Source organism: Corylus avellana, chromosome 3, assembly GCF_965113065.1.
Source record: "Corylus avellana chromosome 3, dhCorAvel1.hap1.2, whole genome shotgun sequence".
Classification (NCBI taxonomy): Eukaryota; Viridiplantae; Streptophyta; class Magnoliopsida; order Fagales; family Betulaceae; genus Corylus; species Corylus avellana.
The window spans coordinates 5,815,672-5,879,639 of NC_142492.1; the positions used below are offsets into that span (position 1 = coordinate 5,815,672).

The 63,968-nt window shown below is 35.9% G+C and overlaps 6 protein-coding genes across 11 annotated transcripts; 2 read left to right on the forward strand and 4 right to left on the reverse strand.

The window, feature by feature from the left end:
• Positions 1-4,912: 4,912 nt before the first annotated feature.
• Positions 4,913-9,537, reverse strand: LOC148586722 (uncharacterized). The gene is made up of 7 exons (XM_088514156.1): positions 8,539-9,537; positions 8,158-8,463; positions 7,766-7,816; positions 7,146-7,658; positions 6,142-6,976; positions 5,880-6,055; positions 4,913-5,473 (listed from the first exon to the last, which is right to left on the reverse strand). The coding sequence occupies exons 1-7, from the start codon at positions 9,535-9,537 to the stop codon at positions 4,913-4,915; spliced, it is 3,441 nt and encodes a 1,146-aa protein (XP_088370282.1).
• A 5,679-nt stretch (positions 9,538-15,216) lies between these two features.
• On the forward strand, positions 15,217-19,172 carry GTE3 (global transcription factor group E3). Its single transcript, XM_059587271.2, has 5 exons — positions 15,217-17,156; positions 17,247-17,292; positions 17,410-17,523; positions 17,653-17,729; positions 18,806-19,172. Exons 1-4 carry the CDS (start codon positions 15,624-15,626, stop codon positions 17,706-17,708), a joined length of 1,749 nt encoding a protein of 582 aa, XP_059443254.1. The 5' UTR covers positions 15,217-15,623; the 3' UTR covers positions 17,709-17,729; positions 18,806-19,172.
• A 1,758-nt stretch (positions 19,173-20,930) lies between these two features.
• Positions 20,931-24,915, reverse strand: MMDH1 (Lactate/malate dehydrogenase family protein). Its single transcript, XM_059587002.2, has 7 exons — positions 24,553-24,915; positions 23,631-23,804; positions 23,152-23,320; positions 22,724-22,785; positions 22,440-22,561; positions 21,748-21,865; positions 20,931-21,382 (listed from the first exon to the last, which is right to left on the reverse strand). Exons 1-7 carry the CDS (start codon positions 24,805-24,807, stop codon positions 21,242-21,244), a joined length of 1,041 nt encoding a protein of 346 aa, XP_059442985.2. The 5' UTR covers positions 24,808-24,915; the 3' UTR covers positions 20,931-21,241.
• A 1,209-nt stretch (positions 24,916-26,124) lies between these two features.
• On the reverse strand, positions 26,125-40,233 carry IPT9 (isopentenyltransferase 9). 2 transcript variants are annotated; one of them, XM_059588566.2, is made up of 12 exons: positions 39,884-40,233; positions 38,681-38,734; positions 37,517-37,559; positions 37,195-37,303; positions 34,709-34,907; positions 34,137-34,359; positions 31,911-32,005; positions 31,210-31,304; positions 30,575-30,650; positions 26,654-26,793; positions 26,434-26,577; positions 26,125-26,323 (listed from the first exon to the last, which is right to left on the reverse strand). In XM_059588566.2, exons 1-11 carry the CDS (start codon positions 40,136-40,138, stop codon positions 26,514-26,516), a joined length of 1,353 nt encoding a protein of 450 aa, XP_059444549.1. In that variant the 5' UTR covers positions 40,139-40,233; the 3' UTR covers positions 26,125-26,323; positions 26,434-26,513. The 2 variants fall into 2 exon arrangements, with proteins under 2 accessions (XP_059444549.1, XP_059444548.1); XM_059588565.2 differs by having other exon boundaries at positions 31,911-32,008.
• Positions 40,234-46,626: 6,393 nt separating this feature from the next.
• TBL31 (trichome birefringence-like protein (DUF828)) lies at positions 46,627-51,618 on the forward strand. The gene is made up of 5 exons (XM_059588564.2): positions 46,627-47,000; positions 48,634-48,805; positions 49,281-49,480; positions 50,673-50,819; positions 51,264-51,618. Exons 1-5 carry the CDS (start codon positions 46,627-46,629, stop codon positions 51,616-51,618), a joined length of 1,248 nt encoding a protein of 415 aa, XP_059444547.2.
• Positions 51,619-51,635: 17 nt separating this feature from the next.
• On the reverse strand, positions 51,636-59,936 carry LOC132176372 (uncharacterized). 5 transcript variants are annotated; one of them, XM_088514692.1, is made up of 7 exons: positions 59,821-59,936; positions 58,917-58,974; positions 55,899-56,098; positions 54,614-55,553; positions 54,449-54,535; positions 52,650-52,819; positions 51,636-52,121 (listed from the first exon to the last, which is right to left on the reverse strand). In XM_088514692.1, exons 3-7 carry the CDS (start codon positions 55,998-56,000, stop codon positions 51,921-51,923), a joined length of 1,500 nt encoding a protein of 499 aa, XP_088370818.1. In that variant the 5' UTR covers positions 56,001-56,098; positions 58,917-58,974; positions 59,821-59,936; the 3' UTR covers positions 51,636-51,920. The 5 variants fall into 5 exon arrangements, with proteins under 5 accessions (XP_088370818.1, XP_059444541.2, XP_088370816.1 ...); XM_059588558.2 differs by having other exon boundaries at positions 52,650-52,795; positions 55,899-56,105; XM_088514690.1 differs by having other exon boundaries at positions 55,899-56,105.
• Between the last annotated feature and the right edge of the window lie 4,032 nt (positions 59,937-63,968).

The window sequence follows — 63,968 nt, forward strand, 5'->3', positions numbered from 1 at the left end:
AGGATAACTGCCATGGGCTTACTATGCATGTTAACTTTTGGTCAAATATGTGTGTGATATATAGGCCTTGGATCTAATGGTTGTTCGTGACCAGCGCAGCCTTAATGGGTGGTCACTACAAGACGTACATCATTAGTAGTATGAGCCACCCGAGGTCCGACTCAGTCGGGCTACTAGTGTTATGGACGGTAGCATACAATATTCGAGGCATCGGTATTGTATTACAGGTCCCTCTGGACAACGCCAACCCAGCTGAGAATGGTTAATATCTCGGGTAAACAATACTGTTGAACTATTACTGTTACTCATGATTATAAGCATGTATTATATCTATATCACAACATTGGATAACTGTCATGACTAAACTGTTGAATTCTTTACCAAATGGAATTCATCACTAAAATGGCATGGGTATTATGTGCATTAACTTTCACGAAGTCCTTGGACTTATCCCCTTTATTTTTATGCCTTCTTCCTCCATTATATACAAATTGTGTGGTCTAGCTAGTATAGAGGAGGATGCCTACAGACCGGACCTGGGTGGTGGCACAGGATTTGATTAGGATTGTGTTTGAAGACCTGGACTCGGTATGGCTAAAATCGATATGGGATGGTGGAGGTATCACACTCGCAGACATGATGGAGATTGTCATCTCTCTGGGAATACTCAAACTTAGGATTTGATCTTTTGTCATATTGCAATACAATTATATTATGGATCTATGTGTTTATCCTGATGATGGTCTATTGACCGATACATTTGGTGACTTATTTATATTATGAGGTGTTATGATTATTTTGGTGTATAAACTTGTGGTTGTTTAATTAATTATTTCTTTCTTCCTAAGAGTAACAAGTCTTCTGTTGAATTCTCTCATCTAAAAGAGGTTAAGATCCCTGAGTCTTGTCCTATGAGGGATAGGGCTGGGAGACGAACCATGGAGTCAATTACCAGTTAATTGATTTTCCATTGGGGTCGTTACACATTTTCCCCCTCTCAACCCGAAAAAATTTATTTATCCTTGGCAAAAATTTCTCTTATATCTTGGTTGCCCACCCTCAACTACTCATCAAAGGGCATTTACATTACATCGGCAAGGTTTTCCAAGACTAAGAAGATCAAGATTCAGTATTTCATGTTAACACAAAAGTTTCACTGTCTCAAAATTTTCAAGTAATGGAGGCCACACACAAAGTTGGCAACAACACTGTATGGAAAGTTGAAACAAAACAAAACTTCTGTGGTTAATTTTCAAAATTCATGAGAAATAAATGTGATAAACAAAACCTTATCTAATGATCAAAATTTTCAAATTCTTTAATTCTTTCTCAAGGGGGTCCTTTGAATCCAACAACCATTCAACAAATCAAATCAAGTATGAGCTTTTTTTATTTATTTATTTATTTTTTTTATTTTTTTGAGATGTGCAATGAAATGAAAGTGCTTAAAACAAAGCAAAAAGTTGGCATTTTTTTTTTTTTTTTTGACAATTTTCCTTTCTAAAAAATTTTTAAGTATGTAACCAAATTTTTTATATTTTTAAATAATAAAATGTCTATGTAAGCTTTTATATTTAGATTGATTTTTGAGTTAATTGTTTATGAATATATGTTATTTCTGTTATATGGAATATATAATTGTAAGTACCTGATATTATAAAAGACAATGATTCCATTGTCAAATTCTAAACGAGTTCCAACTAAATTTTGTTGAATTGTTTATTTATTTAATTAATTATATTAATTTTAAATCAAATAATTTTAGTTTTAAATTTTGACCCCCTGAACCAATTAATATCTTGGCTCCGCCATTATATATATATATATAAAAGCATATGAGATTTTTTAGATTTATTTGTGAGTACGTTTTTTTTTTTTATTGCTCAGTGTATTATCGTCGGTTATTTTTATGGTATTATATTTCAGAAAGTACGTAATGCTCAAAAAGCAAAAAGAATAAAAATATTTTTAACTATTAGCTTGGCTCCATCCCCCAACAGTTAATCCATGGCTCCACCACTAATTATATGATCATATCGATCCAATAGATTAATCTAATTCCAGTTCATAGAGTGGAAGAGATTGACTTTCTATATGTATATAATTTGTATCTAGAAGAATTTCTTTTTTTTCTTTTTTTGTAAGTTAAAAGAAGGGATACTTTTATAAAGATTAAAAAAATCATGAAATATATATATATATATATTTCGTGATGAATACGATGAGTCCAACTTGCCATATATAATTATAACATGTGGAAAATGACAGCTTGGATGAAAGCAACTACTCAAAGACAAAATGAATGACAAATGATGAGAAGGAAAGAGATGATCAAGAGAAAGATTCCGATTTTAATCCATGAAGGAGAAAAAAGATTTAAAATTTAGAAAAAGAGTTAATTTCCACAATTGATACAGTAAAAGAAAATGAATATTAATTGATATATTGCACTTGAAAGTTAAAGTAGTCAATATTCATGATCATGCATGCATATGCTGTCATACCTATCCTTTACCACGTAGATTAGCTCTCTCCTATTTGAAAATTTCAAGTTATTCTCCATTTGTGTCTTGCACTTAATTTGTCTCACATTGAAAAGTTAAAAGAATTTTTGTGTTTTAATTATAAGAGATTGTCTGTCTTTTACCAAGACTAAAAATGGCTCTTGAGTAGACACGTACTAGTAAAGTTATGCACTTGGCGGCGTTATTATATATGCTTTCTTTAATTCTGAAATTCCCAGATCTTTATTTTCTAACATTGACCATCCTATGATGTTCTTTTTTTGTGATCCTCTTTGTACCAAATTCTATTAAATCTCAACCCCAAATGATGTTCTTTTGACATATATATATATATATACCTACCATCATACCTATCCTTTCCATGTAGATAAGATATATCATATCATGCGTGTGAAGAGAATCCTAATTAATTTGACAAATCCTGTCTACTTATAGAAAGTTCTGACTCTCTCAACCTAGTCCAGATTCTAAAAATCTCAACACCAAATGATGTTTTTCTTTGACCTCTTTAATCCCATGTCGGCAAGGCCGGCTAGTAAGTGGCATCCAATTCTTTGTGGGAAAAGCATTAAGCATACAACAACAAATTAATGATAAGGATATATATACAATTCCACTTGTGGATCAATTTATTTAGTTAAAGTTCATATGGAAAGAGGACAATGAAGGATGACTAGATACATTGTGAACTGAAAACATCGGCTTGGCTTCCAGTGATAAAAAGATTGATCCAATTTGGCTGTCCCAATAAGCATCATCATCAATGACTTCAGAAAGCAGAAAAGTCCACGTTTGAAATAAGACAAGCTAATAAGCACACTTCTTATTTGAAATTATCTGCTTAATCAGCTTGCATTATCAGCCCGGCCGCCTATGATTTCATTAAAATTAAACAGCAGTCCGTACATCCCATTGGCCTGATATATATATAACAAGACTTGAATCATGTTTAAGGATACTCTTGCCCTACTACATACACACTGACTAATTAAGCTGGTTTTTTTCACAAATATTGTAAGCTTAATTACTTCCTATAGCTATGGCTACTACTTTATTAAAGGCAATTAGGGTGGTGATCATCATTGTATTATTGATTGTAGGGGCTTCGGAGGCTCGTCTTATTTCTCCTGGCTTCTCAAGAATGCCAAGAAACATCGACAGAAGCATTATGTTGCGTGAGCTGCAGGTAAAAATATTCCAGTACTACTACCAAAGAAGGATGATGCTTGGTGCAGCAACCCAGAGAGTCTCACCTGGAGGACCAGATTCTCAGCATCATTAACCAAAAATAAAAGAGAAAACATCTTTCTCTCATCTTTTTTTGGATGAATAAACATCTTTCTCTCATCGTACTTGTTAGAAATGAGTCTTAGGCCTAACTCAACCCAAAAGCTAGCTCATGAGTTGAGGTTTTTCTCCTCACATTATAAATGGCCCATCTCCTTAATACTCAGGCAATGTAGGACTTCCAACAATACTCTTAAAAGGCATATTTTAATGAGCAGTGTCTACGGCAGTAAAGCTTTGCTTGTCATTACCTTGTCTTCTTATCTCATTTTCTGGGATTTTTATTGGTTTCCATGCATTTTGCATTATATATATATATATATATATATATATATATATATATATACTACTGTCGGCAATGGATTACATGTCTTTATATTATTATACTCTCAAGTTGGCACTCGACGCCGATGACGCGTAAAAGAGAAATTATCTTTTTGCGTCTCCTATACATTTCTAGTAAATTTCTTCTATGTGGGTCGTATAGATTCAATAGTTAATTATAACGGCCATCTTTTTTTTTTTTTTTTTATGAATAAGCATTCATTAAAACCAAAGCTCAAATCAAAGCAACACCAAAACACAAGTACAACCCCCTTACAAAGCAAAACATGGGAAAACAAAACCCTCAAACCAACACCAAATACAGCACCTTACACCCCTTACAGATTAAAAACAAGGAAAAGCAAAACTACAAGCTAACATTATAGAGGATGGCAGAAGGTAAGTTCCACAAAGAACACAACAAAAGGTTTTCCCTAGTTCTAAGAAAACCTCTTTTTACAGCAATTCTAGTCCTGATTTCCCAGAAAATCTGCTTCAGCAGTTGCTCTTCAATTTTTGGAACACCATCATGTCTAAGCTCATTTCTAGTACACCAAAAGTTATAAACTACAAAACCAAGAACTAACTGACATATCAAGCATTTAAGAGAGTTCTTTCCCCACCTATTACAGCCTAGCTACACAAAGTTCATCCCAAATCACAGGAGGCATATCAATTCTGCAACGAATCATGCAATATTTCCAAATTCTCGAACTATAGCTGCATTCAAAGAAAATATGATCATGAGTTTCCAGTTGGGAATGGCAGAAACAACACTAAACCTCACCCTTATAACCCCATTTGAATAACCTTTCATCTGTAAGTAGCTTATCCTTCATAGCAAGCCACAAGATAAAAGCTTGCTTAGGAATTGCAAGAGGAAACCAAACTATTTTCCACCAAATAACCTCTGCATTCTTCTTTCTAAGGGCTTCCCAAGTCTCAGCACTAACATAGACACCCTTCTTAGAAATAGTCCAAACTGGCTTATCACATTTGCCTAAACAAACTTCAGAAAGCCTAGCTTGAATATCAACTAGAGCTTCTAATCTTGCTGGTCTCCAAAACCAATCACCACTGCAAATAATAGAAGACAGTTTAGTTTCAATATTACTTTGAGTATCATAAACAACCCTAAAGCCATATTGCTCAATCAAAACTCCTGCAGGATGCCACAAATCTAGCCACATATGAATGGTATCCCCATTCCCAACCTCAAACTTCAAGAACCTTTTGGCAATATCTCTTAGCTTCAAAATTTTCCTCCAACTCCAAGAACAATTCTGAGGAATACCTACACTCCAAAAACTCCTTCTTTTCAAAAGATTTTCTCTAACCTAGGCAACCCAAATAGAACTAGACCTAGCAAAAATACTCTAGATATGCCTAAGCATAGAAGTTTGATTCCGAATTTCAAGCCTCTTTAATCCCAAACCTCACTCCTTCTTAGGAAAACAAAGATCAGGCTAGGAAACCTTTGATTTAGCTACACCTTCTTCTTTCCCATTCCATAGAAACCTATTGAATTTTTGTTCAATAGCTCTAATGATCTTTTTAGGAAGAATGAAAATGCTCATCCAATATACTTGTAAACTATAAAGAAGAGAAGATAACAACTGGAGCCTGCCTGCATAGGAAAGATTCTTGGAAAGCGAAGAATCTATACGGCTAGAAATTCTGCTAAGTAAAGCTCCACAGTCAGCTGCAGAAAGTCTGAAAGAAATAAGAGGAACCCCAAGGTACCTCCACAGGGAGATGACCTTCCTTTATCATCAAATCATCCACCAAAATATGCTTCATTCTATCTGAAATTCTAGAACAATAGAGAGAACTCTTTGAAGAATTAGCTTTCAACCCAGACAGATTCTCAAACTCAATAAAAGCAGCCTTGATAACTTTTATAGAACTCAAACTAGCTTCTGAAAAATGAAAAGATCATCTGCAAAACACAAATGAGTAAGCTTCATTCTCTCACATTTAGGATGGAACTTAAAACCAGCATTACCACCAGTATGTGCAGCCATAATCCGAGAGAAAACCTCCATAGCAAGAACAAACAAGTAAGGAGAAATAGGGTCACCTTGCCTCAACCCCTTTTTACCTTCAAAATAGCCAACTAAAGTACCATTGATACAAACAGAAAGTTTAAGAGATGTAATGCACACCCTGATCCAGCTCAAAAATCTAGTAGGGAAACCAAAACAGTGAAGACAATGAAGCATAAATTCCCAATTCACAGAATCATATGCTTTCATAACGTATATTTTCAAAGTACACCTAGGTTTCCCTTTTTCTTTATGATAACCCCTCACAAGTTCCTGAGCCAATAGAACATTTTCAGATATATTCCTAGAAGGAATGAAAGCAGATTGGTTCATTCTCACCAAATCACCCAAAAAAGGCAACATCCTGTTAGACAGAATTTTTGCAATGCATTTATATATAACATTACAACAAGCAATAGGTCTAAAATCTCCCATGGCAGAAGGATTAACCTTTTTAGGAACCAAAGAAAGAATAGTAGCATTCACTTTCTTAAGCAATAAACCAGATGTAAAGAAACCTTTAATAGCAGCCACTACCTCCTTACCCACAATAGACCAAGTAGACTTAAAAAAATCTACTGAAAACCCATCAGGACCAGGGGCCTTATTTGCTTTCATATGAAACAAAGTGTCTCTGATTTCATCTTCAGAAACCTCCTTCTCCAAAGTAGCAGCATGTTCAGAAGAAATAGCAACAGGAATAAGTTGCCTAACTCGAGCTGCTTTTGCATCAGTGAATTGTAGGTGATTTGTACCTAACAGATTCTTATAAAAGTCCTCAGCCACCCTCTTAATCTGATCAACATCATCCACTTTAGTGCCATGCTCATCTCACAGATAATTAATAGTTTTCTTGGCATTTTGAAGCTCTATAGAAAAAACTATTATTCTAATCTCCCAAATTCAACCATTGATTCCTTGCCTTCTACTTCAAGAAAGATTTCTCAGCTCTAGAAATAGAAACATAAGCATGAAGACATTCCCTTTCCTTAAGAAGACTATCAGCACTGCCAAAAGAAGCAAGAACATCATTTTGAGCTAAATTCAGATTCTCTCGAGCCTGAATAACTTTTTGCTTCAAATTCCCAAAACAAACCGGATTTTTCTCTTTTAACATAGCTTTCACAAACCTAAGCTTAACATACAACTGAAACATTGGGAATCCCTCAACATGAATGCTCCAACCCTCCTTAACCCAATCCAAGAACCCTTTATGCTCTAACCAATAATTATAGAACTTAAGAGGTTTAGGGCCAAAACTTTGTAAAGTACCTATTGAAATAATAGCAGGAGAATGATCAGAAATGCCCTCTAAAAGGAATTCCACAACAATATTTCCAAAAATACTTATCCAGTTTACATTAGCCAAAACTCTATCTAGTTTTCTTGCTACAAACCGAGGCTCCTCACTTTTATTAGTCCAAGTGTAAAAACACCCACTAAAATTAAGATCCAAAACTTCAAGATCATTTAAACACTGACCAAATTCAATTTCATAAGAAGATAGTTTATCAGATCCCCATTTTTCAGCCAAGGAAAGAACCACATTAAAATCCCCACAAATCATCCAGGATTAGTACCTACTTTTGCCTTCATAGAACACAAATTAGTCCAAAGATGCTTTCTATCCACCCCCTGGTTAGCCCCATAGACAAAAGAATGAAACCAACAGAAATTACTAGTAAGGGACTTAATAGAACAATTAATACTTTGCTCACTTTTATCCAAAACAGAAACTTCATAATCAGAATTTTTCCAACAAATTCAGATTCTTCCCAAAAAGTGTTTATCGTAGTTAAAAACATAGTCTCAATCTAGAACAATACAAGCCCTAACTTTTTCAGCCTTATTTTCCTTCACTTTAGTCTCAATCAAACAAATAAGGCTAATCTTATGTCTTCAAATCATACTCACAACCTTCTTCTGCTTAAAGGGGTGATGCAAACCCCTTACATTCCAAATCAGAAAATTCATACAGTAGGAGAAAAACCTCTCATCAAGACCTCCTCCTCTTCACCCATTTTACCTTTCCCTTTAACTTTTGCACTCTCCTCCACCAAAGCAGATTCAATAACTTTTTGAAGAGAAGAAAAAGTATTTACACCCTTCACCTCTCCTGATTTAAAATTACCATCAGCTCTAGCCAAAAGATGAAAAGAATTAGTCCAATGACTATTGCTATCCTTTATAGTGGCCTTTGAAACAGAAGTTCTTTTAGCTCTAACCACATTCCATTTAGGCTCAACCACTGCTTTAGGAACAACATTCTTCACCTCAGCAACCTTCTCCAACACAGAACCAACATGCAAATTATAAACAGGCTCAGATTTTTTTGGAAGCCACACCTATTTCTCAACCTTAGAACAAGTATGGGAGAGATAACCAAATGACTTACACTTCTCGCATTTGATAGGAAGCCAAGGATATTCAATGCCAACTACAACCCTTCCCCCATCAACACCAACAATTTCAATCCCCTTTGGAAAACCAGAATCTATATCCACTTCAACCAAAACCCTAGCAAAACCAAGCCTCAACTGCTCCTCAGTGACAAAATCGACACAAATAGGTTTACCAACACCACTAGCCACATAACTCAAACATGTAGCATTCCAAAACTCAATAGGCAGATTATGTAATTTAATCCAAACAGAAACAGAAGATAAAGAAATCTTGAGAAGTTGCATGCTAGGAGTCCATTTACGCAAGATCAAAGGTTTATTAGCCATATGCCAAAATTTTGCCTCCATCACCTCATCTCGTGTCTTCTCATCAGCAAATTTAAACAAATATAAGCCATTCTCCAACAAGTAAACTTCAACCTTCCCATATTGAGCCCAAATACTTTCTACAGTACGTTTAACAATATAATAGGGGAGGGGCTTGTCAAGAAACTGGCCAACTAGAGAAGAAGACCATTTTGAAATACCTTCCTCAATAGCTTCCTTAGGTGGCTTCACTACAACTCCACCATCTTCAAGAGAAGGAGCAAAATACTGCAATGTTCCTATAGATTTCTCCTTACGAAACAATTGCCTCCAATCCTGAACTGCACTCTTCTGAGCAACCGTAACAGAAGGCTCAACAACAACAGGATCACTCACTAATTCAACCTCAGGAAAACCAGAAGGAATCGCCATAGCCTTCTCTCGCAAAACAGAGTTGTTTTCAACAAGCAAATTGTAAGTATCAGGTTTCGAAGCATCCACATCCTCACAAAACACTGTCAAATTATCACAATTCTCTTCCTCTTCACTCAGATCTACCTCACAATCCAGAGATCGCGAAGCAACCTCCAAATTAGCTGAAGCATCCTTCAACAACAATTTTGATACCTTCTTCCCACCACGACCCATATTTGCTCGTTTGGCCATAACTCACCAATCGATCATTCCTCCAAGAGAATTTCAATGAGCAAAGAACGCCGGAGCACCGGCACTAGAATCGAAGTTGTCAGAAAAGAGACGTGCCTACACGCACTAGAACAAGAAGGCGCTTAAGAACCAGTCACAGAGAAACTAACTACCTCTAAAAATCGCTAGGAAGCTATGCCACATCAGCAGAGCCCATTCCCATCCTATGTCATTTCACTTTGGCATCTTATAACAGCCATCTTACGCGTATAATCATATTGCACTGCCACTTGTGGCATTATGCAATATCTCTACAACTACTTGTGCAGAATTAATGTTACTCCAGTTATTTGGTCCAAACCAGAAATTATGGTTCTGCATGCATGATAATATTACTTCAAATGCCCTTCATCTTGCTGGTTAAAGGCTAGTATGAAGCCTATAAGAACTCTCATCGGCTTCCACACCCCAAATTTGGTTACCCTCCTCTTCCAATTCTTTCAAAATGAATTTTGAAATGACCAATGAGGAATTCTCAATTCTGACAGGGCCAACTCTGTCGCCTAAGGCCCACCATCGAATAAGTCCCCCAAAATCCAAACATATAGTAGTAGTAATGATTGGAAATTACATTCTTAATGCTATTCCATTAAAGAAAAAAAGGAGAGGAGTAAAGAAATCTATACATATGCGAGCCAAGAGTCTACTCATCTTTAATTTACTTTGCTGCATCATATACAAAGAGATTAGAGAGGGACCTATAGTTATAATATGAGGGTAAAATGATTCAAACAAAAATTGAAATTACTATTTTACCCTCTTGTTATAACTAATCAATTCCTCTCCACTTTTTTTTAACTAGAGAGGATCCTGGTCCAATTTGATGTTATTTTACAATTAAATAATTTCAAAGAGGTGAGCTAAAAGTTCACACATCTTTAATTGGTAATACAACATTAGAAGAGTTTCAATGCTATTCTCCCTCTCTCCGTGTCATTTCATAAAAAAATAAAAGTAAAATAAAACGAAATTCAAAGAGGGTGAGCTAAATCCATTCATCTTTCTTTAATAGGCAACACCAAATACAGAGAAATTTGAATTAAATCCACTACAATTATTTTCTCTCCCTCTTGTGACTTTCTATCTTTTTGTCTCTAAAGTCTCAATCCTTCATTGAAATCTTTTTGAATTTGATAATTTCTTTTGCTTTGAATCTTATATAGTTCGTGGTACAAGTCCTTCACTTTCTGAATCAGTCATTCCTTATATGATAAAAAGATTAATCAATGCTCTCAAATTGCCAATAATGCACTCATAGTCAGCCACTTACATTAGGTTTTTGGTTTGATTATCATGAATTATCATGGATTCTTTATTTATTTGTTGTTGCTAATTGATCATATGTTAGGGAAATTTGTCTTTCCTTGTGCAGGTTGAGTTTGTTAAGTAATCCTATCATAAAGTGAAGCTAAAATTGTGCATTTGACCATTTAGGTTGGTGGTTTAATGACCTAAGGAAATCTCCAAGTGGTTAAGCATGCACTAGGACATGGGTTCAAATCCCGTTATGGGAATCTCCATGCTTAATTAGTATAAATCACATTAGTTCTCATTACTGTCCTGATGAGTTTGAGTCAAGTTATGGCTTAGATGGACTTAAGGGAGCACCTGCGATTCCCACCATCTAGGCCCCTCCATAGTAAGTGCTACTATGGTCACACCCAAGTAGAATAGTCATAGCTAGTCTCTCCTGAAATTAAAATAAATATAATTTAATTCATATTTAAATATAAGAAATTGTCTCACTTAAATTAGTTGCCTTAAGCCTCAAAATCTATCGAGCTAATTCTGTGATAAGCGTTAAATGTTGCACATTCAAGCCCCTTAACTCATATATATTAATCTCTTAGCTTCATTGTAATATAATATTTTGTGTTGTTTTGGTGTTTTCTGTGTTTTCAGGTTTCTAAGGAGAAATGCACTTAATTCCATTAAATTCGGGCTTGAGAAAATACCAAGTAAAAGGGGCTTCAAACGCACCTCAGTAGGCTCTAGCGCAACACACAGCTCAAGCACCGCTTTAAGGCTCGTGCGCATGCAGCACCTATAGCCCATGACGATCGAGCGCAGAAACCAGGCTCGAGCACATAAAAAAGGCTCAAGCACACGCGTCAGAATGTGAATCTTTCCCTGTGAAACCTGTTCAAAATGTTTCCAACGCCTACCATAATTCAAGTAGGCCTTCTAGAACACGCCTAGGACTATTCTAATCTGATTTTTGGGAGGCTTAACCCACATGGAAGAGAAGGAAACACAATGATGGGTTTTTAATCAAGAGATAACCTATAAATGTGTGATTAAGCTGAAATTGAGAGGGGGCTGCAATTCCTTGAAAAGAAGACTTAAAAGCAACAACTCATAGCTTAAAAAGGGAGCTAATTTCATGCATTGAGAGGGACCAGAGCTCAAAAGAAAGAACACACTACACTTGCTAGCAAATTCGTTCTAAGGCTTGGGAGGTGCTAGGAGAGGAAAATGGACAAGGTTTAGGCTTATTCCAGCACCTCCGTGAGTGGCTAAAGTCCACCATAGGGCATTGATGAAGCCTTTTCCAAATAGCATGGCTTAATTGTATTATTCTTTCAGAATTTATGCATATGTATGATGATTGTATAGCCTAGAGTATCACATTTGTGTAATATTTGTGGATGGGGAGAACCATAAGTCTAAAACACTTGTGATTGGGATTAAAGTTCATATTCAATCTTGATGAAATCTTAATCTTGTCTTAAAAAGCTTTTTATCTTGATTGATTTCAACCATTTTCATTTTCTGTGATTATGTGAATGATAGTTATGCAATGGTATTCTTTGACACAAACTCAAGAGGGTTTGATAGGTCATGCCTAGAAAAGATGACTCATATTACACTTTAGTTTAGTATAATGTAGATAGATGGTTCATGATAACCGAAGATGAGTTATGCTTCTACATTGAGTGTATGTAAAACCTTCTTGAGAGTTTTGATCATTTATGCCTAGGAAAGATAGGTCGTGCTGCATTTTAGTGATTAGGCGAATGATTCGTGCCAACCAAAAATAGACTATGCTTAGCTTTTGATTGTGGTAATTTCTTGCAAACTTGGTTGGGTGTTTGACACAAACACACGGGGCATATAATGCATAGAATGAGATTTTCATATTCAATATGATTAGCCATTGTTATGAGGTTAATGGTGAAGTTAATCATTTATCCCTCATCCATAATATTTACTCTTTCTATTTCTGCATTTACTTTTCCTAAGTGAAAACCATGCAAACAAATCATCTTTTTGAATTAAGTTAGAAAAGATCTTATGAGCTAAACAACAAGACCACTTTTACGCAATCATTGATATTCGACACCTTCTATATAATCCTATCCTACAAAGATTCATACTATTGCGAGTAATTATTTTATTATTGATATATGCTTAAAAAATTAAAAAAAAAAAAAAAAAAAGGGAATCACATCATTCTGCTCGATTGGAATCCCCCTTTACACTAGACAAAGCAATGTCCTCCTTGTGAACCAAAATTTCAAAAGGCTCAAGCAGCCTATATGGAAGCTCAAGAAGCCATCAAGCTTGGCCTAGCCTGCACATGAAGTCAACTTTCTTGTTATCATCCTTGTACTTCAAAATATAGCTCTCAGTACCAATTGAAAGACATTTCCTATTATTCCATATTTTCTTCTTCCATTGTTTTTTTTTTGATATGTCCACACAAGGGAAGGGGGAGAGGAGATTTGAACTAGTAACTTCCGCTTCATGGGGCGTGATCCACAGCCGATTAAGCTACCCCTTGGAACTTCTTCTTCCATTGTTGCTGCCACATGATGGTCAGCAGAAAAGGTTCATAAAAAATCCTCCATTTGTGCATGATAATGTCACTCTAATTAATGCCCTTCATCTTGCCAGTCAAATTAGAAAGCTTTGCATGGAGCATCTTTATTCTTGGAAAAACTCTCTAGCGCTTCCAAACCCCAAATATGGTTACCCTCACCTCCCAATTCTATCAAAACAAATTTTGACATGAGAAATTAGAGAGGATTCTTAATGCTAGTCCCCATATGCAAGAACTCAAATAGTACCCCCCATGTTTAACTGGGCAAGAAAATGTTAGAATTCATAGCACAGACAAGAAAATTATCTACAAAGAAGGAGGAAGAAATCAAGACACAAAAATTTAACATGGTTCAACAAGATTAGCTACATTCACAGGAAACTATGATAATTCTTCTACGAAAAACTACAATGAACATCTCTTTCTCTTTTCTTATGAAACCTCAAATTACCTCTATAATACCCCAAACAAAAACAGATTGTAATTTTTAAAAAAATAATAAAAAATCTAAAATCTAAAAACATACACATCATTAATAATCAAAGGAAATACAATAATTTATGAGAATAAAATTTGTATGGGAATAATATCTTTAATTAAAGGAAACTAGTGTTATAAAATGGGAAACAAATAATAAAAACCCTAAAGTAGGAAAAAAACCTAGAAAAATAATAAAACATATTAATAAGTAACAAAAAAAACCAAAATTTGAGCAGACCGATCAATTAGCCTGGCCACATCAGCACCTTATCCACAGTCATCAATAGATATCGGTACAAAATAGTGATTGATCGGTATAAGACCTGCATGCGAAAATAATATGTTCAAAACTTGTTAAACATGGGACTTTCACTATAAAAATAAAAATCCCATAAACCCTAGAAGACGGATTTCTTTGTCCAACTAGCAGTCAAGAAGGAGAGAAAGAGGAGGGAAGAGAGAAACCATTTTTATGGTGCTTTGAGGATATGGAAGGAGATTCCACACCACCAACGGGTAAAATAAGAAACTCTAGTCTCCATTTCATATTGTTTAAGTTTACTTTGTTTAATATGTTGTTTAGCATGCTGAAAGTGTAGATCAACTTCGGCAAGATGACAACTTTTTGTATTACGAAATTGTATGACTAAATAACTCTTGTGATTTGGTCTAACACACAACTCATTTTGTGAGGGAGTCGATGTTGTTTCAAGATGTAAATGGGTTGGAATACAATAAATTTAAAGACTTTTTGTTAAAGGGGAAGGACCCGTTGTCAAGCCCCTCACTTGTGGGGACGCCAGACTAGCGTCTCGCAAGTGGCTCTATAGTATAACATTAGGGCTCACGTCACCCTACTTGCAAGTCAAATTTTTTTTCAAGCCATCTTGACCCCTTCCCAACCTCCGTTTGTCACGGAATTCTATGAGCATGTAGATCTCTTTGAGATGAATGTTTTGATGCATGGCATGAAATCTTTTGAGTCCATTTGACTTGGGTTTTAAGACTTGAAATTTTTTGTTACAATTTTCATTGTTATTTTAATTGGACCATGAAACCAACTCCAATTAACTCCAAATTTTTACTACTTGTTCTCAACACGTGAAAAGTCATATATTAATGAGTCAGTCAAATTAAATTTCAATTTCTAAACCTTGCTCATTATATTTAATGAATGAGTAAATGTAATAATCCTAACCCATGAATCTACAGTAAACCGACCGGAATCACCGGATCGGAGATGTCCATCCTCTTAAACATCTAGCGACATGTCCGCATTAAGCCCACGTGCGGGTGCTACTGACGTGGCGCTGACTTGGCTGCTTCCCTCCCAACACTCGCCCTCTAGCGCGTCTCCTCCCAACCTCACTCTCCAAGAGCAACTCTCACAGAGAGCGAGCAGAGCTAGGATCACCGATTTCGCTCCAGTCCAGCCGTCTAGGGTTCCTCTACCCCAACAAATTCAAAACCTGATTCGATTACTTCCTTTCTCTGCGGCCCAAAACCCTAAATTTCCTCCGCCTTCCCCTCCAAAAACCCTAATGCCCTACATTCCAAATTCCCCCTAACCCCTAAATCCTGGGGTTTTAAAATCCTCCATCAAGATAGGGTTTTTGTTTCTGGACTTCTCCTTAGTCAAAAAAAAAACTAAAGATATTACCTTTAAATCGTTTCGGTTTCCAGGGTTTTCGTTCAAATTAGGGTTTTTGGGAGCTCGTTTACATGTATGGCTTCAGGGCTACTAGGCGGTGACGAAGCGAGAGAGAAGAAGCGCAGGTGGGAGGAGAGCAACCACGTCTATTCCCGGAAGCACCACAAGAAATCCAAGAATTCCAACAATGTGTCCTCCCAAACCCTAGCCACCACCACCACCGAAGACAACAACTCTCAGCCGCCGCGGAGTTTCGATGAGGTGGCTTCCGACGATTCGTCTAGCCTCAATCGCCCGCAGCCGGTCGCACAGGGCGGCCGTGAGCTCGCCAATGGGAATGACTTGCCGGGTTATTCGAGGTTCCAGGACCGGGTTAGGATTAGCGTGAGTTCGAGGCCGAAGAGTGAGGTTAGAGAGCTTAGGAGGAAGCTAGTGAGTGAGCTTGACCAAGTGAGGGGCCTAATGAAGAAGCTTGAAGATGCGGTTGATAGGGTTGGGAGTGCAATGAGGGTAAATTCGGAGGTGGGTTCGAATTCGAAGCCGTTTCGGGCTGTGGCGGAGACTAAGGATCAATGGGTTGGTGAATTAGTGGAGAAAGAGAAGAGGGCGCCCAAGGAAAAGCAGTATTATAAGAATTCGGATTTGGTTTCAGGGAAGGAGAGTAAAAAGAAGTTGAAATCCAATGGAGGGAAGAGGGATGATGGGCTTGAAAAGGGATTCAGAGTTGATAAGGATTGGCATTCGAGTCCGGTGTTCAAGAGTTGTGGTGATTTGCTGGTCAAGTTGATGAAGCATAAGTTTGGTTGGGTGTTTAATAAGCCAGTGGATGTGAAGGGTCTCGGACTTCACGATTACTATACCATTATAAAGCACCCTATGGATTTGGGAACGGTGAAGACTAGGCTGAACAAGAATTGGTATAAGTCGCCGAGGGAGTTTGCAGAGGATGTAAGACGTGCATTTAGTAATGCCATGTTGTATAATCCGAAAGGGCAGGATGTTCACTTCATGGCTGAGCAGCTGTCCAAGATATTTGAGGACCAGTGGAAGCCCATAGAGGCCGAGTTTAAGCGTACTAGGAGAGTTGAAATGGCTCGTGATGCAGCTTTGTCAACACCCACATCAAGAAAGGCTCCAATGCTAGCTCGAGCTCCGGCTCCAGCTCCAGCTCCTGCTCCTGCTCCTCCACCACCAGTGGAAATGAGGACTTTGGATAGAGCAGAATCTATGACAATGCCTGTGGAACCCAAAATGAAAGCTGCTAGCTCTAGTCAGCTGGGTAGGACCCCCCTTCCGAAGAAACCAAAAGCTAGGGATCCTGATAAAAGGGACATGACTTACGAGGAGAAGCAGAGGCTCAGCTTAAACCTTCAGAGTTTGCCTTCGGAGAAACTAGATAATATTGTCCAGATAATTAGGAGGAGGAATCCTGGGATTTTTCAACAAGATGATGAGATTGAAGTGGACATGGGAAGTGTTGATCCAGAAACACTTTGGGAACTAGATAGATTTGTGACCAATTACAAGAAGAGTTTGAGCAAGAATAAGAGAAAAGCTGAACTTGCTCCTCATTCAGAGGCAGAAACCGACCATGCTACCCAGGAGACAGTAAGACCATGAATTACTTATTATTTCAGTCTCTCACGTTCTTTTCTACATGAAAATGTTGTTGGCTAAATTCATGTAATCATCTTGCAGAATGTGGCTCCAGCCATTGCCGAGGCACCAAAAGAAAATGAACCAGGTAAAATTCTTGAATTCAAAAGGATTGGTGGTTCTTTGGTTTGAGCTCATCCTTGGGTTCTGAGGAAAATCTAATTATGTGGTGATATTATTTGGAAACCTGTTGGATTTTGGCTAGCTGAAAACAATGCTACCAAATTCACCCCAGTTCAAGGAAAAAAGCAAGGTGATAACGTGAGTGGATCGAGTAGTTCCAGTGGTTCTAGCAGCGGCTCTGGATCCTCTTCAAGTGGTAAATACTAAATAGTTCCAATTAATGGCTGCTAAATAGTATGCTTGCATGTGTTTGATTGTAGCACCATCTAAGTCCGTATGTAGGTTAATTAATCTACTCTATTATTCTCTATTATTTTGCTTTCAGATTCTGACAGTGATAGTCGCTCTGTTTCTGGATCAGATGCGGAGCATTTACCATAAACTTAAGAGGATCCATTTGAGGTTGGAAGCATTATCTTTTTCTTTTGTATACATATAGCATTATCTTAGTTATTGAAATTCATTGGTATCCTTTTATATATGTGACTTGTAATAACATTGCCATTCAAGCTTTGTATTATACATTTGGGAAATTATGTAACCCAAAAAGTGCGAAAGCACGATAGGTTGGTGACATAATTTCCCTATGTCTTTCACCCCTAAGACTCAACGGTTGAGTCCATCTCACCCGCTTCATTATTGAATATCTTTTAAAGTGTGCCCCAAACATTGTAAGGTGGTAGTAACATGCTGTGTCGTTATGTAAAGCCCATGTTCTATGCCGATTGTTCAGTTGCAGCTGGATTATAAAAGCTCCTTTGAGTCTGAAACCTGTTCATAAACTGAGCGTACTTGAAATGAGAATATTAATATGGATGAGTGGGAATATTAGGAAAGATAAGATAAGGAATGAAGTCATCCATTCAAAGTTACGGGTTGCCACTGTTGAGAAAAAGATGAAGGAGAGTTGTTTAAGATGGTTAGTCGTGAAACGGAAACAATCAATGAACTGGTAAGAGAAAGTGATTTAATTGAAGTTGATGGAGTGAAAAGTGGGAGGCTTAGAATAACATGTGGTAGAAATAAAGAAAAATGATATGGTAATTAGGGAGGCAAGAGCTAGTATGACTTTAAATAGATGGAATGGGGAAAAAAATAGTTGAATTGATTTGAGAACTGAAGTGGTTTTTTTTAAAAAAAAAAAATTAATTTGTCATTATTTGTGATTTATATGAATTTATCAATATAAGTTAACTAATCGGTAATAGTTTCAAAAGAGATGCAGATATTTTGGAGAATTCCCTTTCCAGATTCTATTTCCAACTTATGCCATGTAGGCTTTCATGGTAACACAGTTTTCAGATTGATTCTTGTTATAGAAGGATGACTGATAGTGTTTGTGTGTGTCTGTGTGTGGGTCTCTGTGTGCTTTTGTGTGTATACTTTGCCCATGAACACACACTCGCATGTGGGAGTGTGTATGGTCCAGTTACGAGATAATGAAGCCAAAGTTGATAGGCTCACTTATTTTGCTGCAGTTGTTAAAGGTGGGAGATGTAGGTTGATCTGCAACTGTGACAACTGAAGATTTGAGATGCTGATTTTGAGTGGGATATGGTTTGGTGTAAAACCATTCAAGGTGCTTTGCTTTTCGGTTGCTCTGTAAAATGTTTTCTGTTCGGAATATTTATAGTGCTTACAACTGTTTTTGCAGCATTTTGTATGATAAAGTAAATACCCTAATGACAGGAACCTTTTTTTGTTTTTTTTGTAACAAATGTTCATTGCCACCAACCGCTAGTCACCCTGATTTGAGAATGCTGATGCTAGGGTTTCCTGTTTGTCCTGTAAGCATTTGCGTCAACATTGTTGGTCATTTAAATTTTTTATTTTTTCTTTTAACCATGGCTGATCTAAAAGGCAGATTGATAGTATCATGTCAGCATAATATGATAGTGGTGTGGTATATAGCATTACTCTATATTTGTATATTAAGTATTATATTAACTAATTAGCTAATATTTTAGTTTATTAGTATATATATATATATATATATATATATATATCCAACAAGCTAACAAATCGAGCAAAGTTTATACGATCGTTAACTAAATTGAGCCGAGTTTATACAGATATGTATTGGTCAATAATTGAGCATACATTTATGCCCACAAATGCTCATATATTAAAGGTAATAACTTCTATTAGGATATAGCACAAATTAAGTTTTTTGTGCGCTCTAATAAGATAATGACAAAACTGAAAAAGACGAAAACAGGGAAGATGTTTTTCTCCTCCCCCATTCCCCCAATTCGGCCTTCACTCTACCAATTCAAGAGAAGAAATATATGAGTGAGCTCTTTTAACGTATTCCTTGAGCTTTTCACTAGTTTGAATTAGAAAGGCCGGCACCATAAGAAATTTGGAAGTCTTGTATTAGTCTTTGGTGAACTTTGAATATTAACTCATAATACAAGTCATGGAAATCATCTTCTCTCCCGTATAAATAATTCTCTTTCAAAATTTATTTTCATTCATATGATTGTACGAATCCAAACAATTCTCACAATGCCTTCTATTCTTTTCGCCTAGTCTTCTTTCTCCTCTTGTTGCCCGTTTTTGTTGTTGCTTAAAATCGTAATACTTACTGAAGATGCTGAGATTGCTCCATGGCTTTTCGATTCCGGTGATTTTGCTTTCAGAAATGGGTGAATGGGAGACTGTCGAAGAGAACAGCATAATTGGGGGAATTGGGGGAGAAAGAGTAAATATTCTTGTGTTTTTGTCTTCTTAATAATCTTAGGTGGATATTATTTTTTAAAAACTAAGTGAGAAAAATAAGTGCTACTTTCTTTTTTATTTTTTTTATAAAATAATATCCACCCAAGACTAAGAAGACATCAAAAAAGCATCTAACATTTTTCATATATATATATGCTAAGAACCAATAAGTTCTCCATATTTGACTCATATTCTCCTATAAATTTAATAAATCAACCATTAAATTTGTAAAGTCTACTATTGACTTATGTGAAGTTCACATAAGTTCACAAATCTAATAGTTGATTTATAAAATGAGATGAATCAAATATAAAAAAATAAAAAATAAAAAAAAAAAATATTGACTCCTTGCATATATATATATATATAGAGCCACATTAACTCAGTAAAATAAAAGCGACAAGAGATTAAGACTTACAACAATTAACTGCCTAAATTGTGAAATTCCAAATAAATCTCACCCACCTGCCCAGCCACTTACCTGTTCAGTATGAGACCTCCCACAATAGTTACCCAAAACAGACAACTAATTATTGTAGATCCAATCCGAAGTAGTATGCAAGTATTCTGGCAGGCAGTTTTTAAGAAGTAATTTCTAAAAGTCCCTCCAAGAACTATTAAAATCAATATTTGATCAAATTTCAATAATAATCAATCACAAGCCTATTGGTAATTTTAAGTCACATCATTTTTTAAAAGACTCAAGAGAGACTTGTCGCATTATTCATCTTGAAGCCGCTATACGTATATAATAATTTCAAGATATTGCCCTAAAAATAGCAACTTTAAATCGCTTTGTTAGACCCGTTGCATTTTCTTTTTTCTTTTTTTTCTAGTTACAATCTGATTTTAAAAATAAATCTTAGCCACTGAAAAGCAAAATAGGTAACAATCTACAGATCATCGCATTAATCCACCCAATAGGTGATCAAGTAATAATGAGTCAGATGAATAAATTATGACCAACTACTTGGACAAAGTTCAGAATCACAGCTATCCCTCCCTAGGAATGCCACAGGGAATTATTGATGGAATCTTTTGCTTTATGAAAAGCCTGATAAAATAGCAAAAAGCCGGTGCCACTTGCATCAACAAGCACAGTACTGATAAAGAAACCAAGAAGCAAAATTTGGTGCAGCTTTCTCAAGGAGCTAGCATCATCCACGCCAGCCACCCATATGTAATATAGTCATCTAACTCTGGTTGGCAAACTTGATTCCCTTCTCTATAGATGACAAGAGTTCAGGTTTCAGGGTTTCCAAACTTTCCTTTTCAAAGTCAGAGAGAGGACCTAGCCCCAAAATCTCCTCTACACCATTCTTTCCAAGCCTCACCTGAAAAATAGGAAAAAGGTTAGTACAAATAACCAGTAAAACCAAAACATATCCGCACTGTTTCTACTATCAATTGGCCAAGATATGCATCAAAACTACGCTGACAATAAAATATTAAAATGTACATGTGAATGCATTTTTATCAAAGGAATTCTCGCATTCACGCAAAAGTAACGCCATTTGAAAAATGGTAGCCTTCATAAATTCTGAGTAAAATGAAGCTGTCTCCAGTCTAAAGTTTGACCAGATCATTACAAAAGCATACCCCCACCCAAAAAAAAAAAAAAAGATTCAACAAAGCATTAGTAATCAGCACGAACAGTACTATTGCTCTAACAAATAGTATATAAGTTCAGGTCAATCACCTTAGAAGCAAAGAAAGGAAGGTCAGTGACACTTGATTGAACATATGAACATTCCACTACATCTGGAACACCATTAAGTCCCTTCAGGCAAGCGTCGGCAAATATGGCTCCAGCATAGCTATAATAAACAAGGTAATTAGTCCAGATAAAAATATAGCAGTTTCATTTTTTTCCACAGCTGCTGTGAAACTAACAGGCATAGGAGATTGGAGTTACAAAATGAGGAAATAATGGAAGGATTGAGAAAGACAAGTGGGACAGAATACATCTAATCTGGCCAAATGAACTCTTTTAAGCAAAGTTCTCAAAAGTTCCAGACAGTTTCTAAAAGCAAAATCCAAATGCTTGCATTCATTCATCCATTAAAAAGATGTAATTGAACACATTTCAAATTAACCATCAATGAATATGGTACCCAAACTGATATAAAAGTTAAGACTAGAAAATTTTTTGCCCATTATTTTCCCATTTATCATGCATGTATTCCTTACTGTCAAGTCAATCCATAGATGGGAATTCTGTCCATTGCTACAAACAAAATACACCGTATATGTATCAACACATTCCTTTCATATTACTATCAAAACTGGCCAAAATTTTGCTCCACGAAGGAACCTGATGGTGTCAAACAAACAACAGTATCAAAATATCTACAGAAAATACAAATTGGATTGGTATAAACCAAGACTTACGCCATTGACAATGTTGCAGATCCCTTCCCAGCCTTTGCTTCCACAACTTCTGTCCCTCCCTCTTGAGTTCTCTTTGTAAGAGCCTTGATATCTTCATCTGAAAAATTGGCTTTCGGTGTGGCCTATCAAACAAAGAAATCAGAATTAGCAAAGCCTCCATCAACAAGATGGAAGCAAACCAGATTTTACATGAAAAAAAACAAAAAAAACATTAAAAAAAAAAACAATGGTAATACAATTCAATATGATGGACCATGAGGGAGGTTGAGGAGCAAAGAAAGTACTTGAGAAAACAGTGGGAGAATGGTTATGCCAGCGTGGCCACCAACAACTGGTACGTTAACCTCTGCAAACAAATGCACAAGACTCGTGTCAACATGGAAACTGCCTATAACATATATTTTTTCTTATACATTGTGGCACATTTGTTGGTAGGGAAAAATTTAAGGGCAACAAGTTAAAAACAAAAATTCAGCTGTTAAACTACAAATATCATTTTTAAAACCCAGTAGAAAATCAAATCCTCAACTCAACTGAGCATGAAGTAAGCATCTTGCCCAGTTCGAAATGAGTTATAATTCTTTAGAAAACAAAACAGAAATATGATCAACCCCTTTTTCATCCTCTCGTTAAATTTAATCTTTTAGCAACCAAACAGAGAGTTACAACGAACTACAAGAACTAGTTTCCAGTAATAAGACACCAGCCATACCTGCAACATTCAGGCTCGCCTTTCCAGCATAGAATGTCTTAGCCCTAACCACATCAAGGGTAGTCACACCAAACAACCTCTTCTCATCATATATTCCTGCTTTCTTGAAAACCTCAGCAGCAATGGGGACTGTTGAGTTCACAGGGTTGCTTATCATATTAACGATGGCCTGCTCCCACAAATCAATTCAGCAAACAATCATATAAAAGACATTTTACAAAAAAAAACCCACAAGAAGGAGGCCAAAAATGGTTAAAATTACTTCGGGAAGTGTTCCATTGCCTTCTAGAATACGAAGCCATTACAGTCTACATAACATTTCACTTAAGGTTGTTTTACAATAGCATTGACATTTACAAAACTTAAAAGTCAAACATAGAAAGAGATTAAATTTAAACCCCAAACATTTCCTTTGAAATGGCCAATTCAATTTAATCAATTTCCAACGATGCTTAGAAAAACATAAGACAGTTACTCACATTAGGGCAGTACTTGGCGATGGCAGCGCAGAGAGATTTGACGATACCGGCATTAATGTTGAAGAGATCGTCACGGGTCATACCGGGCTTTCTGGGCACGCCAGCAGGGATGATAACAACATCTGATCCCTCCAAAGCTTTTCCCAGCTGGTCGTCACCCATGTACCCGGCCACCTATATCAACACAATATACACAAACAACTCATTCAGTTAAATCCACAAACATAGACCATTAAAAATTATCAATCTGAGAAATTCAAAAAAACAAAAAACAAAAGAAAAATTAAAAGAGATGGAGACAGAAAGAATCGGTAATCCAATTTTTTTTTCCTTTTTCGGGTAACACGAAGAATTTTAAAATAAAATTGAAGACCTAATTAAAATTAGAAAGAAAAGACCGAATAATGAAAAATCAAGTACTTGAGTTCAGTTAAAAAAAAAAAAAAAAAAGCAAGAAAGAAAATCACAAATAGACACATTCAGGTATCCACGATTATACACAGTATCTCCACCGTTGATTATCGCTTCAAAAGTCAAGATCAGCCTAACTTAATGTCCAGTTTTGGCCTGGACCACAGAAAAACCCTAGATGCAAGTCTTATCAAACCTGAGCTGGTTTGATGAGCTAGCAGCAAAACCCTAGAAATGGAAAGAAAAATCAAAGACAAGCATCGACCAAAACCCTAAAAGAGGGGTGCGTGCGGCGATACACAGTATCTCCACCGTTGATTATCGCTTCAAAAGTCAAGATCAGCCTAACTTAATGTCCAGTTTTGGCCTGGACCACAGAAAAACCCTAGATGCAAGTCTTATCAAACCTGAGCTGGTTTGATGAGCTAGCAGCAAAACCCTAGAAATGGAAAGAAAAATCAAAGACAAGCATCGACCAAAACCCTAAAAGAGGGGTGCGTGCGGCGAGGACCTCAGATCTGGTATTGATGTGGCTGACATCGGCGGCAACACCGGGGGTCCCAGCGATATCGTAAAGGGAGAGCCTGGAGACCAGAGGGTTGAGCTTCATCAGCAAAGCCAGTGGCTGCCCGATACCCCCGGCGGCGCCGAGAACGGCGACCTTGCGCTCCGGGACGGATTCGGAGGAGTAGCCACGTCGAGCGACGTGGGCCGAGGAGCTTCTCGCTACGGCGGACTTCACGGATCTGAACATGGAAGGCCTCATTTTTGGGAAGAAAGCGGAGGCAGCGAGAAAAGGAAAGAGAAATGAGTGAGTTTTGAAGGGAACAAGTGGTGTGTGAGTTCAGAGTTCAGCGCCTCGAGAAGTCCGTCCACTGCATTTTTATTACAGGAAAGTTGGGGGGTAAAACTTAAAAGTATTGGATGGTAATTTCTGTAATTACTACCAATTTCTGTCTTTGAAACGTAGGATATGTCTGCTTTGAGTTGTTTAGAGCATCTCCCGGAAGAATGTTTATTTTATTATTCAAAATGCAATTTATTTTATTATCCGTCTTATGAAGCGAAGGTTATTAGTTCGATTCTCTCTTCTCTCATTTCTTTGTATGGACATGTAAAAAAAAAAAATTATATATATATATATATATATTTTTTGACAAAGTTGAAGCTTTTTATAATCTAAAGATTAAATTAAAACTTACCAGACATTTCTAGGGACAAAACTATACATTTAAAAAATAAATAAATAAAATTAAACTATTGATTATTTTAAAACCATTCACGTTCTCATGGGTCATTTTAGTTATTTCAAATCGTTTAAAAGGTGACGTGTAGTCGTGTAGAATTTAATCCTTTCCAAATGTCTTAACTGTTGAAGAATTAACCAAATAATTTTTGAAAAAAAAAAAAAAACCATGCCTCTTAGAGAAAAGTCTTTTTATTATACAGCTAAAGGTTGAATTGGTTTCTTCATCCTTAAATTACGAGTTTTATTAGTCTTGACAAAATTATGAATATTCATACTTAAATTTTATATATATATATATATATATATATATATATATATGAAAAATGCTATGTGTTCTTTCAGTCGTAAGTAAGTATTATTTTTTAAAGAAAAATGCTTGATGTCAATATTTTGCCTATATAAATAATGATACTCTCATTTCCTTACATCCATTTCTCTACACCCATAATTGAAAGAATGATGTCTAATTAATTAAATTATTAAATTCATTTTTTTTATATTAATTAAAGTTTTTGAGATAAATAATAATTTAACATAGCATCATAGTAAAGACATTAATTTCAAACTATATCTCCATAATTCATCTCTTCCTACAATTAAATATTTCAATCTCACACAGGAGGAAAAGTAGTGTTAAATTACCACAGAATATTCCTTTTGGGTAGGAGGATAACCCACAGAGATAGTGCAATTGAAAGTTCTTAACTAACCATCAGTCTTCCGGGGAAACAGTCACCCAGAATTCCAAAAACCAAGACAATTAGCTATAGATTATAATGACCAAAAGGTTAATTTAATACAACCATCATCTTACTATGGATAGAGTTTACAAGTTTTTGTGTCGGGACAAAGAATACCATGCAAGAATTTAGCGGCATATGTTGCATCAGAAAACATTACCACTAATCCAAAAACATTCCGGCAGCCTTTCTCCTCTTCAATCCGCCCATCTCTCTCTAAAAGAAAAACGAGTGACAAAATGCCCACCCCCAGCCTCTCTCTCAAGTGACGATTAGCTGGAGTCCACGAGCCACTGCCAAGAAGATAAATGCTCAAAGGCCTTCATCAAAGCTTATAAGGATAGAAAAAGAGAAGGTGAAATTAAATTTAGACCGTTGAAAAAACTATAGAAGAAAAGCTTACAGAGATTAAAATTTGTCTCATTCCGATTAAAGTCAAAATGAGCTTTAGTTCAAGTGAGTGAATAGATGAACTTCATTGCTTCATCCTTGGGTTCTCCTTATCCAGTCTAAAATATCAGAACAATCTTGACGACTGACAAAATGCCTTCACAGTTAAAGAAAAGCTTTTAGCTCTTTACAATAAACAACACAGCATAATATTGAGTATAACAGGTTCGTACCTATTTCTTGTGCGGTAGGCCTTAAGTTCGGCAGTTTCTCGGCGGCCGGAAAGATCTTTCTTCATTCTTAGTGCTTCAGGCACCACCAAAACTCCACTGTCGTCGTGGTATGAGTCATAAATGAAATTCAGCACTTGTTCCTGCAAAAATTGTACCTCATGCAGATCAGAATAAGGTAAGAAGAGAATTTGAGCAACAACTTTAAGGACCTTATATGCATATAATCATTTACACTTTGGTGCCAAAATACAAAGCTCACATTTATCAGTCTCTTAAAAACTTATGCATTCACAACCGTAATTGAAGCAAGAAAGACTACTTACTACTTAATTAGAAAACAAAACAAGTTAACCTATGACATCTTGATATCTTGTCACAAATCATATCAATGAATAATGCTTTTGCATTATTGTCCCAAGACCAGAACTCCAGAGAAAAAAATTAGAGGGTCATAATAGTTCAATGCACCACACATAACCTTTTAATCAAAACCAATTTGAATCAAATCCTTCACGAAAGAATAGTTTGCCATATCAACCCCTGATAATCAAAATGAGGATTCTTTTTCATTGTCGAAAATCTCATAGGATCGAAAAGAGAGAGAGAGAGAGAGAGAAGAAGAAAATTAAAACGATTGATCAGGAAAACCCATGGCATGCTTCTGAAAAGTCACTCTCACTGCTAAAAAAGATGATATAAGCTGTACACCAACCAAGAGCAAAAAAGGCTGCCAAACTAGCAAATTTATTTGCCGCAAATCAACTGAAGATCAATAATAAATTTGATGATTACATGTTTCTTGCATCCAAAATTTTTCAAAAAAAATCTAGATTTCAGATTTAACTATAATGCAGTTTATGCCGCATAAGCTGATAGCCTGTTACATGAAAACAAATTACTAGTAATATAAAAACACTGTAATTAATAGTAGTAATGAATAATAAGCCTTTGACCATCGTCGGAAGACTTCCTTCATAGGATTTGTATCAAGAAGAATCTTGCTTCAAACTTCGAACTCACAGCTGAAAAAGATTAGAAAATATTGATAGGACCTCCTTCTGCTTTTCATGGTTTTGAGCTTTAGTGTTTTTCCAATTTTACAAATCCGAGACCCTTCCAACACCTTTCTCTAATTTTTCATCAAATAATAACAAAAATAATATGAAAATACAATCATGCCTTCCTATCAAAAAATTGAAAAAATAAAAGAGAAAAAAGAGAAGGAAAAAGAAGTTGAGTCACGCCCAGTCATATGTAACCATGGGTGGCTGGGTTACCCAGCCACTGGGTATGACCCAATAGCGTCATAGCTGGACCTAACCACAGTGGCTGGGTTCTCACTCAACCAAGGTCGTGGCCTGTTAACCCAATCACTGTTGTGGCTAGGTCCCAACCACCCATGGCTGGTATGGTTTCTCTCTCTCCTCTTTCCTTTTTCAATTTTTATAGGAGGGGAATGATTCTTTTTTTACATCATTTTTATTATTTATTTAACCAAAAAATGGATGGAGGTCTCGGGCTTAAAATGATCGCAAACTCCGAACTCAAATTTGGAAAATTTGAAACTCTAATTTTTTTTTTTTTTTTTTTTTTGATAAGTAATAAACCAATCTCGTTGCCAATATAATGAAAGCAGATCTTTGTCCATGGAGTCCCTAGAAGGTAAGAACTGCAATCTGTCCCATGCTTCTTTGGCCAAATATGCTATAAAAGTGGGACCTACTTTTTTTTTTTTTTTTTGATAAGTAATGTTTATATCAAAAGCGCAGAGGGGCGCAACCCTAGTACACAGGGGGTATACAAGGGAAACGACTAGCCAGAAGAAGAGAAAAGAACAAGAAAATCAAGATAGCTAATAACTATAGGAGCAAGCCAAGCAGTTGTCCAAGTGTAAAGCGTATGGAAAAAGAAGGCCGTGAGTTCCTCCAATGATCTCTCTGAATCCTCAAAGCATCTTTCGTTCCTTTCTAGCCAAAGGCACCACATAATGCATAGAGGGACCATTTTCCAAACAACAGCACACCTAGAGCAACCTCCCGCCTACCAACAAGCAAACAAGTCCGCCACCTTCCTAGGCATGACCCAATACAACCCAAAACAACTAAAGATGGCCTACCATAAGGAACGAGCAATCTCACAGTGAAGGAAGAGATGATCAATAGTCTCCCCATCAATTTTGCACAAGCAACATCTATTGATCACGATAATATTCCTTTTTCTGAGATTATCAATTGTGAGAACCTTCCCTAACACCGCCGTCCAAGTAAAGAAAGCCACTCTCGAAGGTGTCTTGGTGCGCCATATGCTCTTCCAAGGAAAAGGACTCGCTTCTTTGCTTACCAGGATATTGTAGAATGATCTAACATCGAACTTCCCTTTTCTTGATGGGATCCACCAAATTTTGTCCACCCCTCCCCTACTCCACTTGTGAGAACATAACGTAGTATAGAACGAGGCTAGCACTTCCAATTCCCAATCATGGATCGATCGAAGGAAGCTAACATTCCATTGACGAGTTCCACCCATAAACTCCAAATTATCAGCAATGGATGCATCTTTTGCATTAGCTATGTTATATAGGCCTAGATAAGCTTCCTTAAGAATCATTTCCGCGCACCAAACATCATCCCAAAATCTGATTTGAGATCCGTCTCCTGGGTCGAATTTAATATATTTAGAAAACACTCGCCACCCTCTCCTAATATGCCTCCAAAGACCCACCCCATGAGGCCCGGGATTGTCAACAGAATGCCATCCACCCCATGCAGAACCAAACTTGGCATGCACCACAATTCTCCACCAAGCCTCTCTCTTGTGCGCGTAACGCCATAGCCACTTCCCTAATAAGGCTTGATTGAAAACTCTCAACTTCCTAATCCCTAAGCCACCTTTATAGATGGGAGAGCATACCTTATCCCAACTAACCAAGTGATACTTGAATTATTCGTTTAAGCCACCCCAAAGAAAATCACGTTGGAGCTTCTCCATTCACTTGGCCACAGAAGCAGGTAAAGGGAAGAGGGATAATAAATAAGTAGGAAGATTGGAAAGTGTGCTCTTGATCAAAGTGGGACCTACATTATGAGCAAGGTTTGCAAAAAACTGCTGCTTTTTTCCAGTTTCGCAACCAAATGAAATTGGGTTCTTCCGGGAAACCATGGATGTTTTTAGTTTTTGCCATTGGTTACTACAGGTTTGTAATAAATATAAAATTATGTGCTGCTTATGAATAGAATAATTTGAATGAAATGGAGAAATGGTTGTACAGTTTACCAATTTTCAGCGTTTCTGTTGAAACAACTAAAGCAATCTAAAATACAATAATCTGAAATATTGCCATTGTCATTCTAGGATATGAGAAAAGCACATGGAAATATGGTATTCCTTAATGTTATCTTATATTTTATTATTAATATATGTAGCTAAGCACAAATTATTATGATGCACCATGGTATGTGCATGTTAGTTAAGATTTTTTAAATGGTCATAATGCATAAAAAAAAATACAATATAAAGAAATCTGCCGAATGAAACACCCCAGCCCATGCTATGTGCATCAGCAAGTATTTCCAAAGTAAGTGGGAAGAAGAGATGTGGCCCTTCTATATTTTATTTCTCTATCAAGCTAAACTCCATCATTAAGAATTGTACTCAAATTTTGGATCTTGATGACATAGTATATGATTTCCATGTTGATCAGAAATATGCCTCTTCATAACCAGTTCTAGACACAAATGCAGAAATGAATACATTCATCCTAAACTACACCAATACGGCAATAACCATGTAATCACATGTTGAATTTTGCCAAATAAATATGCATTTAGCGAGATAACGTAGACGACTGAATGAATTAATACACCAAAAGAAGAAAAGTAGTTAAGGCAGATTAGGAACAAGGAAAGAATGCAAGTGACATACCAGAGGCTTAGAAGCATCAAGCCAGTGATATATACTCTCATTACGAAACCATGTCAATTGCCTTTTTGCAAAATTTCTGCACAACAAATTTACAATTGCTGGATTAATATATAATGGTTAACAGCATCACAAACTCAAAAATCGTAGGATTACTGAAAAGCACAACATACAGCATTAAGTTTTGTACCAAAAAAATAAAGTTATGTACAACTAGCTGGATATGTGATACATTAGACAGGGTAATAAAGTTTAAGCTACAACAATCAAGCAATTACTTTTAAGAGGCCAAGATAGGAACTTATTTATTTTATCAAAATGAAATAAACAAATGAACTTAGCTAGTCAAAAAATAAAGAAATCAAAATGCAAGAGTGTTTCAATATTAATTCACTTCCAACACTTACAATGCCCACGGATTTTCATTATGTGTAACATAGAAGAACAGAATTAGATGATACAATAAAATATTTATGTTTACATGTGAGGGATATCATGCCATTTTCACTTTTACTGTTTTACAGATCAGGAAAACTATCAAAATCTCAAATACATAACAAAATACCTCCTTACTTGGATGCACAGGACCCTAATATATGAGTCATATAATTATAGCGATAAAGATTGAAACACGTTACCTAGATGCTTTCTGAAAGTCAGATAAAAAAGCGAAAAATTCTCCAGGAGAACTGCTACCTCCTTGCTCCCTACAATGTGATAAGTACTCCATTGCCTGAAATTAGTAAATCATACAAACCAAATGAATCTTAAAATAGAATAAACCACTTAAAACCAAAACAAGCCAAAATCAGTTGGAAAAATAAATTAGAGCGAAGTCAAGGACGAAGTAGGCAAGATAGCATCATTTAAAGGTTCAAATACTACTTTATCCAGAATGGCAATAAGAAGTCATGGTTGTAAGGTTAAAAAATGTAGTAACAACATTCAACGTAGAATAGGTGAAGAGGAAACAAATGTCTAGAGCTTGGAAGTAACAAAAATTCAATGAATCAAATATTCAGCAATGAGAAAGTTGTTTTTATTTTCTTTTGATACATACAGCAACGAGAAGGTCATGGATTTCAAGAGATACCCAAAAAGACCCTGCGAAGGTGTTTGGACATAATTGATTATAACACACACGAGCAACAAGCCCAAGTGTAAAGTGATGGGCCTTCTTCCTTTATGAATCATATCAAAATTCGGCTTTTGAAGAAAAAGGTTAGTTGGATAACCCAATTCCAGAATAAAAACAAATTATTAGGACAAGCACTGCTGCTAGCAAATTAGAAAATATGATCAACAGAAAGAATAGAAGAAGAAAATATGAAAGGTATACTTGTCTGTAACCGATTGCACGAGTTGCAGAATTTGAATTCGGTAGAAGACCTGTATCAAGAAGCCATCTGGCCTCAGACAAAATCCCGTCGTTTCCTACTGGCAAAACCAACCATTCAAAATGAATACAGCTCTAGAGTTGAACCATACAGTAAAAAGCTAATATTTCAAGAAAAGTTTTATATACTGTAGTGGGTATCAAAGTATTTCCTTGCATATACTCGAAATCATTCATAAGAAAATATCCGTTAATATCAGATTATCGTTGATCAATATAACTCTTATTTGCATTCATATAGGAGTGAAGGGTAAAAAAAAAGTATAAAATCCATAACAATACCATAATAAACATCTACAAGAATGTGCGACTACAAAAAATAAATCAATGAATTGCGAGTAAAATAAACATAAGATGGATAAGCTTTTGCCTCTTTTCCTTTCAATAAAATCGTTATTTTTGTATTACGAGGGAAAATATAGAACCTATAATCCTCTTGAGAAATTCTTACTCGATGTATTAATTTTTTTTTATAAGTAATTCAATCTCATTAAAAGGCACAGAGGGGTGCAACACCAATACACAAGAAGTATACAAAAGAACTCCCTAATCAGGAGAAAAAGATGAAAAAAAGTTTAAAAAATTGGAAAAACTAGAAAAAAGCAAGCGTTGAACATATTCCTTTTCAGCTCTACCACTAAAGTCTTAAATATCTTCAAAGCTTCAAGCATTCTACTCCCTCCAAATACACCACATTAAACATAATAGAGTCAACCTCTAAACTTTGAAAATGTTACCACACCTACCTGATCTCCCCAACTCACCAACAATTCTCTCACTCTTCTAGGCATAACCCAATCAATCTTTTACTTCACAATGAATCAAAATGTGATCAATGGACTCCCCACTCTTTTTGCACATACAACACCACTCCACTACCACAACATTCCTCTTTCTCACGTTATCCAAATTCAATATTTTCCCTAATGCTACGGTCAACACCAAAAAGCCACCATCGAAGAAGCCTTTGACTCTCCAAATACTCTTCCAAGGAAAAGGAGATCCAGTAAGAATGCTTAACCTTTGATAATAAGACTTCACTTCAAACTTGCGTCTTTTGGAAAGACTTAAACATATTCTATCCACGTCTTCAACCACAGCAAGCAAATGACATGTTATCGGATTACTTCCCTTAACCTCCTCCCCAGGGACATTCACTGCTGCCAAAGGAGGATTATTCATATCCCCACACAAGGCAAACAAATCGTTATTCTACTCAACTCCAATTGACTCATATGCAGGCACCTCCTTTAAAATCTGACCCTCTATCTTCCCTTCCCCCAACTCATTCGCCAAAGGTACCAGAGCAGGTCTAGGAGAAGACAATCAAATAATCTCATGCCCTTGATGCCATGCTCCACACCGCTTCCCAAAAGTAATGATATGAGAAATTGGCACAGATCTATTGAATGGGACTGGGCTAGCACAAGAAATTTGTTCTTAAGAGTTACATAATGGTAGTAAATTAAGAAAACTTTAAGATACAGAAAAAGAGACTGGGTTTTAAGATGAGAAACAAACTTACAACACAATATGTTTTGTCATTATACCAGTGTGACACTAAAAGCTTTCTAGCCTTGTCCAAAGAGAAATGTTTTTTTTTCTAATTTGGTCGGACCGTAGAGATATGTTAAAGCCCAAGCCCATAAAGAAGTTGACAATGAATCTCTTAAAACTAGCTCATGCATAGTGTTGTCTCATTGCATATGAAACAATTTGGAAGAAATTGAGAGTAAAATGCATCGATGCTTAGGCATAAAGCCAATCTTAAGAAACACTCAAATCTCAACATGACTGGCCATTTTCACTTATTCTAATTTGACAGGCATGATATCAGGGTGCCAACAAAAGCCCAAAAGAAAAAGGTGAAAGGGGATTGTCCTTGATTATCAAGCAGGTGCCAACATGATTGAGTCAAAAATTTGGTTGCCATGAAACTGAAAATCTCATGTAAGTTTTAAGGAAGAAACGGGGATGATCTCAAAGTCCTATGCCCATATATGTGTGTGTGTGGGTTGGGGAGGGGTTGACAACATTTTATAGTCAACTTTTCAGAAATAATCATCACGACAACTTAAATGTATAGACTGGATGTATACTTCAAAGAATTTGATATTTTTAAGTGGCAGAAAACTAAAAAGATAGTGGTGTTTCCGTAGCATGATCTACCTGAAAGCATATCTTCACACCGATAGTCAATTGATTTGTAGAGATCAACTCTTTGGGTAGAGAGGAAAAAACAAATAAAGTCATAATCCAAATCCTTTGATTCATTTTCCTTGAGTGCATCAGCAGAAGAGTTGACATCATGAGAGCTGTCTATTACACTACTGCATTGTTCCCTGAAAGAATCATATGGTACCCGAAAAGCAGATGGAGGTGATCCACTAGACTGCCATTCCAAAGGAAATATTGATAAATTATGAACATATGTGGTAATGAACTTGTCCCAAAGTATTTTATTAATTTAATTAAAGAAAATCCTAAGTATACTATCTAAATATGTAAAAGATTATCTTTGTAGGATTAGATTATGACAAATAACCAATAAAAATTTAGGTGCTAAAGCTTACAACAAAAAGAAAATAAGCCTTCTGAACAGAACCTTACTTCTGTAGCTTTTGTGGAAAAAAATTTATAACCATTGTGCAGCTTTTTGTTTGTTTTTGTGTTTGAGAGAGAGAGAGAGAGAGAGGTAGTCCAATGTTCAGAAATAAACCCAAAAAACATAACAAACTAACCTTGATAATCTCAAGGCTACGCCGTAACCGATACCAATCATTGACAGCTATAAATTGGGCCTTTGGGTCACCTGCTTTGACCACCAACTGCACTGCTGCATCCCAGTCTTCATCTCTCTGTAAATCCGCTAATTCTGAATATACTTCGGAGGCAATGTCACAAGAAGCTTTTGGAACGTCTGGCTTTCCATACATGAACCTTATTTTTGAAATATATATAATAAAAAAAAAAAAAAGGCATTTACGTACCATAAAAGCAGGCATACAATAATGTAAAGATTTAAAATTACAACAACATCATGAAATATCTACGACAGGAATGCACATACAACTATTTTCCCCCAACAACTAACTAGCATCAGCATTATTTCATGTGCAATCAAACATTGTAGTATTAAATATAACAAATAAAGATCAAAACTTTCATGAACTTTAGCTGCTCATCCAGGGCTGTTAACATTAATGAAACCTTATGAAATTCCTTCACATAGATACTGTGCCACTTTTGCACTGCGTTTGGCTGCAGGCAGTTGTAGATAGTAATCTTTCCAATTGTTCCTGAGATAAATATCCATGATATGTTTTTAGCACAAAAGTATGAGACATTCCAGACCACATCTGCAATGCTTTCCTGGGCTTAAGATGTACGACTCATTGACAAAACATAGTAACATCCAACCTTTAATTATTCTTTCTTTATTCTCTGCTCTCTCCCCCTTGCTTGTGAAGAGCAGAAACTGCTTCACTGAGTAATTGTTGCTAATGCATCATACATGGTCATACTAGCAACAACTGAAGGCATAACAAAGTTAAATTACCTTTACTGATTAGCATTTAGAAATTAGACATCATATTTAGCATTCAGAAATATAGTATATTACAAATTTTCTTTTTCTTTTTTATATTTTTTTTTTTATAAATAAGTGATTCATTGAAAAGCGCAGAGGGGTGCAACCCTAGTACACAGGAAGTATACAAAGAAAGGCCCCAGTAAAGGCAGAAAGAAGAACATAAAAATAAAAATTGAGACACGGTAGAAAATTGAGGCACACTAAAAACGTCGGCCCAATGGACAGTACATATAAGCATATTTCACATTTAATTTAGAATCTGTTTATAATGTACAGTACATATAATACGATTGCTAATCATCCTTCTACTTTGAGGCTCTTGTAACTACATTATTTTTCAATAAACAAGATATTTTAATTATAAATATTTTGATTAGTAAGTTACGCACACCCCTCACCCACCATCCAACTCTTATGGGGAGGAGGTGCCATGAGCTACAGCTCATTGTAATTTTTTCAATTGTAAATTACTTTAGTAGCAGGGAATTTGAGGGAGGAAAAAAATGTATTTTCTCCCTGCGTGCTAACAGTCTACCTTAGGTAGCTAAATGCTATTTGGTTAGAGACAAATGTATTGTTCTTCCTTTTTCTATAACTAAAATAATCTCATTTGAAAAGCGCAAAGAGGCATAACCCTAGCACACAAAAAGTATACAAGAGAACCCCCTATTCAGGAGAACAAGAAGAACAACAATTCAAAAAATCATAAAAACTAGAAAGAAAGGAATAAAAAAAAAACTATTATGTGCTGCTGCTATCCATGTGTAAATAGAGTTGAATATAATCTTTTTCAGCTCTATTACTGAAGTCTCTCCATCTTCAAGGCTCTGTCCATTCCGATCTCTCCAAATACACCACATTAAACATTAAAGAGCCAACCTCCAAACTTCCAAAATGTTACGACACCCCTCTTGACCTTCCAGCTCACCCACAACCCTATTTGTGTAGAGATAAAGCTAATGTTCTGAACTTCAAGTACTAATAACCATGTTGAACAATTTGAAATTTGTTCACCTTTAGACCATCAGCCATATGGTGCCATTAAGTTTTTGATAATTTTCTTATGCTCCCACATAATTTGTGTTTCTACTAATGTTTTGTTTTGCCGGCTTCCAAGCCATACCACATGGTTTGAATGGCAGAAAAACAGGACATATTAGTTCATTTTTCTCCACTTTTTTTTTTTTTTTGATAAGTAACTTTTGTCCCCATGCAGATGGAGGGTGAAGGGTAGATTCAAACTAGTGACATTTGCTTCATGAGATATTTTATCCACACATATTGCAGGAGATAACAACAAATAGGGACTAGAAAATTTTTACCACAGTAAAAGTATCCATCACTTTTTTTTTTAAGTTCTCAGAAATTTACAAAGAGCGAAATTCTCTGATGCTTCCAATTAAGCACATAAGGTATAGATGGCCACAGAAACCTCTAACAGTCCCAGAGAGACTTGAGACAAATTGTAATTAATTTTAAACAAGTTATTCCCTTGTGCCAATATCATATCAACAATGGTATTAATTTATGATGGCATGCTCAACAACACTTTGGGTATCCATTCAAGGTTTCAGTTGAAATAGAAGAAACAGTTCTTATAAAGATCATCCTACAAAAGGATTCATGGGAACATACCACCGCAAGTACAATCCAGTACCTCCAGCAACTATTGGAACGCGGCCACTGTCAAGAATACATCTTGTAGCCTGCCTTGCATCCTCAAAGAATTTCCCAACAGAATAATCTAAAATATATATATAAAATTTGGAGAAAAGAAATGTTAAAAGGCCCAGAAAAAAAAATTAAAAAAATAAAGAAAGAAAGAAATGTTCAAATACCTAGCAATTAAAAAATCAAAATTACTAGTAGGAGCCACTTTTGTATCATAGCCTCCAAATCTTACATCATATGAACATTATGATATATGTCTAGTTGAAAAGAGCCGATCCCAACATACCTTCATATGGATGCAATATGTCAACAAGATGATGTGGTATCTCCTAGAAAAAAAAGATAAATTTTAAAAAATTAAAAATTATTTTCTTAATAAGTAATATGCTTTAAGAAAAAGGAGAAAACTAAAGTACCCAAGGATTGTAAAAATATGGCAACAAAAATGAAATGTGGTAGTCAAATTCAGTTACTAAATGACAAGCTAGGCAAGAGAATATATGACATATGTAACGACCCAAGAAAGCAGACCACATCTGCGTTATCACTCCAAAATGGCTAGGTCGAGTTAAAATTGGAGGTTCCTAGAATCACTTATAAAGCTCGGTCTCACTTAATAAAGAACTAATGTTGGACTTTATAATCTACTCACTCAATATGGACAATTTATCTTCCCAATATAGGACTAACTTTCTGAAATGTCACAGATATCGGCTTTCATCATTGATTGCACATTGTTATCATTGCAATGACTATAGTAGTATGCATGCACTAAATCTCCAGCAAGATAGTTTCACTTTAAAGGTTCCACCCTTTATAATCTTTTCATGTTCCTTCAGCCCATTTCAGCAGAGAAATTTGTCAAAACGTCTCTCAAATTTTGTTTTCTGTGGGGTTAAATTCATCAAGAACTAAAATTGAAACATAGGTCGTGGGCAAAATGCGGAATGACAGATATGGAAATACAGAAGCCACTGACACCACAGCATGACATTCACAGCTGATAATCTCATCTAGTATTTACAAATCTAGACAAACGGTCTCAAGATGACACATATAATTCAATTAGTGAAAGCAGCATTAGATGAGCAGATGCGGCTGATATAAAAGTCAACACATTCTTGCAGAGGCTATTCAACCTAATGGAATATGCTATGGCTAACAATTTCGGATATAGGTTAAAGAACTTCCAAAAACATCATGGCACATCAAGGAGCCATACAATCATATATAATTATATTGAAACAGTTTCCCTTTCTAGTTAGGTGATCCTATTGTATACTCCTAGTGTACTTTTGGGAGCCTTACGTTTTTAATAAGACTGATTATTACTTATCAAAAAAAATTATATTGAAACAGTAAGCAGAAGAGCAAATTCTTCCACCATATAAAAATGTGAATTTGATAGTAGAAGCAAATACTGAATATGTTTCTTATCTTAATCAGGCACCTGTCTATCACTCGGAGAAGGCTTCGCAGATCCAATATCAAGACCTCGATATACCTGTAGTACAAGGCATATTCAATTGAAAAATTCAGTACGGAAGAAATTCCACCATTGATTAAGCATAAAGGAAAGGCAAATGCCAATTTAGGCAATACTTTCAAATAGATTTCTAAATAGCACAATCTCAAATTCTTTCCGTCTTACAATTTCATGGCAACCAAAGTAGCTTTACATGCCTATGTAAACAAGGAAAATATTAAATTATTTTCCTTTCCTTTCCTACATTTTTGTCAAGAAGCAAACAAAGGATTCATCATTCACATTTTATTAGCATACATTAGGGTGTGTTCCTTATACAGGAAATCAAGAGTGGAATTAATTTTCAAGAATTCATGAAAGTTTAGTTGTTCATTTAGTGAAGTTACTGATAATTAAAATTCCCATGAACATCCCAATTTCCATGAAATGAGAGGATTGTGAGTCCCACCTTTAAGTTAGGAAATGTCTAGTTCTCACATATCTTGTTTTTGTAAGAATTACTAATGTGACACTTAAATTCAATTTTTTCCCAAAATTAAAAATAAAAAATAAAAAAAAAAATACGTAGAGTTAACTTTAGGGATAAAAAAAATAAAAAATAAAAAATAAGAAATAAAAAGGTTTTGTGTTTCATCTCAAAATTTGTTTATCAATGTTCACGGGCATTCTTCTCTTTTCAAAAAATATCCATAACAGTCATTAATAATGTCATAGCTACTAAATGAGTATTTACAAAAACTATTTGATATCATCAAAGTTTATATTTTTAAAAGCAATGTTGCCTAAAATATGATATATATTCTAATTCTAAACATATCCGCATAACAATACTGTCAAGTTCAGAAATTCTAACTCGGTGTGATTTTAAACTCTCAATAATCAATATCTCTCGAGATTTAAAATTCTCAACAATCAAACACGCACTAAATCAATTTAACTTCTTGGAAAACCAAAACATCCTTCAAAACAAAAAAAAAAAAACAAAACAAAACAAAACAAAAAATTAACCCAAAACAATTACTGGCACTCAGCAATTATCTCAGTAACCAAACAAAATATTAAATTATCAATTTCCTATACTTACTTTCTTTTCTCCCCCATTTTCTCCGCAAACAAACAGCCAAACGGGGAACAAATAAACTTTTTGAAAACAAACTCTTTCCAAACCTGGACAGAATCGGCGCTGATGATTTCTCCATTGAGCCGCTTGGCGAGCTCTATAGCGAGCCGGGTCTTCCCGGCGCCGGTTGGCCCAGATATCACAATCACCTTCTGCTTTTTCGCGCCGGAAGCTGCACGGGCGGTGGAAAACACGCGCCGGCGGTGCCTGAATCGCAATGTAGCGGCCCGGAGGAGGGGCCTCTCCAGCGAGTACGGAAGCCGTAGGCAACACGCGCGGAGGCCACACGCTCCACTCAGCATTTTGGTTTGTGGAGACAACTTTCACACTGTCAGTGTTGGTTTGCTGGTATTTTGTATTACCGCTTCTTTCAGAGGTTTTGATGAGGTTTTAGATGTTTGCGTATAGATATTTCGGCATCCCAATGTTTGGATGCGTTGATAAGGTATGAATGCTACGGACTATAATTTTCTTTGTTTTTTAAGGTTAAATACATTTTTGCCCCTTATGGCTTAACAACGGTATTTTTTGGCCCTTATTAGGGTTTAGTTTTTATCACAGGTACCTCGGGCATACAAAAAGACAGAGATGGTACCTCCGTCTAACTTTCGTCCAAAATTTGACGGAAATTCACGTTAGCGCCCCTAAAAACTTAACACGTGTCAATATACAGTACTAACGCTTTCAAAAAGACCAGCACCCCAAGTCCTCTATTTTTCTGTTATCTCTCCAACACCCCAAGTCCACTATTATTGTTGCATCTCTGCCACCTACTGTATTAACGCTTTCAACAAGACAAGCACCCCAAGTCTTCCATTTTTATGTTGTCCTTCCAGCACTCCAAGTCCTCCATTTTATTGTTGTCTCTCTAGCACCCCAAGTCCTCCATTTTATTGTTGTCTCTTCAGCACCCCAAGTCCTCCATTTTTGTTGCCTCTCTGCCAGCTATATTACTAACGCTTTCAAAAACACCAGCACCCCATGTCCTCCATTTTTCATTGTCTCTCCAACACCCTAAATCCTCCAATCTTTTGTTGTCTCTTCAGCACCCCAGGTCCTCCATTTCTGTTGCCTCACTGCCACCTATAGTCGTCCATTTTTGTTGCCTCTCTGCCACCTACTGTACTAACTCTTTCAAAAAGACCAGCTCCCCAAGTCCTCCATTTTTCTGTAGTATCTCCAACACCTCAAGTCCTATATTTTCTTTTTCTTTTTTTTTTTCTTTTTTTTGTTTCTCCAGCACTCCGAGTCCACCATTTTTGTTGCCTCTCTACCACCTACAATACTAACGTTTTCTAAAAGACCAGCACCCCAAGTCCTCCATTTTTCTGTTGTCTCTCCAGCACCCCAAGTCCTCCATTTTTTTGTTGTCTATTAAGTACCCCAAGTCCTCCATTTTTGTTGCTTCTCTACCACCTACAATACTAACGCTTTCAAAAAGAGCAGCACCCCAAGTCCTCAATTTTTATGTTGTTCCTCTAGCACCCCAAATCCTCCATTCTTTTGTTGTCTCTCTAGCACCCCAAGTTCTCCATTTTTGTTGCCTCTCTGCCACCTATAGTACTAACGCTTTCAAAAAGACCAGCACCCCAAGTCCTCCATTTTTCTGTAGTCTCTCCAACTCCCCAAATCCTCCATTTTTGTTGCCTCTCTGCCACATACAATTCTAACGCTTTCCAAAAGACCAGCACCCAAAGTTCTCCATTTTCCTATTGTCTCTTTAACATCCTAAGTCCTCCATTTTTTTGTTGTCTCTCCAGCACCCCAAACCTCACTTTTTGTTGTCTCTCTGCCACCTACAGTAGTAAGGCTTTCAAAAAGATAAGCACCCTAAGTCGTCCATTTTTCTGTTGTCTCTCCAGCACCCCAAGTCCTCCATTTTATTGTTGTCTCTCCAACACACCCCAAGTCCTCCATTTTTGTTGCCTCTCTGCCACCTACAGTATTAATGCTTTCAAAAAGACCAGTACCTCAAGTCCTCCATTTATCTGTTGTCTCTCCAACACACAAGTCCTCCATTTTTGTTGCCTCTCTATCACCTACCGTCCTCCATTTTTGTTGCATCTCTATCACCTATAGTACTAACACTTTCAAAAAGATTAGCAGCCAAATTCCTCCATTATTTTTTTTTTACCTCTTTGCCACCTACAGTCGTTCATTTTTTTTGCCTCCCTGCCACCTATAGTTCTAATGCTTTCAAAAAGACTAGCACCCCAAGTCCTCCATTTTTCTGTTGTCTCTCCAGTACCCCAAGCCCTCTATTTTTCTGTTGTCTCTCCAGTACCCCAAGTCCTCCATTTTTTTGTGGTCTCTCCAGCACCACATGTTCTCCATTTTTGTTGCCTCTGTGCCATCTATAGTACCAATGCTTTCAAAAAGACCAACACCCCAGGTCCTTCATTTTTCTGTTTCCTCGCTAGCACCCTAAGTCATTCATTTTTGTTTCCTCTTTAGCACCCCAAGTCCTCCATTTTTGTTGCTTCTCTCCCACCTACAATATAATGCTTTCAAAAATACCATCATTCCAAGTCCTCCATTTTTCTATTGTCTCTCTAGCACCCCAAGTCCTCCATTTTTGTTTCCTCTCTAGCACCCCCAAGTCCTCCATTTTTGTTTCCTCTCTAGCACCCCCAAGTCCTCCATTTTTGTTTACTCTCTAGCACCCCCAAGTCCTCCATTTTTGTTGCCCCTCTGCCACCTACAGTACTAATGCTTTCAAAAAGACGAGCACCCTAAGTCCTCAATTTTTATGTTTCCTCTCAGCACTCCAAGTCCTCCATTTTGGTTTCCTCTCCAGCACCCCAAGTCCTCCATTTTTGTTGCCTCTCTTCCACCTACAATATTAGCGCTTTCGAAAAGACTAGCACCTCAAGTCCTCCTTTTTTTTTTTTCTTTTTTTTTTTTTTTTTTTCCTCTCCAACATCCCAATTCCTCCATTTTTGTTTCCTCTCCAGCACTCTCATGGGCTGTGGGGATGGATCGCCACCCCAATCCGACCATTTAGGGCTGGTTGGCCATATGGGGATGGCTCGGCCACCCCCAATGGCTTTGGGGGTGGTTTCGGTCACCCCATTTGGTCCTTTGACCACCCCCAATCTGGCCAGATGAGGGTGGCCAGGCCTTCCCCCCCCCCCACACACCGAAATTGCCAAAGGTGGTGGCTACGGCCACTGCCAATGTTTTTCTAAAAAAAAAATTAATTTTTTAGTGGTGTTAATTTAATTTTTTTTTTCTAATTAGGTATATGGATACGTGTTAAGTTTTTAGGGGTGTTGACTTGGATTTCCATCAAATTTTGGACAGAAGTTAGATGGAGGTATCATCTTTGCCTTTATGTATACCCGAAGTACCTCCTATGATAATTAAACCCCAAGGGACAAAAAATAAAGTTGTTAAACCACATGGGCAAAAATGTGTTTAACCTTATTTTTTATTTGTTAGGGAAATTTCACTTTAGACCCTTAAATTACTGCGCGTTTTGAGAAAATCCTCCTAAAATTCAAAAACTCTCAATTTACACCCTTGAACTTTCAATTTCAATCAATTTACCCCCTCCATTAGTTTTAGTTGTTAACTTCTAATGGAAATGCGTAAAAAAACCAAATTACCCTTTGATTTTTTGTTTTTTTTAAATGAGGAAAAAATGGGTCCAAGGTGAGTCGGTGACCCTGGATCACCATGGGTGAACATTTTTTTTTTAATAACTTTATTTTTTATTTTTTTATTTGAAATTTTATAAAAAAGTAAGGGGTATAAATGTTATTTTATTAACGTTTAAAATCTAACGAAATGGGGTAAATTGATTGAAATTGAAAGTTTAGGGGTGTAAATTGAGAGTTTTTGAATTTTGGAGAGGCCTTCTCAAAATGCGCGGTAGTTCAGGGGTTTAAAGTGAAATTTCTCCTTTTTTATTTATTTATTTATTTATTTTCATTTTTGAGGAAATAGGAATAGATTATTGATTCTTGCTTTTCTATGATTTCCTTCTTTAAAAAATTCTCATGGTCCTAAAATAATATTGACATAACAAATTTGAATCACTTAATTTCAAAATAATCGATGAGATTTGACCAAATTTACTCAATAAATTTAGGAATTCTGAGAATATTAATTCAAATTATTATGTTTAATCCCCCCCCCCACCAAAAAAAAAAACACAAATTATTATGTTTCTTCTCTTTTTGTCTTAAAGCGAATCTAGGGGAACTGTTAATGAAGTTGACGATAATGCATATATTCTTCTGACATGACTCATAATATAACCCCTCTTAAAATAAAAAAATAAAAAAATAAAAATAAAAATCAATTAATCATCCATGACCTCCCAGAATGAGTTCCTTCAACTTGGACTGGATAAGAAACACAAAGAATCACTGTGTAATTGACATAATTAAGAGTGGAGTTGAAATTGGGATGACAATTTGTGTTCACGTATTAAGTTTAAATTGTGTTGAGGTATAAGTATAAAATTATATAAGACAATCCAAACCTAACCTGTTTAATTAAAGGGTTAAATACTCCATACCCCCTAGGGTTTTTCAACTTTATTTTTTTTCCCTTGTGGTTTTATTTTTATCACAAGAGGTCCCTGTGGTTTTGATAAGTAACCAAATTAGTCCATCCGTTAGTTGACCGTTAGGACTGACACGTGGACCAATCAGACGTCGACACGTGGCACATATTTAATTTTTTTTTTTTAAAAAAATGTATTTAAAAAAAAAAAGGGAAAAAAATTTGGGGTGGCTCCTTGGCCATTTAGGGGTGGCTCGGCCACCCCCATGGAGCCTTGGAGGTGGCCGAGCCACCCCCAAATGGACAAGAGCCACCCCCAATTTTTTTTCATTTCATTTTTTTTTTAATTTTTTTTTAAAAAAATTAAATGTGTGCCACGTGTCAACGTCTGATTGGTCCACGTGTCAGTCCTAACGGTCAACTAACGGATGAACTAATTTAGTCACTTATCAAAACCACAGGGACCTCCTGTGATAAAAATGAAACCATAGGGAGAAAAAAATAAAGTTGGGAAACCCTAAGAGGGGTATGAAGTATTTAACTCTTAATTAAATAAGTCAGATCCCTCAACCATGACACAACCCATGCATGTAAAATAAGCAAGTGACCCAACTGATCCACATAACTCATTTAATAAATAGGTCATGTTGGGGTCAACCCAACACCAATCTGTATAACCCTTTTAATTAACAAAATTCTCAGAGCAGTACAGAGAGAGCATAGCAGAGTGAGGGGAGGGAGTTACGACTCCCACCTCCCTGCCCCCTTTCTCTTTCTCCCTTTTCCCGCCTCCACCATAGATCGATCAAGGCACGTATGTCAATGGTCATCGGGATGCTTTTTAGCGGCGTATGGCTGGCCGATGGTAGTACATGGAACGCGTGAGGGTGTGTTGGGTTTTTGTTATTGTACTTTCGTTGTTTTTAAATAAGAATGTATTCTCTCTAGATCTGCTTTTAGTAGCAATCTATGGGGTTGAATTTTATTCGTTTTCTTAGATTTTGTTTTCACAAATTCTTAAGAATAACAGAATTGGTTTTCGGTCCGTCTTTTGTGTTCTTATATTTCTTTTTCTGGGAACAAACTATAGACCGATGATAGAAGAGTTATCAAGCATAAAGAAGAATTATCACTATGGTAAAGGCAGTGAAGGGGATTGCGATTGATAAAGCACTAGTAGCGGAGATAAAAAAAAAAAAAAAAGCTAGGGAATCAAGGACATGACAACGGATAAAGACGTGATTTGCCCGAATTTGCTATACATATGAAACTGATTGAGACAGTAACTTTTCATAAATATTGTCTTATAATAGCCCGAGAGGCTACTGTGTATGTTATAGATAATGTTTGAGTTGTGAAGATTCCAAATTATATCTTTGGCATTGTACGGAGCATTTTGCCCAATTTGATTGTTATATCAATTAAGAGATAATTCGTTAAAAAAAAAAAAAAAACAAAACAAAAAAACAAAATACTCTATTATTGAGCATAAAAATGTCATTTTCAATTATTGAATATGAAAATAAATTATACTATCGAAATTATATATTTACAACTAGGGATGAGATTGGAGGCATTGTTTTGTCTTAGACTTTAGGAATTTAATCTTTCAATGGTAATATATATATATGGGTCACTCGTGAGTTAAGCAGGGTTAACCTGAAATAGACCATTTTATTAATTGAGTAAACTTAATTTAAAGTAATTCCAAGGACCCTCTTTTTATCCTCCAAAAATTAATGTGACTTTTAAAATCACCATTAGATCAAAATTCAACAGTAGTCCATTCTAAATCCAATGAAGACTTTAAAAGGCACATCAATTTTAGGAAAATAAAAATAAGATAAAACGATGGTCCCTAGCATTGCTGCTTAGTTTGACCCGAATACTATTTTACTAAACTCTAATTTACTAATTTCGTGTCGGGTTCGCGAGTCGTATCAAAATTTACAATATCTTAAACACAGTACAGCAGTTCAAAGACTTGAACTACAATCTGTCAACTTAGAGCTTGACAAGCCACCTTTCCTGTGGCATGAAACCAAAAGAAAACAAGGGTAAGAAATCCCAACAACTAAAACTGGGAGTTTTGAAGTATTTTGATTGTGACAGACTTCCATATATGCTGATGCCAAACAAACTACCTAAACTTGAACCAACCAACTGGTGGTTGGGTGTAGTAAACCCAAAGGCATTTCATTTCATCTTGTCTCTTAACAGTTGGAAAGACGCAACCATTTGATCATGTTTCTTGATCATCAACCCAGTACTCCAAAACATGAAGCAGCTCTCTCTTGATCGCCGGATCCAAACCCTCTTCCCTGTTGCATTGGCTTCTCTTCTAGTCCTGGGGACTGCAAGGCTTGTCCTAGATCACTTGAAGAGCAACCACAGCCGGGATTTCCGGCTGTATAGCCGGCCAAGAAGCCATGAAAAGCACAAATTACCAGTTGTTATTTCTCCTGAGGATCGTGTTGCAGAAGGATGCAATGTTTTTGAAGGGAAATGGGTGTGGGATAATGTGTCTTATCCCCTTTACACAGAAGAGAGCTGTCCATTCTTGGTTAAACAGGTGACTTGCCAGAGGAATGGGAGGCCTGATTCATTCTATAAGAATTGGAGGTGGCAGCCTAATGAATGCAATCTCCCAAGGTAAACATTCTTCTAGACCTACTAATGACTAATGAGGGGGCATTTGATCTGCCCCGCGGTCAGTGTTTTAACGGGCAGATCCATCTTTAGTTCGCTGCTTCAAATCGCCATTTATAGCGGTTTAAGGGCTCGTTTGGGTTTACGATTTTTTTCTATTTTACTGAACTGAATTCAAAATTGCAAATATTGATGAGAAAAAAGTGTTGAAATTATGTTTCGGTTGTTTGAAGAATATAAAATTTTGAATAAAGTTAAAAAAAATTTGAGTTGAGTATTAGTAGTGTCAAATCAACTAAAAAGGAGAAAAAAAATTTGAAAAAATTTGGAAGAATTGTCTTCCCAAACAAGCCATAATTGGCTTAGGAGCCGAGTTTTAAATGGGCCGAGCCAACTTTTTGGCCAATTCCCAATAGTCCTTAGGTTTTGGTTGCAGTTTGCTGATTGTTTTGTGGGGTTTGATGGGTTGCTCCACCATTATATTTTTTTGTGTTGTGAATTGTGATGGATAATATATTTCTCCCCTTTCCTTTTCCTTTGTAAATTGCTTAGGGCAAAAAAAGGGGGGCATTTGGATGTCAAACTGTCATCATTTTAGACTAATTTGGCCACCATTTTTAAAGCACTTTTCATGCTTTTGAAAGTGAAAATAAGGGTGGTTACTTGGTGCTTTTATTATTATTATTATTATTATTATTATTATTATTATTATTTTTTGGGTGATTAGTTATTACTTTTCAAAGGAATAAAAGTACTTCTGGCATGCATCAACCAAAAATGTTTTTCCTTGTTTGTAGAATCACCAGCTTTTTGTAGTTTTCAACACACACAGCAAAAGCAAGCTGTTAATAAAAAGGCCACATTCAATATGGAAGAGGGTTATACACAAAGCTGATTTTTTTTTATTATTATTATTATTTAACAAGACAAAACTCTCACATGCATGTTTTTCTTTATGGTTGACTGGAGATAAAACCCATATTCCCACACTCTTATATAACACCTTAAATAGTATGACATGATGAATATAACACTCAGATCTAAAACCAGGGGCTTGTTTGTTAAACCTCCCACCATCCTCCCACATTCTCCCACATTCTACCACACTATTCACTTCATTTTTTCTAAAAAAAAATTCTGACTTTTATATCAAATCATTTACTTTTTATATCACATCATTTACTTTTTATTACTATTCAAATAAAAAAAATCACTACAAAACAAAAATTTTCACTTTTCAATACCACTTTTTTATTTTCCCATACCAATCATTATTTTCTTTTTCTTTTTTTTCTTTTTTTAACACCTAAACAGTGCGGTGGTGTTTGGTGTTGTTTGCCAAACACCACCCAGCATACAATTCAGTGCTTTGTGCCAACACTAAATAATATATTACATAAACCAATAATAAAATACTAAATAACACAACCCATTAGCTCATAATTAGAGATCAATTAAAATAAACAACCTCATATAGGTAGGTTTAATTTCCTACACTGTTATGGTGTGGAAATGAATTCTCAAATATTAATGAAATGATTTTTTTTTTTTTTTTTTTTTAATCTGTCAACATTCTTTTCAAATTATTGCTGATATGGAATTTTTAAATTTTTTTTTTTTTTTTTTTGCCTCTCAGGTTCGATCCATTAAAGCTGTTGCAGATGTTGAGGGGTAAAAGATTGATGTTTATTGGGGACTCAGTACAGAGAGCCCAATTTGAATCAATGGTCTGTTTGGTACAATCTGTAATTCCTGTAGGAAAGAAGTCCCTTCAAAGAGTTCCACCCATGAAGATCTTCAAAATTGAGGTACACCCAATTCGACCATTATTTGGCAAAAAAATGCTATTTAGTAAATTGTTATACAATTGCTATTCAATTGGGATAACGTGACAGTGATTGTAACTGCCACATCATCTCAATTATATAGCAGTCTATTAAATAACATTACTTTTTAATTAATATGTCCATCTAAGATTTTTTTTCCTTCCCATTATGTTTCTTTATTAGGTTTATTATTCTTTTAGGGCTTCATGTTCACCACTCGCGTGTTCTCTATTTATAGAGACCATTATTCACAATATATTATACTTCTGTTCTCTCTTTCTTCTCTATCATTTTTCTCTTTATTACAATGTATTTAACGGTCATAAAACTATGAAGTCTACGATGAAATTAAATTAACATTTGGTTTTATTGCTCTACATCATTCTAGTTGTATAGCAATCATATAACAATCTACTAAATAACATTATTCGTATATAAACTCCGGATTTGTTTGCAGGAATTTGATGCGTCGATTGAGTATTATTGGGCTCCCTTCATCGTGGAGTCAAACTCGGATCATGCAACAAATCACACTGTGCTAAAGCGGTCTGTGAAGCTTGACTCCATAGCCAAGCATGGGAAAGAGTGGGAAGGCGTTGATATCTTGGTTTTTGAGAGCTATGTGTGGTGGATGTACAAGCCTCTTATAAATGCAACGTGAGTCCTTTGATTCTACACTACATATTTATTGGTTGAATTTTTTTTAATTAAAAAAAAAAAAAAATTGGATGGAATAATACAAAACAGCAAGTCCCCTAATCAAACTCACGTAGATTTTTGTATATCATTTTCGAGTAAGGAAATAAATTTCTTACAAATTGGGTTGTAGGATCCTACAACTCAATTTTCAAAAAATGTTGTGTCCCTTTGCATGTGAGAAGCACGTGTCTTTCTAATAGCGTGTCTTTCTCACATGCTTTTTTAATAGTATTAATACAAAAAATGCAATTCTCACATGTTCAAGAGATGCACGACACTTTTAGAGACTCGATTCTAGAAATTAAATTTTTATCTTACAGCTATCTCACAATGTTGACGTAGCAATTTCAATTAACCAACCATCGGATCAAATGAATCCTTAGTTTAAAATTAATAATCAAAGGATTAGTTGAAACTGCCACATCAACATTGTAGAATAGTTGTGGAATAAAAATATATATGGTTTATAACATTGAGAAATGTTTGGTTTATTTCTTTTGCCTATCTTTTGTTCATCTCCATACAAGAGATGGGCAAATCCACCATTGAATATGTAGAATTACATGTAGGTCTCATAGATTCAATGATGAATTTGCAAAAACAATGGACAAGAGATGGAAGTATAGCACTTCTCGCATAACATTACTTATCAATTTTCAGGTTAAGTAATGTTATACACCACATTTTTATCATATTTTGCTGATGTAACACTGCCAATTAGCCCTTATATTTTATTTTTTTAAAACAATGGCCGATTAATAATACTACATCAACAAAGTCATATAAAAATATATGGCATTTCTCTTTTAAATTAAACATATGCTGGTTGGCAGGTTCTGTTTGCGAAGTGCTACACATCTCAAATTTTTTTTCCAAAAATTAGTTCCCAAATAATATGTCACCATCTAATAAGATTTATTATTTTTGGAAGTATAGTGACACATCATTTGAAAACCAACTTTTGAAACAAAAATTTATAATGTTTAGCATTTCTCATTGTGCTTTACCTATGTATATCAAATTATATTTGGAAATTAAATCATGGCACTGCTTGTGTTGTTAGGGTTGTTTGTATTTTTCATGGAAAATGGGTTGGTCCATTGAATGTAACACTGGGTTATTTCTGCCTTGTGTTGTTTTCTGCTTTCAGGTATGGATCTCCAGATGATGTTAAAGAATATAACGTGACCACTGCATACAGATTGGCTTTAGAAACATGGGCAAATTGGATGGACTCCAAGCTCAATCCCCATACTCAAAAGGTGTTTTTCATGAGTATGTCACCAACACACCTGTGGTAAGTTAAGAAGATATAGAATACACATAATCATTTCCCAAACATGTCTTGTGAATCCACAAAAGTTATATGGTCTCATATACGCTCTCTCACATTACTTGCTCAAATTGCTAGCAATTCGAACGGGTCCTTTGTCAGTGTTGGAGGAGTGCAAGACTTGACCAAAAAGAGGGGGGAAAAAAGAAGAGTTTTTAGAGGATTAGATGGTTATCTACCATTGGATAGTCTACAGGTTAATGAGGGATAACGATCCACGACAACTACCTGCCGGAATTACTAGCAATTTATATAGGTAATATGAGAAAGCTCATATGAAACGCACATGCTGAGTAGGTAGCTAGGCAACCCAAAATTTATATGGATCCCAATCCCCGTTACAAAGGAAAGGACACAAAGTTTGCACTCCACCCATTTTGAAAACATGCTCTCTTTATTTGGTTGTAGGAGTTGGGAATGGAAGCCTGGAAGTGATGGGAACTGCTTCAATGAGTCACACCCAATCCAAGGTCCATTCTGGGGCACTGGTTCAAACCTCGAGATCATGGAGATATTACATGACACATTACAACAATTAAAATTCAATGTTACACTTCTAAATATTACACAACTCTCAGAGTTTCGGAAGGATGCTCATACAACAATTTATGGGGAACGTAAGGGAAAGCTCTTGACCAAGGAACAGAGATCGGATCCAAACAATTTTGCCGATTGCATTCACTGGTGTTTACCAGGAGTCCCTGATACATGGAATGAAATTTTGTACGCATATTTGTTGAAAAATTATCAAAACTTTTTGTAACTTAACAAGCTCAAATAGAGAGGAAAAACATCAACTAGTACTGCATTATTAGCAAAAGGGTATAATTTACCTCTTATCGAAATTGTACCACAAAGATGTTGCAGTATTTTGCAACTTAACCAGAAAAGAATGCAATTAAATCTAGGACTGAAACAGCCATCATAGCCGGCCTTATTTTGCATATGTACATGTACCTTGGAAGTGATAAACTCGCCAGTGATTATTCACACAAAGTGGAATGTCTGCAACACGTTCATTTGCACATGCAGGAGGCTCGATATATACTAAAGTTTCTTGTTTAACTACAGAAGCTCCCATTCGGAGTCGCATGGGAGCTGTGTTTGCGAATTCTTCGAATTTAAGAGTGTTGCAGGGGTAGATGGCAAAGGAGGTTGCCATTTGTCGTTGCCAAAAATCATATCAGCATCTCCATGCCAAATTGCAAGCTGTTCATATTCCGCTGCCAATCTCTTTTTTGAATTAAATGCATCTTGAATCTTTTTCTAATGTGGGGAGAAAGAAAAGTAAAGAAAAAAAAAAAGGATTCAGTTGCTCAACTCTCCAGGTGATACTTTTGAAAATAAGTAAATAAATAAAAGATAAGGCACATAAGATTCTGATATAGTTTCCAAGAAACATAACTAATGGGTATGACTAAAGCACATTTCATTTATAAGTTGAAATTCCAAATAGACGTGCCCTTTCAACATGATATGATGAGTCCATTTTGGCAGATCAAAGCCAACTTAATTTTATGCATAGAGCTTTTTCCAACAATTAAATATTTTAAAATACAACAGATCTAGTTCTTTCAATGCATCAGGAATATGATGTTCAATTTGAATGGTTAAAACTCGTCAGATCTAATTCATTGCTGTAAATTAAACATATTCAAGAGGGCACGACAAATGGTCTGTTCCTATCCATTTTTATTATATTAAAATTCAATGAAATGCAACAAAAAACAGTATAAAGACCTTCCAAAATATATTCCATTGAACGAAACAGAATATCAGAGCGGGAGAGAGTACCCTGTATGATCTGAGTTTTCGGGCTCTGCGAGCAACAGCATAAAGCTCACTAGGTTCTACAATGACACAGCTTTCATCAAGTTTCACCTTGTCAGACAATTCAATGGTTTCCATGCTAGGGTCATTGTCCAAGTCATATGAAGGTCCTGTAAAAGCTCCATTATTGATAACTGATGAGGTAACAACAAAACATATCATAGGTTTAGGGATGATCAGAGATAATTCTCCAATTAACAGTTCCTTCAGTTGCAAATCACCCAACTTGTGGAAGCAGCCCAAAGGGACACGCCGGTCATCATGTGAAAGCAAGAATATCTTAAGAAGCAGCAACTACAACTATACTGACCTCTTATAGAATGACAATAATACCCTCACATGAAAGGAATTGAATGGAATACTAATAAGCTTGTACCAAGAGTGTATAATACATGAATCGCTATAGCCTTTACCTTGTTAACAGTAACTGTTTCTGACATGAACATGATATAACTATGAAAGAAAGTAATGTTAGAATGCATTAGACCATATTGAAGTAAATGGAATTCTTACTTGATGAGATAAACATTCTATATGATATCCAAAATAAAGAAACGAGTCATAGTAGCTAAATCCCAAATTGAACATTTAGTAGTTGGCCAAATCAAACTCCAGAGACAAAAAATTGAAACCCACACCAAGACCTCTACCTAAGAACATATAGCCTTGGCCCTAGAACCTGGTCCACATGGGTGGAAAAACAAAACAAAATGCTAAAAGAATTGAATAATTGCTTCCAAAATATTTTGTGCTGCTATCAATTTCACAATTAATATAAGTTGGATTAGGAAAGCAGATCAATAGTACTCAAACTAAGCTACTCATTCTAATATTACCGGGAATTGAAGAATCAGATTCCAATTTTATATGCTAACTGACACATAGATGAATCAAAAGGCTAGAAAGTACGAAAACATTATTATTATCACATGACATGAGAGATAAACAAGGGTTTAACAATTATGTACAGAGAATCTGCTTAAGAAAAGAACATATATTTACTGCAAATAAAATGCATGCTCCTTTTCTACTACATTTTTTTAATAGTTTTTTAGGGAAATTACTTATCAAATATATATATAGTTTTTTAGGGAAATTTGGATATTGCGAGTCAAAATTTTGCACGTATACGTCACAGTTGCAACTTTCCATCCATTTTAACGCTAGCACCTAATGGAGACGCCAAATTGCATCAAAATTGTAGTTTGAAAGGATCAAGTGTCACCAATGATAGTTTAGGGTATGCTTGTTAAAAGGAATGTCCGTTTGAGGGTAAGTATAATTCCCTTAATTCATAACTACCCAAGAAAATCAGGAAAAAGGCTAATGAGCTCTTGCTCAAATGGCACCTCCTCCTACAATAAAATTTGGATATTGCGAGTCAAAATTTTGCACGTATACGTCACAGTTGCAATTTTCCATCCATTTTAACGCTAGCACCTAATGGAGAGGCCAAATTGCATCAAAATTGTAGTTTGAAAGGATCAAGTGTCACCAATGATAGTTTAGGGTATGCTTGTTAAAAGGAATGTCCGTTTGAGGGTAAGTATAATTCCCTTAATTCATAACTACCCAAAAAAATCAGGAAAAAGGCTAATGAGCTCTTGCTCAAATGGCACCTCCTCCTACAATAAAATTGGGATGGAGGGTAGGAACCAGGATCATCCATTGGCATCTATGTAACTTACCAATATATATATATATAATCGGAGAAAAGAAAACCAACTGAGAGGAAAGGGTAGGGTTAGGAAAAGAAGTTTCACCTTGGGCAGACTCAGAGAAGTGAATATGTCTATTTCCAGATGATTCAGTCAGAGACAGAATTTCCTTAATTCTGGAAGTGTTTTCCTCTGCCAAAATACAAGATGACACCAATTGTTTAGGTAATAAAGAAAATTTATAATAATGTAAGAAGGAAAAGTACCAACCAAGGGATTTCAATGATAGGATACTGCTGGTGGAAGCAAGTCCTAACTCAAGTGTCTTGCTCTCACAGGAGACAATTGGAGTAGGTATAGAAGAGGAGAGCTTGCTCAAACTATCACAAATATGATCGCTGGGATTATTACAAGATACTACATTCAGGGAGTTGTCCAGTGATTTTCCAGACAGACTACAAGATTCTGCTAATGGAGAACTGCTGGAGAATATAGATCTCATCTCTGCTATAGTTTTCTCACCAGATACAACAGAAAAACCTAAGTCAGAAGAAGCAAGAATACTTGAAACATTAGAAACGCTCTGAGTGACATCTGCAGGGCTATCACAAACTGCTGCCCTTTTTTGGGGGCATTCAAACTCCACACTATGAAATGACGATGCCGGTGAAACCTCAGCCAGAACTCCAAAAGCATTTTCATGATTATCATCTTTTAACTCACCGGACAATGATGCTTCAAAGGATTCTTTATCACCTGGAGAAATTAAGTCCAACACTTCAGGTGCTGAATACTCTATTGCATTTTCTTCAGTCCCCACATTTGGGTTTTCATTAGTTAAAACATTGTCAACCTTTTGCAGTGATGAGTTAGTCTCTGCCTCTTCAAGGGAATCTACAGAAGTTGGAGTAATATGATTTATGAGGTGAAGCCTACTTGATGCATCTGGCAGCTGGTCCTTCACATGATCAACTGCATTGGGCTCCATATGCGATTCCTTAACGTCAGTTTCTACATGAGTTTCCTCATAACTTATCATTGACTTCAAACAGGTGCTAATGGCAGCATTGCTTTTCAGAGCCACAGCTTGTGCTTCTTGCTTTACAGGATCAACTAAAGGAGGAAGTACATCTTGCACAACATCAGAATATAATTTCTTCACACCTCCACCCATATTTTGCAATTGGTTCTCAACATATTTCACTGTATCCTGCGCATTAAAGCAATTCAAAATTATGAGAGGAAATATCTGCTGCAGTGAAAAACTTAATTGCAACTAAACTATAAGGTAGAGCTCAATCCAATAATTTCTTTCTTTCTTTCTTTCTTTCTCTCTTTTTTTCTCGTTCAGCTAGGTTGAATCAGATTATATCAGTGTGTCTGACAAAGTTATATATTTCACATAAACATGAGTACCAAATAATTTTATATATATAAGAATGAGTACCGAATAATATCCAATGAAAATGGGAAAAAAATTGTAGGATCAGTTAATGGGCATCAAAAATAATATGAAGATTTTATGGAAAAAAAAAATCTCTAAAATTAATGATACCTTGCTCACAAAACCATCCACCTCTTGGCACACAGCTTCAAACTTCTGGAAAAAATTTCCAACCCAGGTTATACCTTTATGTTTCAGATCCATTATGGGCATGTATTATGATGCTGGAACCAATGTTTTAGATACCTAGATGCTCACAACAGCCTAACAGGTGCAGGGAAATATTCTTATTCTGGGATGATAAACTTTACCTGCAGACTTTCAAATAAAATTTTGTTAACATTCAGATGACTCAGATATGCGAATATCCCAGCTCAAATGCTCAGGATATATATAAAATACATAATAAAAATAATAATGAACTCCAGTTCAAAGCAACTATGCAGAAACAAATTCCCCATGAATCCAATAGTTAAGTAAAGCATTTTGAGAAGCTGAAAAGAGGTAACAAGAAATTTCCCTGTCCCTCAAGCTATCGAAATAGGTAACCTAAGTGCATTTAGGATTAATCAGTGCAATATACTCAAAACATGAATAAGTGGAAATAGAGGTGGGCACCGTTCATTGTTCGTCAATCACAATAGATGAAAGTGAGAGTAGTGACCCTTCACTTCACTTTATGAATAAGTTTCATAAGTACTGAGCTTCTAAAAGTGATGTAGAAAGCAAATCGAAAATAGATCCGTATTTGATGAAGGATGTAGAAAAACTAAATGCCAATTTTGATATTCTAAATTGGTGGAAGGTGAACTCAACCAAATTCTCAATACTTGCCCAAATAGCACAAGATGTTTTGGTCATTCCCATTACAACGGTTGCTTCAGAGTCGGCTTTTAACACCGGAGGGCGTGTGTTGGACCCTTTCCGGAGTTTATTAGCTCCAAGAACAGTTGAAGCCTTAATATGTTCACAAAATTGGTTAAGGTCAAAACCTATAAGCGGTGGCAATGGTTATGATTCAGAGATAGTTGATGATGTTAAAAGTTAAATTTATAAGCACAAATCGTGTAAGCTTTCTATTAATCACTTCTTAATTTATTTAGCTATGTACTTATTCCATTTCAACTTATGAATTTTGATTCTAATTCTTTTTTGGCTTATTTATTTTGTAGAAATAGCTTTGAAGAACATCAGCATTTTGCTTGAATATGATTAATTGAAGGTGTTGTTGTGCTAGGGTTTTTGTTCGTATAGTGTTCTCATTGTTCTTATATGTTTTTTTCTGCTGGCTGCTGTTGGTTGCTGGTTAAGTTCTGATATATCAGTTTGACAGTTTATCTTTTACATGTGCTGCTGTTCTTTGATGGTTTTTTACTTTAGTTCAATTGGTTTGTAATAACTTTTAAGTATTACATGTTTGCACGTATGGACCTTTTTAAGTTTATGCTTTTAGTTTGATTTCACTTTTGCTAGACTGGTTGGCTAGTGGTTTTTAGGTGTGATGCCTTTGATCAGTTGATGTATCTTTTAAGTTTTATGAGTAATTTTATGATGGACCTGCTGGATTTTATTTATTGATGAACCTACTAGTTTTTATATTTCTTTTGTTTGTTTTTTTTTTATGATTCTTTTAAGTTTTATGTGACTTTGACGAAATTGTTCCCTTTTTTACTTTTTAATGTAATTTCTATGTATTTGATAATTGATATATTTTTTAGTGTGTTATGTGTAATGTTTTTGGATCTAATTCAGCATGAAAAGCCCTGTTTATCTAGCTCAATAACTTTTTTTTAAAAAAAGTGGAAAATAAGTCCACATAGTTTGGTCTCAGCCCAATTAGATGTAACAAAAATAACAAAACTACAATTCGGATGACCCAACCCGCAAACTGAAATCATTACGAAAATATCTGAACCCCGCCCCGCCCCGAGAACCTGAAACCTACAGTAACTTGCATTTTTTTTCCTGTGGGACTCGGCATCACTTTCTGGAACCCGGCCATCACGGGACCGGTTCATGAAATCCCTTAAATCCGCCCCACCCCAAGCCATGCCCACCGCTAATTATTGATAGGGAATCCATGAATTACAGGGCGGGGCGGGGTGGGGCGGGTGGGTTATACCCACTCCTAAGTGGAAAAGAGTCATTGAAAGGCCAGCTAATGTTAGTGTGTGAATAACTCATCATCTAGTGGGAGAATAGCCTAATCACTTGTACTTTGTAATATGGGAGCAGTATTAACAAAGGAAAAGAGAGTGCATATCATACATTCTCTTAATACAAGCAAGCCAATTTTACAATCTGAAGTGCAAGACAACAAGCAGCCTATAATATTACCTACAGTAGAAACTCCATTTCGAGTTTTCAAACATCTACACCAAAGATCTCACAACAAACCATGCCTCACGAATTTATCAAGTAGTAAAATATCTAAGCATACATAACTATGTCAAATTATCAGCAAAACGTAAAAACGGGAATGTTCTAGGATTGCAATAATAACAAGGATATAATGGCTACAGGAAAATAAATAAATAGCACTCAGGGGTCAATCCAACAAGATCAAGGAACAAGCTCGTGTAAACTAGAGTAGTTTCAGATAGAGACAACAACACTGACAACGTAAGGAAAACGATAAAATAAAAAAAAATAAAAAAAGTAAAAAGACCAATCAAGTTGGAGGAAATATAAAAAAGGAAAGAAAAAAAAATAAAGATTACTAAAACAATATTCAATTCATGAAGATAGGTTTCTTGAAAAAGGTGTATACTACCCAAAATGGGAGACAGAAACAGAACATTGACACTTCTAAAGGCGTCAGCATGATTTGCGCCCAGGTCAGATGTCAAAGGACAAGGTGCCAAGCAGTCATGTAGTTAGTTTGATGTTAGCAAGCATTTGCTACATGAACTGAATAAAGTGATATTACTATCAAATCTGATAGTTCATGTGAAGTTCAAGAGAAACAGTTGGTCATCAATAGGCACACATATCTAGAAGTCCTCATAAGAAAGGGCATTTGATATCATACAGAAAGATTGAAACTCTGCATCTGGTAGGATACAACAAAACTAAAAGCCTTTTTCCTTTTTTTTTCTGACACAAGAAAAACATCTCAATAATGCTTACAGAAAATCACGCAAGGCATTGAGGAATGAGAAGGAAGAGCATCACAGCATGCCTATGACTGAGAAAACAAAAAACCAGTAAGTACAGAAGGCAATCGAAACAAGCTAACAAGAATAAGACACGCAAGTGGTGGGTATCTTAACAGAAAAACCAATATGCCAGACTGCATAGTTTATCATATACTCTTATTCCCATCATCAAGGGATGGTAAACAACCATCAGAATTTCCTAAGAGTTCTTGAATTCTTCAGAAACACTCCCAATCTTTAACCGGATGAAACAGAGATTCATAGCCGCAATAAAAGTACGCAAGCATTTTTTTTCTTTTCATTTGACGTGCACATCCTTGTCATTTCAGCAATTTAACCCGGATAAAGAAGCTTTAGATATACAAAAACTCACCAAGTACCTGACTTTAATATCTGGAATTTCACTCCTGATTTATTGTCAATCGGTACCAAAATTCACAATACAAAGGTTTACACAAATACGGCAATTAGCTTAATTCAACCATGCTTTCCCTCATAATCAAGTCAAAATTAATCTCAACACCCAATGCACACTACAATCCCATTATCATGAAAACTCAACAAAAATTGATAATTAAAATTCCATGCAAAACACATACACGCAAACACATGGTACGTGTGCACTATGCGTACATAAATACGCACATACATACATATATGCGTATAAAGAGCTCCTAAACTCACGGTTCCGAGCTTTGTGTGTACAAAGAAACCATATAGTGTGATCAAGCAATAAAGCAAACTGATATAATAGTTTTAACGAAAATATTGACGCGCAGACAGTACGAACTGAGAGGGGAGCGAAAAACCCTAACGAATTCAAAACAGAAAACGTAAAAAAGAATATGATTGTGACGAAGAGAGTAGTGTATTACCGGAAACCCCGTAATATCCGGTGATCGGCGGTGAGTGTTACTGGTGAGTTTAACTCAGCTTTTACAGTGGTGGCCGCTGAGGTTCGTCGCAGAGAGGTTTTTGTTGAGGCGAGGGTTTAAAATTCCATGAGTAATTAAAACTACTAATAGTTTAATTGAAATAGGATTACGAAATAGAACGGCGTCGTTTCTCTGTTCATTTTTTTTCCCCTTATTTTATTATGTTATTATTATTATTATTATTTTTAAGTTGAAGGGCTAAGGTAAAACAAGATTTAAGAGCACGAAAATATCATACACTATAATTTTTTGTAGATTATTGTTACAAATTCAACTCTTATACAACTCACATATAATTAGGCTAATATGAAATACTCATAAATTATTGGATCAATCTTAATTAAAAAATGCTCATAAATCTAATGGTTTATAGACATTTCACATCAGCTCAGTTGTACAGAAATTGTATAAGAGTTGAGTTTTTAGATATACTATTTTCGAAGATACTATTGTTGTTGGTTACATTTGGAAAGCAACTATTAAAAATAATAATAATAATAATAATAGCTTAAGGGGACGATTTATATAATTACTCTTTTTAGAGTTCTAGCCAAATTTTAATTAAAAAATATATATTTGATTGGTCTAATGCCAATGCTTTTAAAATCGGTTGTGCTCTTTATTTCTTTTTTTGACATGTCCATGCAAGAAGAGGGAGGGAGATTCAAACTAAAGACTTCCGCTTTATGAGGCGTAGTTCCCAACCGATTGAGATACCCATTGAAGATAAAATTGGTTGTGCTATTTGAACAATTACTCTTACGCAACAAAAGAATCTGGCTTGTCTACACACAGTCCAAAATTAAATTTATATAGTCAATTAAATTTCATCACATAGCTAAGAATATGCCACTTCAATCCTTCTTCTTTTTTTTTTTTTTTTTTTTCCTGAACCACATAATGCCTAATTTTTTTTCTTCGCATAATCCTTCTTCTTCTTTTCAAAGAAAAATTTCAGGCCTTCTTTTTTGAAAAATCAATTCGTACAACTTTCAAAAGATACAATAGCATAAAAGAAATCAGTATATTCTTCCATCCAAATTTTTTCTACCAATTGATGGAAAGCCATTTTTGCCAATTGATGGGATGTTGTATTTGCTTTCCTCATTGTGTGCAATAATTGTCATGAATAGAAACTAGGCAAAATTATCTTCGAATAATTATCAATCAAAGTCTTATGCCTGCTCCATGATTGTTCCTCCCTTTGCAGTTCATGTACTATTGCCAATGCATCACAATCCAGGATAACACTACCGCCTTCCATACCGCATAAGCCTCTGCCACATTTGGGTCAGTGAAGTACCTCATAGATGAGCACATTGTAGCTATATCACCTGTCCCTCATGGTCTCTAACTATAGCGCCCACACCCATCATTTTTCAGGTATGATCAGTAGCCGCATCCCAGTTAATTTTGAACACCCCCAGAGGAGGAGCCACCCATTGTAGTACCCATCTAACCTGCTGTTGAGACTCCATATTGAGTTTATGTTCTTCCGCCAAATAGAATGCCTCCACAACCTCCTTTGGATTACAAACAATTTGGTTTAGATGTTGGAACTCCCCACCAAATACCATTGTATATTTACGTAACCATATTTCTTTTGTCATAGTGGCCGATAAATTGAATTCTTTTTCCCCCACCTTGAAAAAAAAATCATCCCCACTAATGGAGCATTTTTTAATTTTTCTTGAACACTCTCCCCAAACATCACAAGCTGATGGACAACTCCACAAAATATGACAAATATTTTCCACATCCATCCCACAAATAGGACACAGTGGATCTTGTATCACCTTCTTTTTAAATAAATTTTCTTTGGTTTGGAACAAATTATTGCATGCCTTCTACAGAAATTTTTTAACAACTCAAAAAACATTGAGAAACCAAACCTTCTTCCAAATTGTACCATGCTTAGTAGCTTTAGAGTTTAGAACATTCAAATTTTTTATGCAGCAAGTACTTTTTACCAGCAAATTTTCATTTGGCGTATCACCCAAAATAAGTTTAAAAAGTGGTTGGAGTGGTCCAACTACCCTAATATAAGCTTAAGCTTATCAATAGTATGACCGCCGCCCCAAAAACAGTTGGGAAATAGAAACTACCCTTAAAGCCTGTTTTTTTCGAAAGCATCATGGGAATCTGTATTGAGGGTGGTCTCAATCACTCTAAAAGGGATGGACCTCCAAGAAAGAAGTTTTAAGAAGGTGGTTGATAGTGCGGTTTGCTTTAGTTTCTCCTCTTTCGTCTCCTTTCCTTTCTTAACTTTTTCTGAACCTTAATGATTCATCAATTGGATGTCTCATCGCAGAAAATGTTTTCAAAAACATTTACATGATACAACGGTTTTTTCTTTCTTTTTTTTTAAAAAAAAAAAAAAAAAAAAAAAAAAAAAAAAATTGAGCTTGATGTTGTCCATTGAGCTCATCTCATACTTGATCAGTATTTGATTTTTAGTCACGATGCCCCGATAATGTACCAAAAAAATGAACGAACATTGCGACACTAGTTTATATACGCATATTGCACATATAAGATAAACTTGTAAATTGGAAGCAGCATTAGGCATATAACATTTTAGTGGTGGGCTTTTGGGATGGAGGAGGAGAAGGGTTGATGAGAAGTCAAACATGCAAAATACCACTCTTGCACTGACATGCCTAGTCTCAAATTTTATTACACTTTTATACATTTATGTACACTGGACTCCCACAACAGCTGTTCGTTAGATACATTGAAAGCAAGCATTGACAGGTTCTTGCTGCAGGCTTCTCCACCTTCCCAATTTAATGTAAACTGTACTTCCTCCTCCTGCCGAACGATTGGTCATCAGCTGCCCAAGCTCCAACGATGCTAGTTGGCTTCCATCTTCTCAAGTTTGCCTCACAAACCCGCCCGTCCATCATGTTTGCCTCACAAACCCGCCCATCCATCCCATATCACACCACACAAGAAGAAAAAAAAAAAAAAAAATGAAGACGTTGTCAGCTTAGTTTTTTCAATTTGGTTTCAATCCGGTCCATATATCACACAATTGCCACGGTAGAGTTCAGACAACTTTCTAGAAAATTTGAATTTACATATAAACCATGCACATAAACAATGAAATACCTACTAGATACGTCCACTTTTTTTTTGAGCAAAAACTTAAAAGAGTAGCCACAAAAATCCTGGATCCCGTATTAAAGACCATCGGGTGAGAAATAAAGGACCAGTACTACAAATGCTAGCAAATTTGGTCTGGAACTTTCCCTGTTTACCAAACCATTCATTTGCCACATAAATCACAGATGATTGACTCCACAATTTCATATATTTAATTACAATTGGCAGTCTCTTTCCCTCAAACGGTAACAATTTATTAAATGTAAGACCCCAAGGATACAAGCCCAAGCTACAGCCAAAACAAGAAAAAAGAAGGCAAGGGTAGGGACCAAATCACACCCACTATAAACACTACCAAGCACTTCAATCATGATCTTTTATTCATGAAGTGTTCACACTAATTTTCACACTGGTTGATGTGCTGTGCTTTAGTGACTTTCCATATCAGTCATTTAAAAAACAAAAGAAAAGCCACAATCACTTAAGACACGTCAAGTCAGCTGGTGTGAAATAAGTGTGAGAAGTAACAATACTCTTTTCAGAAAGTCAAAACCCAGGCAAGAACTCAAATCTTGAGCACCATGTCAAGTGGAAATTGGAACCTGAGCACATATAATTTTTAGTATGGTCAACAACACATGACAAAGAAATCTACTAATTTGGCAACCCAGGCTGTTACAGTCATATGATTACCATGTATATAAAATTTGGCGACATCAGAGAATTTCTAGCATATCGATAGCATCAGGTTCAATACTGAGATACCATCCTGTCCATTAATTCCGGAAGTTGTACCTTACAGATTTGATATATAAAATGCAGATCGTGCATTAAAACTGGGAAACTATTTGAAAATTATAACGAGGTAAAAGAAAAACAAGACTTCAACCTAAGACAAAAAAAGAAGGATCCAGACAAAAGAAGGATCCGGTTATGTAACATAGTTGGAAGGCACAATACTCCATATAGGACCTCAAAAATCA

Bases quoted from the DNA above. Each gene is read 5' to 3' on its own strand.
- MMDH1 (XM_059587002.2), bottom strand. From the start codon at position 24,807: ATGAGGCCTTCCATGTTCAGATCCGTGAAGTCCGCCGTAGCGAGAAGC. The intron at 22,786-23,151 runs GTATGGCTGGTG...ATTTGTTTGCAG, and splicing joins GGCGAGCCTGAATGTTGCAG to AGGTTAACGTACCAGTTGTT. The intron at 21,383-21,747 runs GTGATTGACCTG...CCTATTTTTCAG, and splicing joins TTCCTTTCTTTGCTTCTAAG to GTGAGGCTTGGAAAGAATGG.
- GTE3 (XM_059587271.2), top strand. From the start codon at position 15,624: ATGGCTTCAGGGCTACTAGGCGGTGACGAAGCGAGAGAGAAGAAGCGC. The intron at 17,157-17,246 runs GTAAGACCATGA...ATCATCTTGCAG, and splicing joins ACCATGCTACCCAGGAGACA to AATGTGGCTCCAGCCATTGC. The intron at 17,524-17,652 runs GTAAATACTAAA...TTTTGCTTTCAG, and splicing joins CTCTGGATCCTCTTCAAGTG to ATTCTGACAGTGATAGTCGC.
- IPT9 (XM_059588565.2), bottom strand. From the start codon at position 40,138: ATGCTGAGTGGAGCGTGTGGCCTCCGCGCGTGTTGCCTACGGCTTCCG. The intron at 37,304-37,516 runs GTATGTTGGGAT...TATATATTTTAG, and splicing joins CATATTGCATCCATATGAAG to ATTATTCTGTTGGGAAATTC. The intron at 30,651-31,209 runs GTAACGTGTTTC...TTTGTTGTGCAG, and splicing joins GACTTTCAGAAAGCATCTAG to AAATTTTGCAAAAAGGCAAT.
- LOC148586722 (XM_088514156.1), bottom strand. From the start codon at position 9,537: ATGGGTCGTGGTGGGAAGAAGGTATCAAAATTGTTGTTGAAGGATGCT. The intron at 8,464-8,538 runs GTTGAGAAATAG...GTGTTGGAGAAG, and splicing joins TCTCCCATACTTGTTCTAAG to GTTGCTGAGGTGAAGAATGT. The intron at 6,056-6,141 runs GTAATGCTGGTT...TTCATTTTTCAG, and splicing joins TATGGCTGCACATACTGGTG to AAGCTAGTTTGAGTTCTATA.
- LOC132176372 (XM_088514691.1), bottom strand. From the start codon at position 56,000: ATGCCCATAATGGATCTGAAACATAAAGGTATAACCTGGGTTGGAAAT. The intron at 52,820-54,448 runs GTGAAACTTCTT...TTACCTCATCAG, and splicing joins CTTCTCTGAGTCTGCCCAAG to TTATCAATAATGGAGCTTTT. The intron at 52,122-52,649 runs GTACTCTCTCCC...TCCCCACATTAG, and splicing joins GAAAACTCAGATCATACAGG to AAAAAGATTCAAGATGCATT.
- TBL31 (XM_059588564.2), top strand. From the start codon at position 46,627: ATGAAGCAGCTCTCTCTTGATCGCCGGATCCAAACCCTCTTCCCTGTT. The intron at 49,481-50,672 runs GTGAGTCCTTTG...TTCTGCTTTCAG, and splicing joins AAGCCTCTTATAAATGCAAC to GTATGGATCTCCAGATGATG. The intron at 50,820-51,263 runs GTAAGTTAAGAA...ATTTGGTTGTAG, and splicing joins ATGTCACCAACACACCTGTG to GAGTTGGGAATGGAAGCCTG.